This window comes from Zingiber officinale, chromosome 5A (genome assembly GCF_018446385.1).
Source record: "Zingiber officinale cultivar Zhangliang chromosome 5A, Zo_v1.1, whole genome shotgun sequence".
Classification (NCBI taxonomy): Eukaryota; Viridiplantae; Streptophyta; class Magnoliopsida; order Zingiberales; family Zingiberaceae; genus Zingiber; species Zingiber officinale.
In genome coordinates, this window is record NC_055994.1 from 89,757,732 (window position 1) to 89,829,820 (window position 72,089).

General features: G+C 41.7%; 3 protein-coding genes, 1 long non-coding RNA gene and 1 pseudogene across 4 annotated transcripts; 1 reads left to right on the forward strand and 4 right to left on the reverse strand.

Annotated features, from left to right (window-relative positions):
• Positions 1 to 11,105: 11,105 nt before the first annotated feature.
• Positions 11,106 to 13,898, reverse strand: LOC121980934 (phenylalanine ammonia-lyase 2-like). Its single transcript, XM_042533216.1, has 2 exons — positions 13,398 to 13,898; positions 11,106 to 13,008 (listed from the first exon to the last, which is right to left on the reverse strand). The coding sequence occupies exons 1-2, from the start codon at positions 13,811 to 13,813 to the stop codon at positions 11,253 to 11,255; spliced, it is 2,172 nt and encodes a 723-aa protein (XP_042389150.1). The 5' UTR covers positions 13,814 to 13,898; the 3' UTR covers positions 11,106 to 11,252.
• Positions 13,899 to 18,458: 4,560 nt separating this feature from the next.
• LOC121980935 (small nuclear ribonucleoprotein Sm D2-like) lies at positions 18,459 to 21,229 on the reverse strand. Its single transcript, XM_042533217.1, has 5 exons — positions 21,102 to 21,229; positions 19,560 to 19,583; positions 19,350 to 19,424; positions 18,862 to 18,966; positions 18,459 to 18,782 (listed from the first exon to the last, which is right to left on the reverse strand). The coding sequence occupies exons 2-5, from the start codon at positions 19,575 to 19,577 to the stop codon at positions 18,666 to 18,668; spliced, it is 315 nt and encodes a 104-aa protein (XP_042389151.1). The 5' UTR covers positions 19,578 to 19,583; positions 21,102 to 21,229; the 3' UTR covers positions 18,459 to 18,665.
• A 1,908-nt stretch (positions 21,230 to 23,137) lies between these two features.
• Positions 23,138 to 25,447, forward strand: LOC121980936. Its single transcript, XR_006111680.1, has 2 exons — positions 23,138 to 23,505; positions 25,208 to 25,447. It is a non-coding gene; the product is annotated as an uncharacterized LOC121980936 (long non-coding RNA).
• Positions 25,448 to 33,814: 8,367 nt separating this feature from the next.
• On the reverse strand, positions 33,815 to 34,159 carry LOC121979781 (phenylalanine ammonia-lyase 2-like). The gene has a single exon (XM_042531773.1). The coding sequence runs from the start codon at positions 34,157 to 34,159 to the stop codon at positions 33,815 to 33,817; it is 345 nt and encodes a 114-aa protein (XP_042387707.1).
• Positions 34,160 to 70,411: 36,252 nt separating this feature from the next.
• Positions 70,412 to 71,521, reverse strand: LOC121983001 (annotated as a pseudogene).
• Between the last annotated feature and the right edge of the window lie 568 nt (positions 71,522 to 72,089).

Below are 72,089 nucleotides of genomic sequence, written 5' to 3' on the forward strand. Positions count from 1 at the left end.
TTGGTATTATAGATTTCTTCAAAGTCAAATTACAAATATATCAAAAAACTATGTACCCAGGAAATACTTGGTTAATCCTGTAGGATCGAAAAGAATTCAGATATCTCCACATGGTATGATATTGTCTACTTTGGATCTAGACCCTCATGGCTTTGCTCTTGGGCTCTCCCCAAAAGGCCTCATGCCAATGGAGATATCTTTTCTCTTATAAACCCATGATCTTTCCCATGTGTTTCCAATATGGGACTATGTTTGCAACCTTGCAACCCCAACAATTCCCCCCCTCAAACAAAGGACCATAGGCTTCCCACGTCCGATCCTCGACCCACCAGGTCTTCCTGCCCCTCGGTCCACCCGACCTACTAGGACTTTCTTGCCTAGTCGCAACTAGGACTTCCTGCCTGGTGTCTGGTCCTCTTGATCCGAACATAGGAGCCCCCACTTTCTTTGTTCGAGGTCAATATTGTACCCACATGGCTCAATCAGACCATAGCTCTTGTGCACAGTCGGCGGTTAAATCTTCTGGCAGCTCGGGCTCTGATACCAATTGTAGGATCGAAAAGAATTGAGATATCTCCACATGGTATGATATTGTCCACTTTGGGTCTAGACCCTCATGGCTTTGCTCTTGGGCTCTCCCCAAAAGGTCTCATACCAATGGAGATATCTTTTCTCTTATAAACCCATGATCTTTCCCATGTGTTTCCAATATGGGACTATGTTTGTAACCTTGCAATCCCAACAAATCCTGTAGGTAGGAACCTCTATTGGGTTCTGAAAGCATGTTTAATTTAAAATTAAAATTAGACTTAGCATTTTCAGCAAGGAAATTAAACAACTAATTTCATTATGAGGCTTTGTTTAAGGAAGTGATTGTTGCTCCAATAACCAAGAAGGCCTAGTGCCTCGCCACGACCTGGAAGCCAAGTATCGAAATGAAAAGTTTAATTGACTAACTGAAAAAGTATTAATTTAAATTACTTAATGCTTTAAAAGAGTTATTCAATTTGTGTTAGAAAATATTTTAAAAAATTTTAACTTGACTTAGAAATATTTTTTTATTATTACCTTAGAAATTTTTATGAAAATTGACTTAGAAATTTTTTATGAAAGTTATCTTAGAATTTTTTATAAAAATTGCCTTAAAATTTTTTTAAAAAAAAATACTAAGAATTTTACTTAAATTTTTCTGAAAAATGTTTTACTTAAATTTTTTTTCGAAAGAAAAATTCTGAGGAGCGTCTTTACTTAGACATTTTAAATTTTTTTAAAAAAAATTACCTTAGACTTGTTTATAACCCCAATTTTTATGTGATCAAAGGGGGAGAAGTATGTTAAGTCTAGGGGGAGGTAATATAATTTTTCAATTGAAAAATATTTGGATTTATTTGAATTTAAATTGTTTTTATTGCATATGTTTACCCTAACTTAACTTGGGTTGCTCACAACAAAAAGGGGGAGATTGTTGGAACCCCAAGGTGTTTTGATGTGATCAAACAAGCTAAGTTAGGTCTTGCGTTTGTTTAACCCTTGTGTCTAAGTGTGCAGGAGCTTAGGAACACAGGAAGTCGAGCGGAAGACGCGGCTAGCGAGAAGGACGACACGGGAGAGAGCCGACGGGCTCGGTGCGTCCGAGGGACGAGGTGACCGCGGAAGAGTACACCGGTGGACGAGAAGAACGTGCACGGCGTTCGAGGGACGAGAAATCGGGAAGGAAGGCTGCTCGAGAAGAAGGCCGGAACTTGGGTTCAGGTGAGCCCTATTCCGGATGGCCGAGATCACCCAAGCTAGCGGAGCCGGAGTTGAAGACCCGGACCGAGATGAGCTGAACCGAAGTAGAGCGACCAGACGAAAAAAGTCAACCAGAGTTGACTTTTGGGGTCCGGGCGCCCGGACCGAAGTTGTTGACCAGATCGAGTCAAACTCGATCTGAACGTTGGGGGATAAAGTTTTATCCCCCCAGGGCGCCCGGAACCCCTTCGGGGCGTCCCGACCAGTGCTATAAATATAGCACTGGTTTGCACAGATCAATCATCTCACTTGTAATCAATTTTCTTTGTGCTTTCAATTCTGTTTCTTTTATTTGTGCTGACAACGCTGTAAAGAGGCTACTCCGCCCGAAGGAAATAAACAGATAGTGCGCTTACTTTCCTTGGATTAGCAATCCCCTGATTGTAAACCAAGTAAATCTCTTGTGTCTGCTCTTTTCCTTTAGTCTCTTAGTTTTATTATTACAAGTGTCTTTTAAATTAGTTGAATATCCGAGAAGGGTTTTTTGTTTAATTTTTGTAGGGCAATTCACCCCTCCCCTCTTGCCGGCCTCCAAAGGGACCTACAGTAGCATCCTTTGATAGGTAGTCATCTCATGTGTCATGTGCAGCAGAGTCTGATACAGTCCTATAGCTATCGCACTTATAAGCATCCAAAAAAAATGTGCTCCTGCGTCTCATCCTCCAATATGCAGAAAGGGCAAGCTATGTCAAACTCCTCAAGGTACTCTAACTAATCTCTAGTAGGCAACCTAAGGTGTGCAAATAACCATAAGATAAACCTGTGGTTGGGCTGGATATGCTTCTTCCATACTGTCCCTGCCCATGGCTTACGGACTCCAGTATCCCCGAAGAAATCATATGCCTTTGTGATACCTTTATGACTCAAATTGTGCTGGCTAAACCACCTGACCAATGTCTACTGTGTCAACCCTGTGAATCCAACTGATGAGACTATCTGATCCCATATTTTTGCCAATCTCTTGAGGAGTGGGGAGTCAATGTGCTTGGGTTGTCATCCCCATATATTGATATCTTGTAAGTAAGTGTTATGGATCCATTGAACCCAAAGAGCATCTTATTTATCATGTATGCGCCAAAACACTTTAGCAAGCAAAGTGGTATTCCAAGCTATCAGCTCCCTGAATCCCAACCTACCTTCCTCCCCTATGTCTGGGGGGGGGTTTGCTTAGATGCCCACATGAAATTTCGATACAAGATATAGATACGCTCCACAACAACAATAGATAATGGTAGGCTCGACATCCAATACATTCGACCCCCTATAACATTGAATGTATTATCTACGCTTTCTTAGCATATGAAAGTGTGAGTTTTGGTCATGCATTAATCTTTTTACTTAATATATCAATCAAGGGCTCATAATCTACAATTTTCAGTATCTCAGATGCTAAGGGGATCCCTAGATATCTATAAGACATTTCTCTTTCCTGGAACTTGGTGATAGCTAGAAGCTCCTAACGTGTGTGCTCCTTAACTCCTGCCATGTAAATACATGATTTGTTCAAATTTTGTCTTAAGTATGCCATCATCCCAAAATTTTCCAAATAGCCCATGAGAATGGTGATGGAGGATCGGTCACCCCTCGAAAATAGTAAAAGATCGTCGGCGTATGCAAGGGGGGGCTATTCTGAGCTCATGACACTTGGGGTGAAAATGAAAATCTACTCATCGTGTTTGTAGACTTAGCATACGAGCTAAGTACTCCATACATATCCCAAATAGATAAGGAGAGTGAGGATCGCTCTGTCGTAGCCCTCTAGCATCTCTGAAATGACCATACATGTCTCCATTAATAGATAAGGAAAAATTGATGGTAGTGACACACTCTCATATCCAAGTAATGTAAGTAGGGGGAACTGTAATCTTGCAAGTGCCTTCATAAAGAAATTTTAGTGGGCAATATCAAAAGCCTTCTGTAAGTCCACCTTCATAGTGTTCTTGGGAGAGATCTTTTCCTCGTGTAATTCCTTATTAACTCCTGGGCCAGATGGATATTGTTTGTGATAGTTCTGCCAAGACTAACCAGGCTGGGTGGAAAATATGCTCTACAACATCTGTTAGTTTAGAGGATAGTAACTTCGAAATTATCTTGTAGAAAATGATGCAACATGGATAGGCCTAAAATCTACAACTCTACTAGGCTGTGGGACTTTCACACCAAGGAAATGAGAGTAGTTCTATTGCTTGAGTAGTTTTCCGTGCCTAAAAAATTCACTAACTACTACCACTAAATTACTTTTGAAAGTGTCCCATGAGTCTTTGAAAAATTTGGCACTATAACCATCCGAGTCGAGTGCCTTTTAGTCACCAATACTGAAAAGGGCATTCTTTATGTCATCCTCAGTGGGCATTCTTTGTAGGACAACCTACTGGTCCAAATTCACTACTTTCCACAAAACTAGGCAATCTGATTGGAAAGGCCTTCTTTGTATGCTTGTGCCAAGTAAAACCTGGAATGCATCCATAAACTCATCCACAATTTCATTCAGACTAGCGGTGCTACCACCATCCCTCTTCCGAAGCACAACAATCTCTCTTCTTTTATTTGTCTTTTTTACTAGTGTATGGAAGTAAGTGGTATTGCGGTCCACCTCTTTAAAGTATTTATACTTTGCCTTTTAGACACAAAATAGGCAGTCTGCTTGACTTAGTTGAGCGGCTTGCTTCCGCAGTAGCTTGTAGTTGTCTTCAAAAGTGCCCAAGGTATAACCCTAACTCCTGCAAGCGATGTAGCTCCTTTTGTGCATAGCTTACCCTCTCCTTGATATGCTAAAAATGTAGTTTGTTAAATTTCTTAAATTATGCCTTGAGACTATTCAATTTTTGCTTGAGTCTACAATGTCATGCCTCTATGTGTTCTTGAATCCAAGCTTGCCCATGTACTACCCACCATAGTGTTATATTTCTCATGAATGGTCCACATGTTGTAACATGAACGGTTTGTTAATGCGCTCTGTTCCCTCCATGATGGTCACTAGGCATGGTGTATGATCAAATGTGTCCAAACATGAAAATTCTGTCATTCCCCTCATGCCTTGTTCTAGCCATGTTTGGTTGACCATACATTTATCCAATTTATAAAAGACATCTATATTTGACCATGTGTAGGAGCATCCAATTTGTGGAAGGTCTTCTAATCCATTATGCATAACACAATCTTGAAAGTCTGCAATTTGGTAAGATGTAACTGGTATGCTACCTTGCTTATTTGTAACTGAAAGTGAAGAATTGAAATCTCCAAGTAGGATCTATGACACTTGAAGTTCTGTACCAATAGCATTTAGACCCCCATAACCTCCTCCTACTACCTATAGCGAGCATGCCATATATAAATGTGATGAAGTAGCATTTTTGTGTCATTTTGGAAGTGAGAATGCTATGTATGTATCGCTCGTTCAAGACTAGTATCTTAAAGGGAATTTTTTTAGGATCCCAGATGACCATCATTTTACTTCTAGAGTATTCAATCCCTATATGGTGTTTCATTTCCAAGTCTCTGAATCTTCTAAGTCTCATTTCTTGAAAAGCATTTTTTGTTAGTTTAGTCTCCATGATACCCATCACTTACAACTTGTGTTTTAGAAAGAAGTTTTGCACTTCTCTCTATTTGGGGGCTTGGTTGAAGTCCCTCACATTCCAGGAAGTTATCTTCATGAGGAGGTAGACGGTCATGACCGCCTAGCCGCTTGATTCCTAGTTTGAACCCTATCATCTATACCATCCTCAATACGTAATAGGGAGAGGCCAGATCTGTCCAGTCCTATTCCATGTTGTTTGCTTGGTAGAAATCTGTTCTTTCTCTGCACAAGAACCCCTTTTGTCTTCGGGTCACTAAGGAAGGACGCTTGATTCCACTTGATTTCTATATCTATCATTTATGAATAGTGTTTTTCCAACAAAAGCACTCAGTGAGTGCGAGCCTTGGAGTAGAAGTCATCGAATGCTCTGAATCAAGTAACACTACCTGTGTTAGTGCTTGTCTTCTTTTTTTTTTTTTGTTCTTTTCTGCTACGTATTCTCGTGATTTTAGAAAAAGTAAGGAACGCTATTCACCCTCTCTAGCATATTTACGATCCTATAGTCGCATTCATCATTCCATTGAAACTTGGTAGCTTGGCGGAGTATCATGAAGAAAGGCAAACTCCAATCGGCTGATCTTGATATGTAGTGAGACAATGCCATGATCTGCCTAGTCAATCACTGTGCCTTCCTCAAGTTGCACGAAGGAACCATGTCTCAGAGAGATTGTACTTTGCTTGGGTTAGCAATTCCTCGCTCTGTAACTATATAACCCAGGAACCGTCCGCTCTTGGCTCCGAACAAACATTTGCTAGGATTAAGTTTGAGCTTATATTCTCTTAATGTTTGGCAGGTTTCTTCTATATCAGTACAATGATCGAAGTAGAAAAAAAGCCAACGGGGAACTACGGAGTTGCTGGAGATGTCCTTAATGTGGTTGGAGAAGCCTCCACACCTTTTTGTGGGAAGGCACCCTTCAACTCCGTTGAAGGCGCCTTCAACCACCCATGGTAGGCGCCTTCAACCCTTTGAAAGCGCCTTAGACTGGACAAAATGTAACCGTTATGAAAGATAAAATCTTATCTTCGCTTGTCTCACTGGAGACGCCTTCCACCTTGTTGGAGACGCCTTTCAGCCTCAGATAAAATTTTTCAAGAGCTATAAAAAGACCCCTGGACCTAGGAAATATTCGACAACTTTTGTATTAACTTTCCTAGTCATTTCTGAGCTATCAACATGTGTAAAAGACTTCTTCGTCTTCAATGAAGGAGTTTCTTAATGAGTTTTTTAACGTCTTGGATTAACAACCACCTAGGTTGTAACCAAGTAAAACTATGGTCTTTTACCTTAACCTTTAAGTTGTTTTCATTAATATTTATTGTCTATATATTTGCTTAATTTAATTGTGCGTCCTTGCTAAGCAAAGCAAGAGCTTCATTTTAACTTTGATCATAGGCAATTTACCCAACTCTTGTCAGCTCCGCTGCACCAACAATTGGTATCATAACCTAACCGTTTCAGAAGGATTAACTGTTGATTGAAGTACAAAGACGATAGCCGGAGCTAGCATCCACCCACCAGTGTTTGAGGGGAAGTTCGCATTTTGGAAGCGACAAATGGAGGTATTATTTAAGATAGATTTTAATATTTTATTAATAATGAAATATGATTTTGAAGCACCAAATAACAAGAATGGAGAAAAACTCGAAGAACACCTCTGGACTAAAAAACAGCGCAACGAGTATATGGCAAACAGTAAGCCTGAATTTTACCTTATGAGCGTACTATCGGTTGAGGAACTTAACAAAATTAGCAACTACAAGAGTGCATAAGAACTTTGAGAAAAGTTCTTAAAACTCTATGAAGAACCAAAAGAAGCCGAATCTAACTCTTCGATGGATACCGAGTCATCGTTCGAAGAACTCAAGACCAAGGAAATTGCTTGAATAGCATTTATAGCCGAATACCTACCTGAAAACAAAGAAATTAAGCTTATCCGAGATAAGAATCGATGAAGGGGGAGAGTCTTTGGAGAAAGCAACGATGAAGGGAGAGTATCGGGCAACGAAGTCATAACGGTAAGGTATATTCCCGACCTCCTAAGGAATTATTTGAATTCATTAAAATACTTTCTAAAAATATGGTGGAGAAAAAGAGAATGTAAAGTTAAAATTGACTTTAACAAATGTATGCAGTTAGGAAGACTTTGATAAATTGAAACTTAAAAATGATAAATTAAAAGATAAAATAGAATGGCTAGAAAAAGACAATTCATGCTCAAAGTCTTTACATGCTCTAGAGAGAAATTACAAATATCATCAAAAGCTTAACTGATATTTTAGATACCATAAGGGTTAAATTACAAAAGTAAAAAGACAATTAATTCCCAAAAAATATTTGGTTAACCCAGTAAGACATAATTTATTTTGGATTCCTAAATCTTGTTTAGATAATTAAATAATTTTTTATTTGCATGCCTAAATTATCTTTATCTTATTAGATAAAGTCATGCATGCTAGAAATTTAATTTACCTGATTTATTCTTATCAATAAAATCAATCATTTTTATTAACTTTCTGGTAAAATTCTTTGCTCAAAATTTTATCTATGCTAAATGAAAATATTATCTACAAACAAAAAAATTCTCAAAATTTTTCGTCAAGTTGGTTTTTTTTTCGAAAATGGTATTTTAAAAATATTTTTAAAAATTATGTCTAAAACATATTAGCTTACTGATAATTCTTGTTAAGTATCCCTAGAAAAATATTTCAAAATTTTTAACAGTTTATTTTATTTTTTTCAAATTTTATTTTAATGTGATCAAAGGGAGAGAAGTAAGAGGGATTAAGGGGGAGTTAGGATAGTTTTTTAATTATCCTTGTACTTATATTATTGTACTTATTTATCATGTTTAACTTCATTTATTATGTTATTAATTGTTGTTTAACTCTAACTTTAACTTGGGTTGATGTACATCAAAAAGGGAGAGATTACAAGTACCCCATGGTGGTTTTGATGCAGTCAACCAAGTTAAGTTAGATCCTATTATATTTGATCCTTATGTCTAAGTATATAGTAGCTTAGGAACATAAGAAGTCGAGCGGAAGACGTAACTAGTGAGAAGGATGACACGGGAAATGAGCCGACAGGCTTGGTGCATCTGAGGGACGAAGTGCTGTGGAAGAGTACACTAGCGGACGAGAAGGACGTGCGTGATGTTCGAGGAATAAGAAGTCGGGGAGGAAGTCTGCTCGAGGAGAAGATCGGAAGATGAGTCCGAGTGAGCCTAATTCTGGATGGACAAAATCACCCAGGCGATCTAAGCAGCGGAAGAGCCAACGGGGAGCTGCGGAGCTGCTGGAGGCGCCTCCACGCCTTTCTGTGGGACCTCGCTGGAGGCGTCTTCCAACCTTGGATAAGATTTTCTAAGGGCTATAAAAAGATACCTGGGCTTAGGAAATATTCAACAACTTCTGTATTAATTTTCCTAGTCATTTATGAGCTATCAACATGTGTAAAAGGCTTCTCCACCTTCAACGAAGGAGTTTCTTAGTGAACTTTCCAATACATTGGATTAACAATCACTTAGGTTGTAACCAAGTAAAACTCTGGCCTTTTACCTTATCCTTTAAGCTGTTTTCATTAATATTTATTGTCTATAAATTTACTTAATTTAATTGTAGACAATTCATTTTAACTTTGATCGCAACTCATCAAGTTGCATTGGACCCTCGCACAGGGTCCTTTATGTGGAAGAGGAGGGGGAGGAGCTTGACACTCCTAAGTAGGTGCTGGAGTAAACATGGTGACCTCCTTCTTTTGGTCAGATTGGCCTATTTGGCATTAATATATACTTGGTTGCTCAACTAAGTAGGTGATCGAAGTCCCTTGGGGGCTTCTTGATCAGAAAATAAAAAAAACTCACTATCTACTAACCATTAAGAAAAGGTGCTCACTAGAATATCCAGGATAGCCAATGGGACATCTATGGCCACCTAGTTGAATTTTTTTGATGTAGATCTTGAGCGTCTCCTTGGGCCTATGCTTGAACGAGAATAAGCTCAAAGTAATTTTGTGGTACCGGCAGCTGCTGGCAAAGTGATAAAGGAAATCCTTGCGGAAATCCTTGGAGTAGCATATAGACTTGGCTAAAAGCCGATTGAACTATCTTTGTGTCGAGTCTAAGAGTGTGGTGAGGAACACTCGACAATTTATACCACCAATATATTGATGAAGGATAGCGACGTTCTTAAACTTGAGGGGGTGGTCTTTTGGGTATGTCGCCCCTTGATACTCTTTGATCGTCAGGGGTCAGAAGTGGTTTGACAACTTATCCTCTAATATTTTATGGGAGAATGACATGCTAATCATCTCAGGGGAGTCGCTGGCAATTAGGGCTTTCCTCTTGCGTAAATCTCGCGGGGGTGGATCTCCAGAAGATAATACCTGGGGCCTTTCTTCTAGGCTTATACCCTCAAGAGGCATGCGGAATAATGCCCCGTGATAGACAATTAGTGAGGGTGGCACAGGCGGCAGGTTGACTGGTTAAACATGTGGCTGCACGAAGCCAACTGTTAGAGGGATTGGCTGGGGCCCTGTTGGGCCTTCCACTCGGGCTCCTCTTTCAGCATGAGGACCTGTCGTTGATACAGCAGAGTCATGCAGTAAAGTACCGCTGATTACTGCTTGTTATTGTTGTATTAACCTTTGCGCTCAGGTTGCTACCAACAATCCAAAATCTTTTGGTGACAAAGTGACGATAGTAAATCATCTAGCATCTTCCATCTCTGAGTTTCAGATTCAGGTGAAAGTTCTCACAAATAGTGCCAAATTTGATCTTGTTTGAAAGTTGAAGAGATGATGTGCTAGGTAGATGACTCTACTATTGATTGGGAGAAGACTTTGAACGGGAGAAAAGGCTATGAATTGAAGCAAAAAAGGACTCCAGATAGTTCCTTCTTCTCTGTGCACACAACAAAAAGAGAGCAAATAAAATGTTAGAACAAGAACCAGTGAAGATGTCCCTTACACAAACACTCTGACACTCAAGTCAGTAAGTACAGTGATCGAATAAAAAATGGAGAAGATGAACAGTAGTTAATAAATATGTGTGTGTGTGTGTGAGAGCGTGTACCTAGTCAACGGAGAAGACTTCTTTTTATATTGCTAAGCAAAATAACCTCTATAATAATTAGGTGTCAGGGAATGTCTAGTGTTAGGGTATGTCGGATGATGGAGGATATACGACAAATTTCCATTAGGTGAAGGAAGTTTCTACGGTATGCATGTGGAAGAGCATCAGAATATTTCCTGACATATAACTGTTATTCTCTAACAAGTGGTTGTGATTCCCCGACAATGTTGTTCCTTGGCGATAGTCCGACTGGTGCTTGATCCGACCGGGAGTATACTGAGAGTCATGCCCAAGAAATGAGGGGGCTTAGTCTTGAGAGGCCGCCCGACGCTGGAGCTGACCGGGAATAGATTGGGAGTCATGCACCTGAGAAGTTAGAAACTAAGCCCTGAAAGGCCAGTTGACACTGGGCTGACTGAGAGTAGACTAGGAGTCATATATCTGAGAAGTGAGATATTAAGCCCTGAGAGACTAGCTGAGAAGTGAGAGATTGAGTTCTGAGAGACTGACCAACGCTGAAATCGATTAGGAATAAACTGAGACAGTACCTCAAAAGTTATTTTAAAGAAAATGATTAATTTAAGCACGTACTCTTCTACCTTGACTATCATATTCTATTGATTATTGACCATGACATTATCTCAACTATTAACCTTTCATTATCCCTGGGTAATCCATTATACGCCATGTTAAACATATTTTCGATTAAAAAGCAAACAAACTACAAGAAATAACATGCTTCTGATTTTATTGAACACAATTCCACACTTTTTGATTGAATTAAAATCTCTCTTTTTTGTTTTTATTTAGCAGATGGGAATTGGCACGCCATTCCATTCCTTTAAGCATTCGAGCAGAGGATCGATGATCAGCCCGGCGTTGATCGCCGCGAACACCTTCTCGAACTCCTCCCCCGGCGACCGCACTTTCTCGCCGGTCAGGTAAGCCGCCCCCAGCTGCTCCCTCACCAACCGATACAGCGGGTACGATCTACACTCCTTGATACGGATGCCGATGGCCGCGCTGCCGCTCTCCACGGCGGCACGCGCCGCTTCCACCTCCTTCGGCACCACCGCCTTGAGTTCCTCCTCGAAAGCCGCGATCTTGTGGAAGATGGACGCGGCACCGGCGGCGTCCTTCTCCTTGGCGCCGTGGCCGAGGGCGTGCTCCACCAGCACCATCCGCAGCTTGGGCATCAGCTCGTAGGTGGAGCTGCAGGGGTCGTCGGCGTAGCTCAGCACGTACTCCCGGTCGACCACGGTGAGGAGGTTCTTCTCGCAGAAACGCGCGGGGTGGAGCTCTCCGTTGGCGCCGGTGGTGAGCACGCGCTTGCCGACGAGACTCACCGCCGCCTTCACCGCGTGCTTTAGGTTCTCCTCCAGGTGTCGCAGGTCGATGGCCTGGCAGAGGGCCACCAAGTAGGTCGCCGACATGAGCTTGAGGATGTCGACGGCCTCAGCCGTTTTCCTGGCGGAGATCAGCCCCAACGAGTTCACGTCCTGGTTATGCTGCTCCGCACTCTGGACGTGGTTGGTCACCGGATTGCCCAGAAATTGGAGCTCGGAGCAATAGGCGGCCATCGCAATTTCCGCCCCCTTGAAGCCATAGTCAAGGCTAGGGTTCCGCCCCCCGGAGAGATTAGAGGGCAATCCGTTGTTGTAAAAGTCGTTGACGAGTTCGGAGAATTGGGCGAACATGAGCTTGCCAATTGCGGCGATTGCGAGGCGAGTGTTGTCCATGGAGACGCCGATGGGCGTGCCCTGAAAGTTGCCGCCGTGGAGGGCCTTGTTCCGGGCAACGTCGATGAGGGGATTATCGTTCACGGAGTTGATCTCGCGCTCGATGGATTTGGTGGCGAAGCGGAGGACTTCGATTTGAGGGCCAAGCCATTGCGGCGAAGTTCGAAGCGCGTAGCGATCCTGCTTCGGCTTCTGCAGCTGATCCTGCTCGTGGAGCTTCTGGGCGTGCTTGATGTAGGCGCTTCCGTCGAGGACGTGCTCCATGATGGCAGCCGCCTCGATCTGCCCCGGGTGGTGCTTGAGCTTGTGGGTGAGGTGGTCGGTGAACTCCGGCTTGCCCTGCATCACCTCGGCGAAGACGGCGGAGAGGACCTCGGCGAGGAGGGCGAGGATATTGGCGTCGTAGAGGACGAGGGAAGCGAGGCCGGAGCCGACTGCTGTGCCGTTCACAAGCGCAAGCCCTTCCTTCGGCTGCAGCTCGAAAAAACCGTGCGGGATGCCGGCGCGGCGGAAGGCCTCCGCCGCGTCGACGGGCTCGCCGCCGGGGGCGATTGCCTTGGCGTTGGGCCTCCCGGTGAGAAGGCCGGCAATGTAGGACAGGGGGACGAGGTCGCCGGAAGCGGTGATGGTGCCGCGCAGGGGGAGGCAGGGGGTGACTCCGGAGTTGAGGAGGCTAGCCATGGCCTCCAGGATCTCGAAGCGGATGCCGGAGTAGCCCTGGAGGAGGGTGTTAATGCGGACTAGCATGGCCGCCCGTGCAGCCGGCGACGGCAGCGTGTGCCCGGAATCCTTCTCGGACCCGAATATTCCGGCGTTGAGGAATCTGCACCGACCAAGATGAAGCTTCGCGGTGAGAAAACAAATGCCGACATTCTCTGCATCTTTTCCTTTTTTTTTTTTAAACTATTTCTGCAATTTTATTTTATTTTATTTTTAATTTGACTTAATTTTTTTATTCGCATGGAGTTGGTGAGGACTGAGGAACCGATATAGATGAATTAATATTTAAATTAAATTAAATCTCACCCACCAAAAACAAAAACAGGTTACCTACAAGCTAGCGTGTGATGCAATGCAGTTGCGCAAACTATTTTTCTTTGAAATTTCTCTCTCGAAAATTTAATTTCATTTTTTTATCAAAGGGAATAAAAATTAATATTTAAAATAAATGTGAGTTAAAAGAGATTCGCGGTGTGAACAGAGTTCACGTACCTGATGAGCTCCTTCTGCAGGGCGCCGCCCTCCTTGGTTCTCCGGTGAGAGGTGGCGCCGAATCCGGTGGTGACGCCGTAGCTGTCAGTTCCCTTGGCCATGCTGTCCAGCACCCACTGGTTGCTGGCGCGCACCCCTTCGCGCGCCGCCTCCGACAGCTCCACCCGCACCTCCCTCGCCACGGCCGCCACCGCCGCCACCTGCGCGACCTTCAGCGTCGCGCCCTCCAGCCTCACTAGCGGCCGCCGGAACTCCTCCACCATCCGCTTCACCTCGTCGAGGTGGCTCCCCGAAAGCGCGTCTGCGGCCGCGCCCCAGTTCAGGGGGTCGCCGCCGCTCTTGATGCAGAGGCCATCCCCGTGCCCGTTAACGGCGATTCCGGCACCGTTTGCGTGCGCGCAGTTGACGACCTCCATCGATTCGAAGATCGGAGAAAGAAGAGAGGAAAAGGGACGATGAAAATAAGCAGAGGAAAACAGAGTGGTACGCTTTCTCTTTTCCTGGAGGAGAAGGAAGAAGTGGAAGGCTTTAAATAGAGAAGAAGGTATGGATGGAGTTGGGTGGTTGGAAATTGGGTTTGTTGGCATTGGATTTCAGCCGTCGGATTAGATTCAGTGAGATCTACGGTAACGAAGTAGCTTCCACTCCATGGGTGGCGGGTGAGAGAGAGAGAGTAAACGAACATATATTTTTTTTCAAAAAAATATATATATAAAAACAAAAAACAGAGAAAGAAAAATATTAATGAGACCAAAATTAATCATTTGAAAAGGAACCAATTTATACACCATTTCTTTCTTGAGAATTTTAAATCATTTTCCGGAATTATTGTAAAAAATGACAGAGAAATTGTAGGAGCTCGACCATTTGTCTCCACAGGTTGCAATTGTTAATGTTGTCGTTGTTTTTTTTTTTTTGAATTTTCCTCCCAATTGAACATGTAAAGCTAGTCAATTTCCTCACCTACCGTCTCCTTCTCATGGGTAGGTAAGAAAATAGCTCCCTCTAAGAAATTCTGAGTCATCATTTTGATAATTTGACCCTCAAATTATTAGACAGTTGGTTATAATTTATAACCCTTTATATAATTTAAAAATGGACTCCGAATAATATCTAAAGTTTGTTACAGTTTGCTACAAAAGATACGAATGAGCTGCCAACTATTTTAGAAATTAGAGGGGTTTTATAAAAAATATCAAGAATTTGTATAGTTACGATATACTATTTAGATTTTTAGAATTTGCTTCGTTTTACCTTTTAGAAGTTGATTTTTGGGTAATTTAATTTATTTTTTTAAAAAAAAAGACAAAAAGAGCATAATGAAATTTTATTTATCCTTCAAAAAAATTAACATTTTTGAACATTTTTTTTTAGTTTCTTTTAAGGAAATGAGACTTCAAATGTCAAATCTATATTTTCTTTAAATTACTCCTAAGTATATTAATCATGATAATTCGGGAAAAATAATTAAGAGGTAAATTACGAAAATGAAATTTGCATAAATAATACAATAAATGAATTGAAATATTATAGAAATAAAGTCGTTTTTCACGTGTGACGTGATGCTCATGTCACACATGATCTAAATAATCAGTCAACCCCGCGTTGTTTAATGAATTGCCGGCTAAATGATTAATGAAAATTCTTCGCACTTTCTGTCGTAAAAGCGCTGTCTTGTAGGTATAATTGGGTATTACAAACGCTACAAACGAACAATTAAGACAAAACTTTCATTAGTTTGCTTTCTTCTCTTTTTTTTTCTAAATAAAAAATAAAACATATTAATTCAACAGCCGCTAGACACCTAACTAACTATTCATGAGGATTAAATTATTACACATGTGAAATAAATTAATTATTCTTTCATTTTTCTAATTTTACAGAATTTCACTAAATGCACAATTAAGTTTCACTATTATCCAAATCACATTCAACTTTCATAATACTCAAATTACTTACTATATTTCTAAAATATTTTTTTTTAAATAGGTTCATCAATCAATTTTGAACAAAATTTACTATTAAATCTAGAGAACTCCGAATCATTTAACAAAAAACAATATATTATTGAAAATCTCTTTAATATATTTATGTCTTTAGATCTAAATTTAATAGAGTAAATTGAGAATAGTGAATTAAATTAAGAGCATATTTTTACTATTAATTTAAAAATTCATTATTTTGAATTTATGCTATTGTATTCAAAGATGTTTATAAGAGTACATTAATTTTACTTTAAAATAATTCAGAGTTATCTAAGTTCGAAATCGGTTAATAGACCTACACTATTTAAAAATTAAAAAGTTTAATATTTTGTAAATTAGGAGAGTTTTATGAGTAATATTGGTTAGTGAGTATCATTGTCTTATTGTCTTATGCTTTATAATTAACTTGTAATAAATTTTATTAAATCTTTATAAGTAATTCATAACTAATTTACTATTTCCGAGAGTATAAATACCTTAAATAGATTTTCAGGACTACATAAATCTAGAGTGAAAGAGTGCTATTTTAGGAATATCATACATGAATTAGGTATTATAAACGTTAAGCGATCGATTTAGATAATACCGAAACTTATTAAGCTCCATTTTTTTTTAATTATTATTCTTATTGCATGCACGCACGCACGCATCAGTTGGTCAATCCACCTAATTGTCTATGTTGAAAACAAGTTCTAATGTCCGTGTCAATGAAGGATTTGTTGACGGCCGTATTTTTAGAACTAGATCGGTTTAATTCGGTTCATTAGTTAATTTTATTATAACTCAATTAGAAAATGGAAAATTTTAAAATATAATAGAAGCACTTGAATTGACTATTGAATTAATGCATTTTCCTTGGGTGAGGTTAGGTAGGGGATGCTCTTCACCAACCACACCACCCAAATCATCATTAATATTAAACCTAATGCCCCAATAGTTTGACGCAGTTAATATTTACATGAATATTCATTATAATAGATTTTAGAGTCAAGTTCTAGATATAAAAATATTTTACTGGTCTGATCTCTCCCATATAAAAGATTACTGTATTAAGATAAATATCTCAATAATTTAACTTTTTTTAGAGTATGGGGGCTCTCGGGAGAGATTGTTAAGATTTATTGTAATTAATAATAAACACAATGAATATCTAAAATAATCGGTAGGCTTGGTCGTGAGTGGAATGGAGAATGGAGAATAATAAATGGAAAAATAACAAATGAAAAATAACAATAATAATAAATGGAGAATGGAAGATGACAATGTGACACACACATGGGCCGCCAACCAACCTATGAGTCCGTGAGTGGAATGGCCACTAGCATCACTTCTTCCTAAATGGCCAACAGAATTCCACAAATTTCCCTATTTAATAGTCAAATATCAAGTTTAATTAACTTTTAACCCTAAATTTTCTTACCACAAATAGTTTCTATTACTTTTTGGATACGTCTGATTCGGGATTATCATTGATAACTTTGATTATCTATCTAAAGTTATCAATAATAATCTTATTTAGTTTAAGTAATCGATGATTCTCGAGTAATGTTCCATACCCAACACGTTAATAAAAGGGACATGCAATTCGGAATCAGAAAACTGAGGGTTTTCTTGATTCCAAGATTAGCGAAATTTTTTTACCCAAAATACCCTCAAATAAGAGAAAAATGTGATAAAAAAAATGTAAAGTAAAAAATAAAAAAACTTTTAAAAAACATAAAAAACTTTTAAAAAAACATAAAAATAATTAAAAATAATAATAAAAAAGGAAACAAATATAAAAACATTAAAATATAAAAAAAGTAAAAAAAATAAAAAAACGTGAAAAATAATTAAAAAATTATAAAAATATATAAAAAATTAAAATATAAAAAAATAAAAAACATAAAAAATAAAAATAGAAAAAATAAAAAAAAACATTAAAAAATTAAAAAAGAAATAAAAAATAATAATAATAAACACATAAAAATAAAAAAAATGTGAAAAACATCGAATTTAAAAAATAATAATAATAATAATATATGGTTGGTTTCTAAGGGTAATATAGTAAAATATTAAACTAGATTATTTATTAAAATCCTTCAAATAAACAAATTTTGTTGCATTACGTAGGTTGAACCAAACAATATTTGGTTATGTTTTATTCCCTATAACCTTGGTTATGTGATTACTTGGTAATCATATAACCAAAATTATACATGATAACTTGAACCAAACGCACCCTTCGAGTGTTAGTCAAAGATGAGGATAATTTATATATATATATATATATACTTCTGTTAGTCTGCACATCCATCGTGGGCCCCCCTCACACGGAAGGTGCCTTAGATAATTCGAGACACTAGGCAACCCTCATTGGATGTTCACGCTGGACGTGAAGGTGATCTCTCCTCGATATATATATATATATATATATGTGTGTGTGTGTGCGCCTTAGATAATTCGAGACACTAGGCGCCCCTCATTGGATGTCCAAGCTGGACGTGAAGGTGATCTCTCCTCGATATATATATATATATATATATATTTTTATTTTTTTTTGAAAGGATCAATGTGATAGGATATGGCGAATACATTTGTCCCCAGTGCCTCTGCCAATTCGTCTCAGGACCAATACAGAGTAGGTAAATCACGGGTGACTACTAGCCTTTGGAATAGTAACTAGCACAAAAGAGAAACATTTATCTTAGCTTTGCCGAAATTCGAACTCCAGACCTCATGATGATAACACCTCATGCACTAACCATTAGACCCATCCGAAGAAATTATGGAAATAGAAATATGAGGCTACGAGAGGTGGCCGAAGCAAAGGGTCACACATTACTTGTTCTTCTTGACCATTAACATCTGTTGGGTGAGAATGACCATTCCGCCTATAGGAGCACTTGGATGATTAGGGAAAGAGACAATGAAACGCATACACGTTGAATAAGAGGGGCATGTTTTCTTCGTTTTCTAGCTTTTTGATAGACAACCCATCTAGAATTTTAAGAAAATACACAATGTTTTTTGTTCCTATCTATTAAGAAAATACAAGATCTAGAATATTTTTATGTAGTCCATGAATCCGAATGGATAGATAAACAGACCAAAATAGATAATGGATCTAGCATAGTTTAAGATCACACCTAAGCAACACAACTTTCTCGCCCATGTTTTTTTTTACATTAACAATGTTCAGCACATAACAACACGACTATAACATCAAGCTAACCATGAAACAAGTTAACAAGTCAGTCCCCGTTAACAAGCTATTGGCGATCTCCACTTCGAATTTGAATCTTCATTTGGGGTTACGTAGCACAATGATGACAGAGTCTCCACGAAGGAACATCTTGCTGATGAATCTATCCTTGTTGACTGGAAGAGCTTTCTTCTTCCCCTTGCCCGTCTTGGGTACCTGTGATCGGGGTAAATTCCATAAGTAGACATACATGAAAAGAGATGATGAATCATGTGCATTTGTAAAGTTGCAATACCTCGGTCCACATCTCCCTAACATTTTCTAGGACCATGTTGCAGTGGCGATCAAATGCTCTCACTCGACCAAGTAGTTTCTTGTTGTTCCTGCAATTAATAAGCACCTGTGGCACAAAAGATTTGTTAGAAACTCAAATGTATGGTTGAGAAAGAGAGCTGCATCTATGAACTGAGTATTGCCATCTACTGAAGTCTTCCATTATCAAAATGAAGACAAGTAAAACTAATAGGAAACTAATAATTCATCCAATTTCAGTAAGCCATATAAAGAAGTCTGTCTCACAGAGTTAATAGGCTAAAAATGACAGAATTATATTCTCTCTGCCGAAAATTGATAACTGTAAACAATGTAAAGCAAGATACAGATATGCATCTAGTAAATTGGTGAAAATCCATCTGGCGCCGCCATTGTGTTAACTATATCCACACACATACTTTAGCAACTTTGCCAGTGTCAATACTATATTATGTGTAAGCTTCAAAATACCTGAGTATTATTCTTGACACTCATCATCAGAACAGAGAGGGGTCCTGTATTGAATTCTTCCTCTTCTTTCTTGGCCTGAATATAGTAGAATATATTAAAAACAAATAGCTTCATACCAAACTGTAGCAATTCTATTCAAACAAGAGAAAACTTGATGAGAAACTCTTTTCAATAAATAAAGGATTGAAACGTTTGAGGTTGGAAGCTTACATTAGTTTCGTCCTCCATTGAGTTCTACAAAATGAAGCAGGAGTAATGTTAGGACTTGGAAAAAGTAGAGAAAGATTAGCTACAACATTGCAGCAATATAATAAGAATGAAGAGCATGGATGATCTTTGAACACTAAAAGTTAGTAAAAGCAGCAAGCAAAGACAAATCATAAAATTCACAAAAACAAAATGCATGCCACAAAGCACACTTCTCAGACACTATATATGTTTCTCTAAGTGATGGAAGATGATTTGTGGATAATTATAAGGCAAAAGAACTCTTAAAACAATGTCAATTGCCAGCATCCATAGTTTTTATTCAAAACATAAGCAAATGAAACTTCAGATTTAATTTCCGAACTTAAATTCAAACATATAAATTATGACCCAAATTTTCAGGAATTATTTTATTTTCCAACAGTAATTTGTTCCAAATAAGCTACATGAAAATTGCTTAGATTCCATTTGAGATTTACAGCGATGATACAACATCTGCTAACCTCTAGGCGAAAGCAAGATAAGCATTTAAGAGTATATATATATATACTTCACAATTGCAAAATTGTTAAGACTGATTATTCTCAACTTCCTGTGACTATGGTAACTTTTGCACTAATTTGGCTATAAACATGCCAGTGTGATGCCTAGTTGACAAATTATTCAAATAACAGCAAGCAATAGATCTGGTCCCCGTTATAGAGTCTAGACAGACACCACAATCAATCACAAAAATGACAGAATTAGGCAACAAGATGAAATCATGGTTCATTGGAGGTCAAAGCATAAAACATAAATAATTATTTCAGTACAGATAAGTGGCTCAATAACTAATATATTGTGCTTGAGATGATGTATTTTCAGCTTCATCAGAGGAATTAGATGTAGAGAAGACAAAAAAAAAGTTGGCCCGTAGTCTCAACAATACTACATTCTTTTACATGTCTCAACATTATCATGTGTTAGTCCAAGCTATTTGGGATAACTACAGGGTTCTTGTCTCTCCAATAAGCACTATTATCACAATGCAAACCATGTTAGTCCTTGGGCATCTAAAGAAGATTAAAGTGGCCATTTTCTTGAGTGAAAGATCAAATGACGAAGATGTGTTAACCTTCCAAACAAATAAGATTAACCAATAATCATCATCTGGTTAAGAGTGAGTAGAGTCAGACAACGAAAACTTGCGAAGTAACTCGCTCATATATTATATATATGATATGTCAACCAGCTTGACCGAATCGCCTAACTCTGATAGCTAATTCACAGCATCCTTCCTACTCACAAAGTCTCATTCTACATCCAAAGTTTAAAATTTTCTCACGGCATAATGGTTCTCTTGCCATGTGTCGATTTTACTGGGTCGAGAATTCCATCCTATTTCTCCAGCAAGAATGCAAACGAAAAACCAACAAAATGGAAATTGGTAAAGCTTGCTCCTTTCAAGACTGAACCAAAATAGTATATGAACGAGGGTAGGGCAGCAGATTAAAGTTGCCAAAACTTCGCTAGAAAGTAAAATCGAAAGGGTAGAAAGGATGTGACCTGAGAAGGAAGTGGAGAGGGAGGTCAGCTCCGAGGAAGCGCGGTAGGACGACGGCCGCGTGCGTGGAGCAACACCGCGTGCGTTCGGGTGGGTGGTTCGGCGCAAAGTGACGACTTTTAATGTTTCCATCTGTTTTAAACTAGGGTTTTGAGACATGGACCATGGTACTATGGCTATGGGCTTTAAATGGACTGCCTGCTCAATCCATTACATTACTGTAAAAATTTATTTCAGAAAACAAACTCAATAAAATATTTTTTTTGAAAATTACTATTAAATTGATTACATTTTACTTTCTAGTATGTATTAAATTTAAAGCAAGACCAGAGTCCTTTGGGAGTGAGAAAGGATAGATAATTGCCTTCACTGTACATTTACCAAACAAGAGATGGCATCTAAAATACTCTTATATTATTTAACATTTGATAGTCTAAAAATTAACATGTGACTTAAGTGTCGAAACTGATTGTTAACTTCCATATATTATAGATGTTAGTTGCTAGATTTTATAATAGTTATTTTATATTTTTTTGATTTTTTTAAAATGATAATTTGATTAAAATAATATTTTAATAAATAAAATAATTGATGAGAATTTTATAAAATTTTGGCAAGTGAAATGAGATTAAAGATTTAGTAAGTGAAATTAGGCAAACGAAAGTCCTGATGGGTGAAGTCAGGTAGAGAGAAAGTCCTACTGAGTGAAACTAGGTAAATGGAAAGTCCTAGTGAGTGAAGCTAGGAAGATGGAAAGACTTGGTGAGTGAAGTCAGACACGTGGAGATCCAGGTGGATCAAGGTTGATCGGATATCTGGTGTTGGGAAGTCGAAGTAGGTCAAAGGATTGATCGAATACTTGACACGAAAAAATCTAAATGGGCCAAGGGTGACCGGACGTCTGGTGGAAGTCCAAGTGGGTCATGAAGGACCGAACACTTTAGCACGAAATGGTAAGTCCAAGTGGATCAAGGTTGATTGGACACTTGGTACGAGGAGAAAAGTCCAAGTGGGTCAAAGGATTGACCGGACATTTGGCGAAGAAGTATCAGCAGGTCAAGGTTGGCTGGATGCTAAGCATGAGGAGTCCAACATGTCATGATTGATCGGATGTTGGATTTAGGGACCCTAGACTTAAGTTAAGCAAGTCAAAGGGAGGTCAATCGATCAACCGATCGATTGAACCATAGTCCAATCGATCAGCTGATCGATTGGAGGTGGCTGCGACTAAAGGCTAGCCCAATCGATCAGCTGATCGATTGGAGGTGGCTGTGACTAAAGGCTAGCCCAATCGATCAGCCGATCGATTGGGAGCTTGAATCGCGACCACAGAAACTTCCCTAATCGATCAACCAATCGATTAGGCATCGCCAATCGATCGGTCGATCGATTAAGGGGTTGGAACTAAAGGCTAGCCCAATCGATCAGCCAATCGATTGAGAACTTGAATCGCGACCACAGAAACTTCCCCAATCGATCAACCAATCGATTAGGCATCGCCAATCGATCGGTCGATCGATTAAGGGGCTGGAAATCCTGCGAGTCGTGATAAATGCTAATCGATCGATCGATTCAGGTTTCTCCAGCAGAGCACAGAGGCTCTTTGAATCGATCAGCCGATCGATTCAAGCCTCCTCAATCGATTGGTCAATCGATTGGGATGTGACCGTTGCGCAGGTTAAAGCATTCTTCCTCGCAACGACTCGGCAGATCTCTCCACTATTTTTCTCTCATGATTCTCACAAGTTCGCGCCAGTTTCTTGAAGCTTCTTGGAGTAAAGTATTACTACACTTCTAAGGTCAAGAGGCGTTCCATACAAGAAGAAGAAGAAGCTAGGTGTAAGGACTCACGAGCAAAAATTAAGGAATTTATTTACAAAAATATCTAAGTTCATACAAGCGTTAATTAAGAGATTAATTTATAAAATTTTCTATGAATTTTAAGAATTTTTCATAATTTTAAATGTACTTGTATGATATATTTTAAGGGGATAGAACTTTTATAATAAGGGAAACATATGATATCCAATTTAGTGAGAAGTTGATTACTCTGATTAACCTAAGTCGAAGCTACCTAACCTAGGTATAGAATATCACTTAGCTGGGTTCCGCGGCTTTTCTCCTCACAGCCCTAAAATCGCCGACTCCTCACTCTCTTCTTCCCCGAAACCACCGATTTCTCCTCCCGGTTCACCTCCGCCAACTTCGACAGAGCTCCGCACCGAGCCCCGGCCTTCGGACAAGCAACTCCCCACGCCGACGAGGTCATGGAGGACATTACGATCAGATGCCGAGACCTTCGAACCCCTTCCGTTCGGCGCGACACCACCGGATGAGGGATTTCGACGGTGACACGAAGAAAGGAGAGGCAACTACAGTTCCTTATGCAACTGTGAGACCTGTGAGGTAAGGAGGTAGGAAGTGTGAATTGTTCTTTTAGGTAGAGAGATCGGTGGAATGGTTTGTGAAAGGTTACTATCTTGTAGAGTTTCGTTCGGTTTGAGGTTTCTATGGAGTTTTGCTCGAATTCGCAAGGTTTTTGGACTCTTGTCACTGCATCCTGTTATCGATGGAGTCTGGTTTCCGGTGGACAACCCTTTCTGTGAATCTTGAGGTTTTCGCATGCTTGTGTATGAGATTGGATTTGATTTTCTCTGTGATGTTTGTGGTTCGATCTTGCTGCACGAAATCTGCTCGTTTATATGCCTGATTGGATTACGTTTGGTGGATTGAGTTGCGAGTTGGTTTTCCTGAGGTGCTCATGTCTCAGCTTACGAATCCTGTGAGTTTTGGTTTCGAATTGGGTCTTACAAAGTTTTGCCATGATCTGTATTCGAAATAAGTTTTAATCGGTTTTCTTTCCTTGTCGATATGGTCTGGTGATCCAGGTTTTGGTAGCCTTAGTTAGTTCGATGGTGGTAGACTGTTTTTTTTTGTGCATCTGTAAGTTTTGGAAAAGATCGTCAGGATTTTTGTGGTGTTTGCTAATGAATTGGCTGCATTCCTTTGTTTTCGCGTACATTGGATGGATTTGGGATTTGACATGGAAATACCTGTTTAGATCGTTCTATTTGGGTGCTGTGGAATGTTGATTTCCGTCGTGGTTGTTAATGTTCTCGATGCTGTCCGATTGGGGTATGTGGTTAGAAGTCAATGACATTCTTTCCCTGTGATTCTCGGGTTCTTGATAGATTTGGATTTACGATTGATTTCGAGAACATGCAGTTCCTTCATGAGACTTTGGGGTTTTGAATTGGAAGTTGGTGTTGAGATTTGAATTCAATGTTTCCTTGGGTTGTTGAAATTTCTGATGGTTGAGAAGGTTCGACTCAATTATGACGTGGCATTGTGTTCCTCCGTTTTGGTTGGATTGTCCGAGTTTGATTAGGAAGGTTTCAGAATTTTCGCAACGAAGTTATGTTCTTACAATGCAGTGCACATTTCCATGATAACTGAATTTACTTTATAATCATCGAATTATGCTAGCTGTGATTCATAGATTTAGGATATTTGAATGTTATCGCTCTGCAGTAGCTTATTGTAGTTGCTTCTTCCATTGCTGATGAGGTGTCTGATTATGGAGTAACTACAGCTGTAGTCTTTGTAATACTATGCATGAGTTGAATTCTGTTATTTTCTTGCACTAGTTGTTATTATGTATTTAAGATTTCTGATATAGAATTAAGAAGTAGGAGTGAAAGATGTTGACTGTTAATAGATGCTAAGTTATTACATGCTATTGTTAAAGGAATGACTGGACAGAACGGGACAGAAGGAGGATAATTGAGGTACATGTAGCTGTTTGCTTTGGGAGGATATTGTTAGCTTCGGTTATATTGACGGCATGTTCTCCAGGGGTACTCCTACCTGTAGGTTCATGGGACTGTTGACTGGCTCTAATTGTGGTTACTGGATATGTGATATATTCACCTTATTAGCTACATAGTATCATTTGTGCATGGTTTACCTTTCTTTGTTGTATCGTAATTGGGTTAAGATTTCTTATTTATGAGACCCCTAGTTGCTATTTCTGTTATCTCATAGATGTACTTTTATACATATTAGATTGTGCTTGCTGGGCCGTAGACTCATGATGTCTACATTACAGGTGAGGATGATTCTCAGGGTACGATAGGAGGCCCACGGACGGAGTAGACGAGGAGGCGGGATGGACGCATGATACTGTTCGTTTGTTTAGGAGTGCAGAGCATACTAATTCCATCGCGAGTGATTTTTCTTCATTATACTACAGTGGGATGTTTGGGGTTTGTTGTTCTTTTTCATTAAACTCTTGTGGATACAAACGTTTTCATTGAACATGATAGTTTTCCTTGGAGGGATTATTCTATGATTATCTATATAGCAGTTGATGAGAGAGTAGTTTATTTATTTTTTTTTAAAAAAAGATAAAATAAACTTGAGGGGTAATAGAGGGATGTTTCACTAGGGTTTCGATTGTATATTGTAAATCTTGTAAGATTTTACTTGTATTTGTTTACCTTTTCTTCTTGTTGTATTGTGAGTATTGTACAAGGCTTTTCCGTCTTCGGTAGTCATCGAAAATGAGTGTTTTCACAGTGGATGAGTGAGTGAGGGTTGAATCATCGTACTAGTCACCTCTTATTGAGATAGATACCAAGTAAATTCTCGTGTTAGCGTTGTGAGTCTTGTTTCAAGTCTTTCCGTTGCATATTAACATCACGAAGCAAGAAAATGAACGTGACGAGCTATTCAACTCCCCCCCTCTAGCTACAAATCGACTCTAACAAGTGGTATCAGAGCGAGGTCGCTTTTCACCGGAATCATCGTTGGAAAAGGCAACAAGCTAGAGAGAGAAGAAGTTGAAGCAAGTTTAATTACAATTCAAATACTTCATCAAAGGCTCAACTTCAAAATGAAATTTCGAGATGGACTCAGATTTGACACAAGGGTGCCTCCACCATTCATATCAATGAGTTTCGATTCTTGGAAATCGAAAACTTCTTCATGATGGAGATAAAACAATGGTTTGCTCTAATGGAAGGCTTTGAAGCTCCAACAAATTCAAAGGGCAAGCTCCTCAAGAAGAACAAATGGAGTCAAGAGCAAATTCAAAGGAGCGATGCAAATAGCAAGGTGATCAAGCTATTGGTTAATTTATTATCAAGCAATATTTTGACTCAAATTGGAGAATACGAGGATGCCAAGGATCTTTGGAGCAAATTAGCAAAGATTCATAAGATTTCCTTCACTGTACCAAATCAAGAGAAATTTAAAGAGGGCAATTCATTGGATCAAGAAGGAGAGGAGTCCGAAGTTGAGAGATACTCAACATCGGAAGAAGAACAAGAAGCTTCATCCTCAACGGAATGCAATGAAAAGGACAAAGAAGGAGCATACTCTTTGTTCCATGTATAAGATGAAGATAAAGAAGTCTCCACCTCTAGGATTGAGGGGGAGCGACATTTAGTGACTTCGAATCAAGAAGGAGAAGCTTCTACTTCCGGGTCAAGTGAAGAAAAAGAAGATGGGGCATCTTCCAAAAATCAAGAGACATCAAATGAAGGATTATGTGTCATCTTTACACGTGAAGGTATAAGTAGTTCAATTAATAATAAAAATTATATTATTTGCTTTGAGTGTAGGGAACTTGAGCACTATAAGGGTAAATACCCTAAATTGACCAAGAAGAAGGGTCAAGTGACACCCAAGGCTAAGGAGAAGCCTAAGAAGGTTGGTCTCGTGGAACGCAAGGACAAGGAGCACATAGTGTGTGTTGGTGTGGTTAGCACTAACGGTTTAACTCAAGTTTTGATGAATGACAAAATATGTTAAGTTAGCTCATGGTGATCTAACACTTTGACCAAGTGTGCAGAAAAAGTTCAGATGGGTCGACGGGTTGACCTGACGTCTGGCACAAAGTCCAGCTAGGTCGATGGGCTGACCTGATAGCTAGGACAAAGTCCAGACGGATCGACGAGCTGATCTGACGTCTGACACGAAGTCCAGCTAGGTCGACGGGCTGACCTGATAGCTGGCATGAAGTCCAAGCGGGTTGACGGGCTCACCTGATGTCTGGCATGAAGTCCAGCTAGGTCGACGGGCTGACCTGATAGTTGGCACGAAATCTAGACGGGTCGAAGGGCTGATCGGACGTCTGGTAGGTAGGTTAAGGTAAGTCACTTGAGGGTAGTGACTGTGCGTGTAATACCCCGGTTTTGAGATTCTGGTTAAATATGACTTAAAAGGTTAGATGGTACTATCTATATCACTAAGGTGCATTTTCCTTTTTGGAAGTCCAAACTTAAGAACTCCAAAGTTAAGCGTGCTTGGCTTGGAGAAATCTGAGGATGGGTGACCTCCTGGGAAGTTTTCCAGGGTGTGTGCGAGTGAGGACAAAGCGCGCTGAAAGGACCTCCGGTGGTCTGTGGAGCTACTCATCAACCCGATGGGCAATTATGGCGGCGTTCCTAGTTCGGTCGGGTGGGGCCCGCCTGAGTCGGGCCGTTACAGATGGTATCAGAGCAATCTTGCGACCGTGAGTGCGCCTGTGGCAAGAGCATCCAGGGCACCACCTAGCGAGGGAGATTCTGAGATTTATTTGTGGTGTGATTCGTGGTTACACAACGAGGACGTTGTGTTCTTAAGTGGGGGTGATTGTAATACCCCGGTTCTGAGATTCTGGTTAAGTATGACTCAAAAGGTTAGATGATACTATCCATATCACCAAGGTGCACCTTCCTTTTCGGAAGCCCAAATTTAAGAACACCAAAGTTAAACGTGCTTGGCATGGAGAAATCTAAGGATGGGTGACCTCCTGGGAAGTTTTCCAATGTGTGTGCGAGTGAGGACAAAGCACGCTGAAAGGACCTCCAGTGGTCTGTGGAGCTAGTCATCAACCCGATGGGCAATTATGGCGGTGTTCCCGGTTCGGTTGGGTGGGGCCCGCCTGAGCCAGGGCGTTATAGTGAGGACGCGTTCCCGAGAAGGGAACATTAGGCGTTGACCCAACTTTGATTCATTTCAGAAATCTAAGTTAAGATCGTAACTAGATTTCAGTCTCGAGGAGACAGAATCTAATTACTGTTTTTATTACTATTATAACTATATTATGCTAACACTTTATTTTACAGGGTAATTTTGTATTTTGCCTCGAACTACTCTTTCTTGCATGAGGACTTTTTTGAGAAAAGGGGTCCAGACGCCCGAAAGTGATCCAGGCGCCCGGAAGGGATCCGAGCGCCCGGAGATCTGGGTGCCCGAAATGCAAATTCTATCCCCGACGCATGGCACCACGTGGAGCACTCTGGTTGGATAGACTACGTCACGCTCCAAGCGCCTGGAAGGGATCCGGGCGCCCGGAGCCTCCTATATAAGGATGATGCACCCTGGAGCAAAGAATAACTCAGAACAAGATCTTCCAACACTTGCTCTTCTGTGCTGTGCTTCTGCAACACTGCGAGGCTTCTCTGACAAGTGTTGTTTTTCTTTTCCTTATTATTGTCGGTATTATTTATTTATTAGCATTCCTGTAATTTAAAATGTGTTATCATCTTTTCGAATTGCTAGTAAATTGTCCAATGAAAGCACTCAACGAGTGCGGACCTTGTAGTAAGAGTCGACAAAGGCTCCGAACCAAGTAAAATGACTCTTGTTAGCATTGATCATTTTATTCTTCCGTTGTGCACTCGACTTGAGTTTTTACGATATTTTTTCAATCTCTATTCACCCCCCTGCTAGCGAATTCACGATTCAACAAGTGGTATCAGAGTGGGTACCGCTCTGAATTGGTGCAACCACCAATCGAGCAAGGGGAGTTCTTTTTAAAGAAAAATAGATATCATTTGTGTTTAAAATAAATCCTTATGCTTTTCATTTTTTCCCTCCAAAATCATTTTTGAAAATGTTATTTTCATCTTTTCAGCATTCGTCAATATTTTATTTAAAAATATATATATATATTTTTGCATATTTCCTTATCTCCCACATTGCTTACCCCAAGACAAAGTCTTGGAAATTATCTCTTATCTAATTTTTTTTTACATATACTAATGTCTATTCAAGAAGGACAGAGCATCCACGAACCACCACCATACGATCAAGAAGATTTTAACTACTGGAGGCGAAGAATGAAATGTTTCTTAGGAAGTCTAGATTTTGATTATTGGCTGATATTGAGAAAACCTTCTCGAGACTCAGAACTAAGCAAAAATGTAAGTAAAATTATTTCTAATATTTTACCTAACAATGTTTTATGCAGACTAGAAATGTACAAGAATGCACATGAGCTTTGGACCCAGTTGATCAAGCTTCACGAGGAGCCGATGGAACTAGAAGATCAAGTCAAAATCAAATCTAGACTTGAGTCAAATCCAATCGAAAAGCCTACTGAATTAGGGGTTGCGTTCAAGGTTAGTAATATTTATCAAAATACCTCTGCTAGTAGTAGTTTAAAAAATATGCATGTTAATATTTCTGAAAATATACGTGAAAATAGTGTATTTGATAATACATGTAAAAATACCCCTAGGATATTATCTGATAAAATAAATTTAATTAATTTAAAAAATTCAGAAAATGTGAAAATAATTAATAACCTGTCACTACAAGAAAAACCCTCATAGACATCGGTGGAACAACAACGGTTTTAAGCAAAAACCGATGTCTTTGAGTATTTTACACCGATTTTTCCAAAAATCGACGTCTATGAGCGCAGATTTTCACTCATAGACATCGGTTTTTTAGCCGATGTCTATGAGCGCATTTTTTTTTTGTTAATAGACATCGGTTTTAATAGTGATTTTTAAAATCCGGTATTAATGAACCAAAAAAAATAATTTAATTTTTCCACCAGCCAAAATTTATAACACTTCACAAAGTTCCCTCCAAAACTAAACTAATATCGTGCCCCTTCTCTCAGCCTAAACCTCCGACCATCTCTCTCAGCCTCATCTCCCTCTTCCCTTTCGATTGACGCCCCTTCCTTCTTCCCCTTCAATCGACGCCCCTTCCTGGATCGACGCCCCTTCCTCTCCCGAGCAGGATCAAAACCACCTGCTTCGGTCCTAAGCAAAATCGTAGCATAAATCGTTCCGTTCTGCCTCCTCGTCCGATCCTCTCTTCCTCCTCCTCCTTCCTCTCTTCGCTCTTCCCGGCTAAGGTAGGGACCGACGAGATCCGAACAGCGAGAGGACGCCCATGACCACCATGGCATGGTTGGTCGGCAACGTGAGGGAATCCGAAGGAAGAAAGAACATCACCGAGATCCAGGAGGTCACTCGCTTTGCTGTCGACGAGCACAACAAGAAACAGGTCTTGCGCTCCTCCTAATTACTGTTTTTTTTCTCTCCCAAAATTGGGGCTTTTTCTCCGGACCAATGTTTTTCAATCTGTCGATGTGCAGAATGCGCTTCTGGAGTTTGCACGTGTTGTGAAGGCGAGGGAGCAAGTTGTCGCTGGAACTCTGCATCACTTGACGGTGGAGGCAGTTGAGGGAGGGGAGAAGAAGCTGTACGAGCCCAAAGTGTGGGTGAAGACATGACTTAATTTCAAACAGGTTGAAGAATTCAAGCATGTTGGCGAACAAGGTAAATCTGGCGTCAATTCTTAGCGATGGATTTGGGTTCAATTCCATCAATAAATAAAATGAAAAATAGTATTTTGAGTATCAAATTTCTATCCTCATCACTGTGCTCTATACAAAAAGATTAATATCATGTTTATGCTATATTGTATTGTAGAATAATCTAAACTAGGTTTTTTTGTTACATGTTTGTGCTGTGTATAGATCTTTACACATTTGTTGCACTTCATATCTTCTTGTGAATGTTTTTCAGTAAAATTATACAACCTGATTGTTTTTCTTATTTATTTGCTAGATCTCTGATGTTTTTAATTTTTTATTCAGAAAATTAGGTCATCTAGTTAAAGAAATGTCTTAAGGTGTGGTCTATGGTGGGCAGAAATGCTCAAGGCCACGGGGTAGTTCAAGGATGCCACAAATATATTTTTTCGCATTTTTAATGAGGTAATGCTAAGCGTGTAAATAAAATGACTAAACAGTCTAAACCTGAGTGTCTAAGCGTGCGGCTAATGTATATATTTCATCAGGAGCCTTCTCTGCATGTAGCTGTGATGCTTGAACAAGCATCCTACTGCTATTTGCTTTACATCCCACCAATGTTACGCAAGTATGCTTTTCATCTTGTTTTGTCTGGAAACCGTTACTACATTTCTGATCAGGTACTCGATTGCATGTCAAATTCATCTTCATATTGAAACTTGTGTCTCAGATATTTAAAGCATGTTCAAAGTTTTATGTGCTAATTGTAAAACATTCATTCTGTAAAATGTAGAGACAACATGCGATTCGAGCTTACAGGAATGCACTCTTCGTTTATAGAGAAAATGGTTGGAGTCGTCATATATCTGATCATGTTCACTACAATGTTGGAAGGTTCTCTATGCTTTGTTTGTATATTTGTGCATTTATCTTTGATACTTTTGACCTTATCTCCTTCCATTTACTTACGTGGTATTCTTTTATTGGAGTTCTTGATTTGGCTATCAAGCATATGTTGGAGGTTTTGGCTTGCAGTCATCTGTCCCTAGCCACACAAAATGTATTCCTTAATGAATTTTCCCATGTTGTCCAGGTACTTCTATAGATTCTTCCTCATGATATTTTTGTTTAGTAGTTCGTAAATCTTAAAAATCTTGTTATATCTTGATTCATCAGAGCATGGGAATGAAATTTGAGGTTTACAATCTTCGACTACCTGTTATCAATATGGCCTCACTCAAAGTATTTTATTAAGATTTTCGAACTTACGCATCTCCTTCAGATTTAAATTAGTTACTTGATTTTCATTGTCTTTGAAGGACTACTATTATTATATATTTTCCTGGTTTCTTATCATGGTTATTCCTCATCCTCTATCCTTTATGTACTTTATTTTGCTTTAGATACTAGAACAAAAAGCAAACTAATGCTTTGATTGAGGTTATGAAAATTCATAATTTTTTGTGCTCCAGAGACAAATTAATTCTTAGAGATGGATTTGGGTTCAATTCCATCAATAAGAAAAATGAAAAACAGTACTAGACATGATTTTTGTTTAAAAATTCATGCGAGCTATGAAGAATGCTCCTAAACAAGGAGACAACAACGTTAAACAAACATGTTAACAACATTTAACATCAAAATAGTGTTGTAAATACAGAAATTGATTTTCCTCATTATTATTCTTCTTCTCTAAACTTGGGATAAAAGCTACTGAGGTTCCTACACAATTGGGAGACTTTGCAAAACCAAAGTAACTAATTTATTAGGTTGAAATGATAGATAGATGAGTGATCTCAGTCTTAGCATGACTAACATTTTTTTTAAAATTTTTTTATGTTCGAAACCTTTCATTTTGTTTTGTATGGTTCTCTCTAAGAGCATGGACCTAGTTATCTTTTGACAGCTGAATATGATTCTTTTACTTCATTTGTAATTGCAAATTCAACTTTCTGATACCTTGTGAACCACTGAAGATCCTTATTACAAACATTGAAGTAAGCATGCCTTGTTTACTTGTGCTACTTGAAAAACTATCAACATGATCACTAATCGAAGGTAACAAATTGTTTGATTCTTTCCAATTATCAGGTAATTGAAGAGTTTGCTAAGAGTCCATGTTTGGAGCACTACAAGAACCTTGGAGCAACTTAACATTTCGAATAAGATGTAGTAAGAGCATATAGAGCCTGCGTTGTGTTCTCTATATAGAAAAACATTCTACTCTTAATTTCCCTTAATACTGGATATATGATGTAGTAAACTAAATTCTTGAGTAAATAAAAAAAATATTTAAGTACTAATGAAGTGCAGCTGGTTTGATATATTCCGAAGAAGACATTTGCACGAATGTTCCTATGATATAACATGGGAAAATACGACTGTGATATTGGAATTAACATGATATGGGAATCCATTAATGTAAGTAACATGATACTTTCTCATGTGATGCATTTTTTTCCTTTTCTTTTATTTATTTACTTATATATATAGTTGCATCTATATATGGTTGGAATTCATGTTGACTAGTTAGCATTTTAGCTATTTTCCCCTTGAAATAAAAACTTGTTTTGATGTTATTGTATCATTGGAAATCATATAAATGAATTGATGTTACTCATCTTTATTGTTGCTGAGGAATTTATTTACTTTTTATGTACTCTTAGTGATAAACAGTTATGTCATTTGGGTCGACTACTAATGAATTGAATTTCTATGTACTCTTAGTGATAAACAGTTCTCAGGAATGATAGATATATCGCTATATGATGTGGTTGAGATAAATGATGAATGTGTCTCTTTTTAAGCATTCAAATTAGTCATCTTGTTACCTGGTGCTCTTACTACTTTTTCAACTATGATTTTTGGTCTTGGTTTACTAATATATTATTTATGTGTTTTTACAGTTTACAAATCTCAAGTACTCCAGAGTTCGAGTGGGCTGAATGCATGCTAGATTACATTTGAGTAGAAAAGGTATTTGATTTTTGAAAACTTTGGATGATGCATGCATTTACATGAAATGTAAATTGTGTATATTGTCTCATGTCAATTTCTTTTTGAAAACTATTTTTCTTTGAAATTTATCTCTCGGAAATTTAATTTAACCCCTTTAATTTCATTTTTTTTATCAAAGGGAATAAAAATTAATATTTAAAATAAATGTGAGTTAGCTTAAAAGAGATTCGCAGTGTGAACAGAGTTCACGTACCTGATGAGCTCCTTCTGCAGGGCGCCGCCCTCCTTGGTTATCCGGTGAGAGGTGGCGCCGAATCCGGTGGTGACGCCGTAGCTGTCTGTTCCCTTGGCCATGCTGTCCAGCACCCACTGGCTGCTGGCGCGCACCCCTTCGCGCGCCGCCTCCGACAGCTCCACCCGCACCTCCCTCGCCTCGGCCGCCACCGCCGCGACCTTCAGCTTCGCGCCCTCCAGCCTCACTAGCGGCCGGCGGAACTCCTCCACCATCCGCTTCACCTCGTCGAGGTGGCTCCCCGAAAGCGCGTCTGACATGATGCTCATGTCACACATGATCATCATAAATAATACAATAAATGAATTGAAATATTATAAATAAAATCATTTTTCACGTGTGACGTGATGCTCATGTCACACATGATCAAAATAATCAGTCAACCCCGCGTTGTTTAATGAATTGCCGGCTAAATGATTAATGAAAATTCTTCGCACTTTCTGTCATAAAAGCGCTGTCTTGTAGGTATAATTGTGTATTACAAACGCTACAAACGAACAATTAAGACAAAACTTTCATTAGTTTGCTTTCTTCTCTTTGTTTTTTTCTAAATAAAAAAAATATATTAATTCAACAGCCACTAGACACCTAACCAACTATTCATGAGGATTAAATTATTACACATGTGAAATAAATTAATTATTATCTCTTTTTTTAAATTTTTTTTTTCAGAATTTCACTAAAGGCACAATTAAGTTTCACAATTATCCAAATCACATTCAACTTTCAAAATACTCAAATTATTTACTATATTTCTAAAATATTTTTTTTTCTAAATAGGTTCATCAGTTAATTTAGATATAGAGAATTTCGAATCACTTAACAAAAAAATAATATATTATTAAAAATCTCTTTAATGTATTTATATCTTTAGATCTAAATTTAATAGAGTAAATTAAGAACAATGAATTAAATTAAGAACATATTTTTACTCTATTAATTTAAAAATTCACTATTTTCAATTTAAGTCATTGTACATCAAAGATGTTTATAAGAGTACATTAAGTTTACTTTGAAATAATTCAAGATTATCTTAGTTGGAAACAAGTTGATAAATCTACATCATTTAAAAATTAAAAAGTTTGATTATTTTTAAATTAGGAGAGTTTTATGAGCCACTGCTAATATTGATTAGTGAGTATCATTATCTTAAGGGGGTGTTTGGTTCTTTCCTAGGAATAGGAATCAGAATGAGAATCATTGTATTGTGGAATGGGAATGGGTATGAGCATGGATATCACTCTTAAAAGTAATGTTTGGTTACTTGTATATTTTCTATCGGAATAAATCAAAATTTTCTTTTTTACCCTTAAAGAAAAATAAGAGAAAAAATTAGATGTGAGAGAAAGATGAATGTAAAAGAAAAATATGATGAAAGAGAATGATGAGAGAGAAAGTATGATGAGAGAGAAAGTATGATGAGAGAGAAAGAAGAGAGAGAAACTATGATGAGAGAAAATGAGAAAAAAGAGTGTGATAGGAGAGAGCATGATGAGAGAAGATGAGAGAGAAAATATGATGTGAGAGAAAGTATAATGGGAGAGGATGAATAGAGAAAATGTAATGAAAAAAGAGGAGAGAGAGTGTGATGAGAGATATTGAGGAGAGAGGAAGTATGGTGAAAGAGAAAGTGTGATGAAAAAAAAGAGAACAGTGAGTGTGATGGGAGAGATTGAGGAGAGAGAAAGTATGATGAGGGAGAAAGTATGATGAAAGAGAAAGTGTGTTGTGGAAAAAAAAGGAGGGAGTGTGACAAGAGAGATTGAGGAGAGAGAAAGTGTGATGAGAGCGAAAGTGTGATGAGAAAAAAAGAAAAAAAAGAGTGTGATGGGAGAGATTGAGGAGAGAGAAAGTATGATGAGAAAAAAAAAGGAAGAGAGTGTGATGGAAGATATTGAGGAGAGAGAAAATATGATGAGAGAGAAAGTGTAATGAGAAAAAAAGAGGAAAGAGAGTGTGATAGGAGAGATTAAGGAGAGAGAAAGTGTGTGATAAAATGATGAAAGAGAAAATATGATGAGAGAGAACAAGGAGAGAGAAGTGATATGAAAGAAAAAATAAATAAATAAATTTTGATATTTGATATTAAGGGAGAAAATTTTAGGGGGCGTTTGGTTTAGAGGAATAGGAGTGAGGAATGGGAATGAGAATCATTGATTGCCATTGTTAATGTTTGGATTATAGGAATATGAATACAAATAAGGGAATTGATCCTGTCCGAAAGCTGAGTCGAACGAAGGCTGGTCGCGACGGCCTGGTTGTTGACGGAAAGTCGTGGATGATTCGGCTCCCACGGGCGGCTGACGATGCGGCAGGCCCCTGCACACACTCAGACGATCCCCCCTCCTCACGTTAGAGACCAGAACCCAGGGAAAAAGTCCCCGGGTCAGGCCCTCCGACGCTCAAGTCAGGTACTTTTTTCCCAGAAAACGCAAAAAGAAGCCCCTAAACGATTGAAAGTGAAAAGTTGTGGAAAAAAGTGACGAGAGAGAGTACCCGCGTACGAAGAATCCTCCCCTTTTTATGCACCCGCCTCGCTTCTAGAACCTGCAACTATGTCAGAAAGCGTTAGACGCGGGGCTTTATCGTGTAGTCCCGGACACCTGTCGTGCTGCTATTGGTTGTGAAAGCATCTTCTTGTTTAGGAACCTCCGCCTTTACACATGGGTTTTGTCTTGTAATGATGGACATCTGTCAGGCTGCTATTGGTTATGAGGACATCTTTTCGTTTAGAAACCTCCGCCTTCGCACATATCGCTGGTATGTAATGATTACCCCTTGACGGACAATTGTGATTCTCCGACTTCCGCACGGCTTAGTTCATCCGATCTATTGTGGCCTGCATCTGCCTCACATCCTCCGATCAGATCCAGCCTCTAAGCTGTTGGTGCAACCTTAGGTCAAGGTTGACCTGGTTGACCCGACTCGAGTTGACCTGACTCGAGTTGTATTTTGATGTTTGACGAGAACATGATGGAAGATTGTTGGTGCAACCTTAGGTCAAGGTTGACCTGACTCGAGTTGACCTGACTCAAGTTGTATCTTGATGTTTGACAAGAACAGAAACTTGGGAGGTTGTGGGTGCAACCCTTGGTCAAGGTTGACCTGGTTGACCCGAGGTGAGTTGACTTGGCACGGGAAAAGTCCAAGCAGGGAGCTTGGCACGGGAGAAAGTCCAAGTATGGAGACTTGGCACAGAGAAGTCCAAGTATGGGAACTTGGCAAGTGAAAGACGGAGAGGGCTCGGACTAGGTCAGAGAGGGCTCGGTAGCTCGTTCTCTAGATCAGGAAGGCAGATGGAAAATCCTGGTGAGTGAAGCCAGGTGAAAGTCCTGGTGAGTGAAGCTAGGCAGATGGAAAGTCCTGGTGAGTGAAGCCAGGCAGATTGGAAATCCTGGTGAGTGAAGCCAGGTGAAAACCCTAGTGAGTGAAGCTAGGTGAAAGTGAAAGTCCTGGTGAGTGAAGCCAGGCAGATGGAAAGTCCTGGTGAGTGAAGCCAGGCAGACGGAAAAGTCCTGGTGAGTAAAGCCAGGTAGATTGGAAATCCTGGTGAGTGAAGCAAGGTGAAAACCCTAGTGAGTGAAGCTAGGTGAAAGTGAAAGTCCTGGTGAGTGAAGCCAGGCAGTTGGTGAAAGTCCTGGTGAGTGAAGCCAGGCAAGGGAAAGTCCTGGTGAGTGAAGCCAGGCAGTTGGGAAGTCCTGGTGAGTGAAGCCGGGCAAGGAAAAATCCAGATGGATCAAGGATGATCAGACATCTGGTGTTGAGAAGGTCAAGTAGGTCAAGGGAGTGACCGGATACTTGGCACGAAGAGAAAAGTCCAAGTGGGTCAAAGGGATTGACCGGACACTTGGTGGGGAGTCTTAGCAGGTCAAGGGAGTGACCGGATGCTAAGCATGATGTACCAACAGGTCAAGGTTGACCGGATGTTGGTGTGGGAGACTTGGGACTTGGTATTGGGAAAAACCAAGCTCTGGATCGATCTGGGGACCGATCCAGTGATACGGCTGATCGGTCTGGTGACCGATCAGTAACCCAACAGAATGCTTCTGTGGATTATCTGATCGGTCTGAAGACCGATCAGGAAGCAAACAGAAGAGAAGAAGGAGAAAGGACCGATCGGACTCCTCCTGGACCGATCAGGACATAGCCTGATCGGTCCCCAAGACCGATCAGGGACAGTGTGGACCGATCAGGTTGGAGCCTGATCGGTCCAGGACTAGCCATTGTGAGTGACAACGGCTAGATCTAGGTTCTTCTGCTGTCTTTGGCCTCTGTTCTTCTCGCAGGTGGATGCAGGCTATAAAAGGGCTGAGGGCTTCTACAGTGGACTCTCACTCTTAGAACTTCTTCTTCCTCTCCTCAGCTGCTACCTCTTGCTTCTGTAAGAGCTTGCTGTTGCTGAGCTTTGCTGAGCTCTTCTTAGCTGAAGCTTCCCGTGAGCTTCCTCGGCTGGGGTCTCCAACAGTTGCTGCTGTATTTGGCCCGTGAAGTTGCTGCTTCATCAACAGCCGACGAGAAGGCAAGATTGTTTGTTTTTACATTCATATTGTTGCTTCTTCTTGTGTATTCTTGTACTCCTATTCTTGCTGGTGCAAGAAAGATTGTGGCGAGGTTTCTCCACCCAGAAGGAGTATATATATTAGCCGGTTCTCCGGGGACTCATCCACCGACGGATTGATAGGCTTCGTCCACCTTACGGACACGCCGAGGAGTAGGAGTATATCTCCGAACCTCGTTACATCGACGCGTATTGAGGTTTGATTTCTCCGCTTTCGTTTCTATTATTTTTATTTCCGCTGCACTAACCTTGATTTGTAGAAAGAAACGAAGATTTGGGGTCGGCTATTCACACCCCCCCTCTCTAGCCGCGACCATCGATCCTAACAAGTGGTATCAGAGCGAGGTCGCTCTTCGCCGGATTAACACCCGAGGGAGCACAAGCTAGAGATGGATCAACTCGGAGAAGACATTACCATTCCACCTTTCTATGACCGCGACGACTTCGCGTATTGGAAGGTAAGAATGAGGTATTTTCTTATGACTAACCTTGAAAATTGGAGTTGTGTTCAATTAGGTTTCAAGCCTCCAATGGATAAGGAAGGAAAACCACTCGAGAAGAAGAAGTGGACAAGGGAACAAATCCACCATTCCACAATCAACGATGAGGTAATGAAAGTATTTGAATTCTCATTACCTAATGACATTCTATGTAAGATAGGTGGATACAACAATGCCAAGGAGTTGTGGAACAACTTGGCTAAGTTCCATTAGGGAAACTCCACTTCAAGCCATGAAGAGGAGTCAAGTGAGCCAAGGAGTTCACATCATGGAGGGATGGATTTAGAAGTTGAGGGCTACTCAACATCTAAAGAAGAAGAGGAGGAGAGTTCCTCTTCAAGTTCGGAGCAAGGAGAAGAAGCTTCTACCTCCGGAAGGGATGAAAGAGAGAGCTTACATCCATCCTCAACTCTAGGTAACTCAAGCCATTTAGTTTCTAGCAAATTACACATAATGTGCTTTGAGTGTAGGGAATTTGGAAATTACAAGAGTAAATGTCCAAAGAGGGTTAGAAAGACTCCACCGGCGCCAAAGGTCAAGGAAGCCGGAGTCCCGATACGCAAGAGCAAGGAGCACGTGGTGTGCTTCCAATGCAAGCGAAGGGAACATTATCGGAGCCAATGTCCGAGGGGGAGGCAACCTCACAAGGACAAGAAGACGAGCACATCGATAGGGGGAGCTAAGGCAAACCCTAAGGTAATCTCTAAGGCACATTATTGCAATAATAATAAGACACATGCTAGTAGCCTTATTGCTATTGTTAATAATGGTAAGCATGATAACATTAGAAATCGATACACATGCTTAGGTGCCAAACATGTGAGCCTAGATAAGGATAACACTAGGAAAGCCAACCCTAGAATTAACCCATCTAAGGCTAAGGAAAACCTAGGTAGGAATCCCAAATCAACTAGACACATGCCTAGGAATGCCTCAAAGAAAAATGACAAATCAAGTCTTGAGGTATTAAAGAAGGAAAATCAAGTCTTGAGGTCAAGACTTGACATGTTAGAAAAGACCCTTAAAAATTTGGAAAAGTCAAATATAGGGTCTAAGGGGCAAAAACCAAAGCCCAAGGACATGAAAGGTTTGGGTCACAAACCTAAGTCCCAAGTGGTCAAGCCCACTTATCACAATGTTCCATTGGATTATGGAACAAAATCTAGGGCAAGGAAGACCATCACCAAGGTCACAAGGGGAGTCACCCCTAGAGTTGATCTTGATGAGTCCCAAATGACCAAGGCTTCAAAGCCTAGGAGGGTCATTATAAGGGTTGCTAGGGAAGTCATCCCTAGTGAATACTTAGTGAACCCAATGAGCTCCAATAGGTATTGGGTTCCTAGGAGCGTGATTTCATCACGCTAGATTAGTTAGGGTGTGCCAACCTTACTTGAATAGGTAGTTAACCTAATCATGGCAAAAGGTGGCACTTTAGGATTTTTCAAGGTCTAATCAAGCCTTTAAAATGAAAGTGAAAATTATTCCTAAGATAATTAGGATGTGCCAACCACATTTGAGGAATTTTTCTAGAGTCAATCTAGTTGGCACATAGTGATCTAAAAGTCTTGAGGATATGATTTTAGGTCTATTACACTTAGGAATATAGAATTTATGGAAAAATGATCAAAACTATCAAAAATGGCAATTAAGGCTAGAATTAGGTATCTTCTATACCTTTACATGTTATTTGCCATATATTGTTTGCCATATGCCATGTCATGACATCATATTTATTTTATGATCATTTAAAATGTCATGATAATGCTTAGGTTAATTAAATGTCATGCTTTATTTAAGTTTCATACTTTATGCCATGACATCATGACATTGGCACATGTTTCCATGTATGATACAATTATATGCCATGTCATCATCTTGTGCATTAATGATCAATGAAATTGATTTAAGAACTAAAACACAATTTGATATGGAGATCAAATTGTTATTTAGAAAAATGCATGAGAACTTAGATTAAGCTAACCTAAACTCATATCTCACATCAAAATTGACTTGGATGTGTTTGATACACCTTAGATGTGTGTGAGATATTAGGATTGTGAGTTAGGATCAAGGTGCATAGTTCTTGTACCTAGATGAGCCTAATTCGAAATTGAGGATCATAAGGAAAGCTTGTGTACAAGTCATGTACATTTAGCCCTAAAATTGTGGTCCTAAATTAAATGGTTTAAAATCATTTCAAAGTTGATTTGAAAAACCTTGATGAAGCTTTTCTAGTGATAGCATTCATCATTGAACAAGTTGATACAAAGATAAGTTAACTTTGAGCTATTTCAAAGACTTTTGAACTTTGTATCAAGATTGAAAAATGGAAGTTATTTTCATAGAAAATTATTTTTCCATAATAGTATATGTTATGAGGAATGTATCCTCAAAATTTCACAATTTTTGGAATTTTCTGTAATTTTCTAGAGGTTTCTGAATTTCGTGGAGAGAAATCAGAACTTATCAGACCTTTATCAGGTTTGTGGACCGATCAGAAAGGTTTCTGATCGGTCCAGGGGAGCCTGGATCGGTCACTGTGACCGATCCAGAGGGACCCTGATCGGTCTGGTGACTGATCAGGGCGTGCCAAGTTGCTGATTTTTCGACTGTTGTCTGAAATTTCAGCTGGGAGTTGGTGTTTTGGATTTCTAAAGGCTTGAAACTCTCCAAGACATTGTTGGTACAATGGTCAAGGGAGAGTTGACCTTTAGGGGGAGTTTTACCTATTAGTCAAGGGGGAGCTGGCTTTTAGGGGGAGTTTTTACTCCTAAAGACTTGAGTGATATGAGATTATCACTAAGTTAATTGTTGACCTTAGTATCAAGGGGGAAATTAAGGGTTTCAATGAAAGGTATGAGACCTTCATTAGAAAGAAACTCTTGACCTTGATTCACTCTTTTTGATGTGTGTCAAAAAGGGGGAGAGTGTAGGTTTGGGGAGAATGTTCAAGGAAGAACATTAGAAAACCTAAGTTAGGTTATGGTTTTGTCAAACATCAAAAAGGGGGAGATTGTTGGTGCAACCTTAGGTCAAGGTTGACCTGGTTGACCCGACTCGAGTTGACCTGACTCGAGTTGTATTTTGATGTTTGACGAGAACATGATGGGAGATTGTTGGTGCAACCTTAGGTCAAGGTTGACCTGGTTGACCTGACTCGAGTTGACCTGACTCAAGTTGTATCTTGATGTTTGATAAGAATAGAAACTTGGGAGGTTGTGGGTGCAACCTTTGGTCAAGGTTGACCTGGTTGACCCGAGGTGAGTTGACTTGGCACGGGAAAAGTCCAAGTAGGGAGCTTGGCACGGGAGAAAGTCCAAGTATGGAGACTTGGCACGGAGAAGTCCAAGTATGGGAACTTGGCAAGTGAAAGACGGAGAGGGCTCGGACTAGGTCAGAGAGGGCTCGGTAGCTCGTTCTCTAGATCAGGAAGGCAGATGGAAAATCCTGGTGAGTGAAGCCAGGTGAAAGTCCTGGTGAGTGAAGCTAGGCAGATGGAAAGTCCTGGTGAGTGAAGCCAGGCAGACGGAAAAGTCCTGGTGAGTGAAGCCAGGCAGATTGGAAATCCTGGTGAGTGAAGCCAGGTGAAAACCCTAGTGAGTGAAGCTAGGGAGATGGAAAGTCCGGTGAGTGAAGCCAGGCAGATGGAAAGTCCCGTGAGTGAAGCCAGCAGCTGGAAAGTCTGGTGAGTGAAGAAATCCTGGTGAGTGAAGCAAGGTGAAAACCCTAGTGAGTGAAGCTAGGTGAAAGTGAAAGTCTTGGTGAGTGAAGCCAGCTTGGTGAAAGTCCCGTGAGTGAAGCTGAGAAGGAAAGTCCTGTGAGTGAAGCCGGGCAATTGGAAGTCCCGTGAGTGAAGCTACAGGAAAATCCAGATGGATCAAGGATGATCGACATCCGGTGTTGAGAAGGTCAAGTAGGTCAAGGAGTGACCGGATACTTGGCACGAAGAGAAAAGTCCAAGTGGGTCAAAGGGATTGACCGACACTTGGTGGGAGTCTTAGCAGTCAAGGGAGTGACCGGATGCTATGATGTACCAACAGTCAAGGTTGACCGGATGTTGGTGGGAGACTTAGGACTTGGTATTGGGAAAAAAGCTCGATCGATCCGGGACCGATCCTGATACTACTGATCGGTCCGGTGACCGATCAAGAATAAGCAACGGATCGTTATCTGATCGGTCTCAAGACCGATCGGAAGCAAACAGAGAAGGAGAAAGGCTGATCGGTCCAGGACCGATCAGACTCCCGGACCGATCAGGACATAGCTTGATCGGTCCAGTAGCTCGATCGGTCCCCAAGACCGATCAGGATGAAGCTGGACCGATCAGGTTGGGCTGATGTCGATCGAGCATCTTGACTAGCTGCTCTAGACTTTCTTCTCTGCCTTTAGCCTCTGCTTCTCATCATCTACAAAGGGAGGCTGAGGGCTTCTACAGTGGACTCTCACTCTTAGAACTTCTTCTTCCTCTCTCACCGCTCCCTCAAGCTTGTTGTTGTTGAGCTTTGCTGAGCTCTTCTTAGCTGAAGCTTCGCGTGAGCTTCCTCGAGTTCTTCAACTGGTGTCAGCTGCTGCTGTTCTTCCATCATCAACGAGAAGGCAAGATTGTTTGTTTTTACATTCATATTGTTGCTTCTTCTTGTGTATTCTTGTACTCCTATTCTTGCTGGTGCAAGAAAGATTGTGGCGAGGTTTCTCCACCCAGAAGGAGTATATATATTAGCCGGTTCTCCGGGGACTCATCCACCGACGGATTGATAGGCTTCGTCCACCTTACGGACACGCCGAGGAGTAGGAGTATATCTCCGAACCTCGTTACATCGACGCGTATTGAGGTTTGATTTCTCCGCTTTTGTTTCTATTATTTTTATTTCCGCTGCGCTAACCTTGATTTGTAGAAAGAAACGAAGATTTGGGGTTGGCTATTCACACCCCCCCTCTCTAGCCGCGACCATCGATCCTAACATAAGCGTCACCTGCCAGTCGGGTTGACTCTGAACAGCTCTGTCGATCTCAGTCTGCACCCTGTATCTTGTATACCCTGACCCTCAACTGTAGGCCTGTAGATCGAGCTGCCTTTAAACAACTCTGTCGATCCCGACCTATACCCTGCACTTTGTATTTCCTGGCCCTCGACCGTAGGCCTGTAGATCGAGCTGTCTCTACACAGCTCTGTCGATCCCGACCTGTGATTTGTGACTTGTACTTCCGGGCCTTCGAATCGCAGGCCTGTAGATCGAGCTGTCTCTACACAGCTCTGCCGATCCCGACCTGTACCCTGCACTTTGTATTTCCTGGCCCTCGACCGTAGGCCTGTAGATCGAGCTGCCTTCAAACAGCTCTGCAGATCCCGACCTGTACCTTGTGTTCCGCCTGTCGTCTCTCTTTGTCTTTCAACTACTTTGCCCCCTGGATCGACAAATCTGCCTGACCTCTGACTACCCCATATGCTTGCCTTTGACTGCTTAGTCAGCTTGACTATTTGACTGCCAAGTCACCTTGACTATTGACTGCCACATCATCTTGACTTTTGACCGCTATATGGCCTTGACCCTTCTCACCCTTTCCTTTTGGGCCCCTCCATTGCCAGCCGTATCACAGGCTTCCCCCACAAGTCTAGTCGAAGGAGGACGACAGTCTGACTGACTAGACCTCAACACATCTCTAAGATCTCAGCATATCTTTGTGACCTCAGCATATTTCTGTGTCTTACCATACCTTCTGCGCCCTCTGCTTCCTGCCTCACGTACCAACCTTTGTGTCCCGTCGCCTGGGATACCATGCCTCCTTAATTGTTTTACCAGTTGCTTGGGGTACCGTGCCCATGTAGTTGCTTTGACTTGGGTACCCACCCTCTTTTTAAAGAGCCTTACAGTCACTTCTTTATTCTATCCTTCTTCTTTCACGCTTTCCTACTTTCTTTTGACAACCCGCGTTCCACCAGTTTCTCCCCCACGCGATGCATTCTCCTTCTTCTGATGAGGTTGATCAACCATCCTCCCAAATGCGGATAGATCAACTCGCCTCGCAACTTGCCGAGAAAGAATGCGCACTGGAGCGCATGTCCAGGGATCGAGCTCGTCAGCTGGCTGCCCTGCACTCCATGGAAACCCAGTATCGTCTCGCAAAGTTCTGCGTTCATGCTGAGAAGGCGAGGAAAGAGGAATGCCAGGCTAGCCTGCAGCGCCAACTTAGCCTTCAGGAACGTTTGCAGCAAGAGCATGAAACAGAGCTATCTCTGCTCCGTGCGTGTCTCGACGATAAGCAATACACGATCGCTCAGCAACAAACAATCATCAACTCCTTACACGCGGAGCTGGCTCGAGCCTTGAATGCCCCAGAGGCTCCTGCGTCCCCAGACATTTCTTCACGCGGTAGTGCTCATACTCCATAACCAATCCTTTCTCCAAGTTAAAGCTAGTCCGGGTTATAGTTGTCTCAGTGGCTCCTGACCCACGAGACGTTCCTTCTTGTAGCCTCAGCTGTATCGCCCACTTATCGAGCTGTGCTGCTATACTTGTATATTTGTCCTTTTCCTGCGTAGTCTTTCCTGGTCGATTTTCATCTAGCAAGCATTCTTAGAAACTGGCCCGTATGTAAGAGACAAGAGTTGCATCATGACTGATTTTTATGAATTTTGGATAATCAAACCAGTATAATACTTGAAAATTAAAACTGTGATGAATGGGCAAAACCTGATTTCCAATTAATATTGACGCTTTATGGGTATGGTGGATGACCTCCCGTATTCAGTACCTTGTATATTTGCTGCATACTTGCAATTTGCATAAAGGAGCTAAAACAAAATCAGATGTAGTTGACCTGATTATTTGAAGACGCTCTGTTCAGCGTGAGGCATATCAGTCTGAAAGGTCGTTAGGCGTGGGCACCGGGCTCGCTTTTGATTCTCGCAGGGGAGCTGATTTTTGATTCCCGCATGGGAGCCGACCTGAAAGGTCGTTGGGCGTGAGAACAGAGCTCACTTATAACTCGCATGAGAGCCGACCCGAAAGGTCGTTGGGCGTGAGAACAAAGCTCACTTATAACTCGCACTGAGGCGAGAGTCTGGGACAACCGACCTAAAAGGTCGTTGGGCGTGAGCACAAGGCTCACTTTTGATTCTCGCATGGGAGCCGACCTGAAAGGTCGTTGGGCGTGAGAACAGAGCTCACTTATAACTCGCACTGAGGCGAGAGTCTGGGACAACCGACCTAAAAGGTCGTTGGGCGTGGGCACAAGGCTCACTTTTGATTCTCGCATGGGAGCCGACCCGAAAGGTCGTTGGACGTGGGCACAAGGCTCACTTTTGATTCTCGCATGGGAGCCGACCTGAAAGGTCGTTGAGCGTGAAAACAGAGCTCATTTATAACTCGCACTGAGGCGAGAGTCTGGGACAACCGACCTAAAAGGTCGTTGGGCTCACTTTTGATTCTCGCATGGGAGCCGACCTGAAAGGTCGTTGGGCGTGAGAACAGAGCTCACTTATAACTCGCACTGAGGCGAGAGTCTGGGACAACCGACCTAAAAGGTCGTTGGGTGTGAGCACAAGGCTCACTTTTAATTCTCGCATGGGAGCCGACCTGAAAGGTCGTTGGGCGTGAGAATAGAGCTCACTTATAACTCGCACTGAGACGAGAGTCTGGGATACTCCGGTCCGAGACCGGTGGTGATGGCGTTGGTCCGAGACCAGTAATAATACTCCGGTCCGAGATCGGTGGTGATGGCGCTGGTCTGAAACCAGGTATGATACTCCGGTCCGAGACCGGTGGCGATGGCGCTGGTCTGAAACCAGGTATGATACTCCGGTCCGAGACTGGTGGCGATGGTGCTGGTCTAAAACCAGTTGGACCCCAAACGGCAAAGGCATAGATGAATTGCTCTTTTTCGCTTTCATCCATCTTGCCTATGCCGACCTAATTGCTTTTGTCGATCTGGTCGTTATTGTTAGCCTTGGGCTTGCTCATCCGCACCACTTTTCTCCCTGCAATCGCATTATGTGTGGTATAGGATTAGGAATAAAGAAGGGAGCATATAAACCTTACTCGACCCTTGGGCCATAGTGCCCTCGTAGTTTGCGATGACTCCGCAGCTCTCACGATGTGCTTGGTTAGATGATCGGATCAGGGGATACCTACGCAGAACTACTTACTCGGATGGTCCGAGCAAGCGACACCCCCACAGGCCTGCTCACTACTTCTCTGATCTGATACTCACTCCTGCTGACCTGCCCTGTCTCATTCTCGGCCCTTTTGAATTTCCTGGATTCTCCAGCTTTATGAAACTTCCCGCTTAGTCTCGGGCCTTTCATGAAGAATGCATCTTCTCTAGGCCACGCCCCTTCATGATTGCCTTGCCATGTCAATCTTTAATGCACTTCTTCTCGCGACGACACCTGTTCGAAGCCTTTATTGCTCACGCCTCCTGACGCCAGCTTCTGACCCTTTTTCGCACCCTTCGGCGCTTACTTCCTATCAGACGTCGCTGGGGCGCATTACCCAAAAAGATACTTGGCTCGATTCTCGATGTTTCCTAGGAATGAGTGGGCTTTATAAACCCTAAAGGCAGTCCGCCGTCTTCACTTTGATGCTTCGCTATCCTCTTCCTCTCGTTCGTGGCCGTTTCTGGTAGTGCAACTTCTCGTCTTCCTGCTTGCGCCCGACCTACGACCCCTCTTGTCTTCGACCCCCTCACTTGCTTACTCCTTGTAATCATGGATGGTAAGGAAATCTTCTGGTATTCATGCTATATCTCTGATTTAGACCATCATGACCTGTCTCTACTGCAATCCCACTTGAATCTAGATTCCTCGTATGAGCTTCGTCTCCCTTCGCCAAATGAACACCCTTCTTCTCCTCGCGAAGGTTTTGTCACTGTCTTTAGGGATCAAATCTTAGGCGGTCTTCACTTTCCTTTATATCCTTTCTTCTCCGAGTTGTGTCAGTATTGCGGCATCGACATTTCTCAGTTTGCCCCCAATGTGTTCCGAGCCGTCTGCGGAGTCATCATCTTGTGCCGCATTTATCAAATTCTCTTGACCGCTCAACTATTCCATCATTTCTATTCCTTCAGGCGGGCCGAGCCGAGGGTGTTCAATGTACAGGCCAAGCCGGGCTATAAATTTTTTGATGACTTACCTTCTTCCAATAAAGGCTGGAGATCTCGCTTTTTCTTTCTTAAACCCCCCGTCCCCTTAGCTGGGTCTTCCCAATGGCATTCCATCCTTCCTTCGGACTTCCCTTCACATGTTCATGAACCTGCCTGCTCCACAGCCTTGGACAAGCTGAGCGGTGTTGTTGTTCGCTTGTCCATGCTGATGCTAGAAGGCATTCTGTGCGTTTTTGGTCTTAGCCCTGTTTCAACAGAAATCGGAGCTCCTTTTGGTAAGTTGCTATTTTTTATATGTCGTTCTTCGCTAATTGAGGTGCTTTTTCCTCTTATTTTTGTAGTGGCTGCCATTCTCCGTTCTTTTGCCAGCCAGGAAAAACCATCTGTGGCCGTTCTGCAAGCTCTGAATGAAGAGTTAACACAATGCCTATCTTCTGATCCTGCTGCTTCCGTCGGTCTGCAGCCTTCGGAACCCCAAACTTCTGATGCGGTAGCCACCTCAACACTTATTGAACCACCTGCCCAAGCCCTGCAGACTTAGCCCTATTCCGAGTCTCTGATCGCCCCGCAACTGAGCCATCGCCAGCAGAACAAGTGCCCTCTCCCCCTCCTACTATGAAGCTGCGTCTTGCGCGCAAGGGCAAAAGAGTGGCGCCGGTCACCGCGACTTCTCCTCCACCCCCTCGCCGTCAACGCGTAGTTGGTATCTCTTCTCCTTCCAGGTCCTCGGATACAGGGTTGGCCCAGGAGAAGGCCTCTGATCTGGGAATTGCAGACCTGTCATTGGACATGATAGCTCCGGTACCGATCCAGAGCTTATTACCTGCCCCGCCTTCGTCCTCTGGCGATCAGCCCCAGGGCTCGATGACTCCCTCAGCCTCTCCTCTTCTTATGCCTACAAGCTCAGCCACACCGACCCAGGAACCGCCTATGAGCTAGCCACCGACTTCCTGGAGACTTCCCTCAGAGACCGATCCGGCTTATGCACCCGCTGCCGCCCTACCTTCTATCCTTGGTAGGGTTGATTTCTATGGGGATTTGGCCACCTCCTGGCAATCAACCAATCGTCAATTCTGGGAGAGCAGTTCCCCTTTGGAGGGGTTTGATCAAATTGCCCATTCCTTGGTAGCGGTAAGCTCCTTTTCTTCTCCTGGGTATTCATAAATTTCTGTAATCCCCTTTCCCTTCCTATGGCCATTTGCAGACCTGTTCCGCGAGTTTGAATGTCGTTCAACAAGCGGCCGAGCTTCAGCGAGAGAATGCGGTGCTCAAGGCCCGTCTTCGGGAACTAGAGCCTCCTGTGGCTTCCTCAGCTCCTCCTGAGCCTTCACTTGGAAATTTGGATGTCTACCTGCGTGCCGTTGGGGAATCTGCGGCCTCTGCCCGAGCCATCTCCGATGCCGCCTTCGATAAGCTACAAAAGTTGGAGGCGGCCTTAAAGACGAGTGAATCCTCATTGGCTTCTGCAGTGGAGCGCCATCGAGCAGCAGTTTCTGAACTAAAATATAAAGAGGCAGAGCTGCTTTCCCGATTAGCTGAGTTGACACTGTTGGTTGCTACTCGGAAAACCTAGAGGTTCCACTGTACAAAAATTTTGTACAAAGGTCTGAACCTTTTCCTAGCTACCATGTGTTCTTTTAAATTAAATTTTGGATCGCCTGCGGAACTTAACACGTTTAATCCAAAACTTAATTTATTTGTTCTTTTAGGTTTTGACTTGGATCTCCTGCGGAACTTAACACGTTCGATCTAAATCACCTTAAGTTATTAATTCCATTAAATATTAATTTCCATAATTGGTTCCCAGTACTGACGTGGCGAGGCACATGGCCTTCTTGGATATGGGAGCAACCACCACCGACTAGACAAAACCTTTTATGGAAAGCTAATATTTAATTTCTTAAAATAACTTTAGGTTAACCAAAAGGAACAATCAAATCACAAGAAAAAATAAAACAAAAGAACACAACATCGAAAAACATATTCGAAATACTAGAATCGTAAGCCTCTTGTATTTGATATTATTTCCAAAAATAACTAGTATGATGCGGAAAGAAAAATTACTAGTTATACCTTTTAGAAAGACCTCTTGATCTTCTACCGTATTCCTCTTCTAACCTCGGACGTTGTGTGGGCAACGATCTTCCGAGATGAGAAACCACCAATGAACCTTCTTCTCCTCCTAGCTAGGTTCGGCCAACACAAAGAAAGCTTCACCAAGGATGAAAGAAAAACACCAACCAAGCTCCAAGGGATGCAAGCTTTCTCTCCTTCTTCTTCTTCTTCTCCAAGTAGTATCCGACCACCACAAAAGATCCAAGGGAAGAGAGAGAGGTTCGGCCACCACAAAGAGGAAGAGGAAAAGAGAGGATGGCTGGCCACACCAAGGAATAAGAGAGGGAGAGAAATAATAGAGGTTGTACCCATGAAGGCACCCCACCCCTTCTTTTATATTCCTTAGCCTTGGTAAATTAGGAAATTTAATTACAATAAAATTTCCTTAATTTCCTTGACATGATTTAATTGAGAAAAATAAAATAAAATTTCCCAATTAAAATCTTAATGGCCGGCCACATAAAAAATAAATAAATTAGACAAGTTTCAATCAACAAATTAAAACTTCCTAATTTGTTTCCGGAAATTTTAAAAATAAAATTTCTCTTCAAAAATCCGTTCATGGTTGATAAAAAGAAATTTATATAATTTTAATTTTTCAACATGTGAATAATTTTTTAAAGAGAAAATAAAATATCTCTTCAATCTACAAATAAGGAAAGAGATTTAATCTCTTTCTTTAATCTTTTGTAGATCCTTTTTAAGAGAGATATTTTAATTTTAATTCTCTTTAATAAATTATATCTTCCACATAATAAAAATTAAAATTAAAATTCTTTTTAATTTAATTATGGTCGGCCCCTTCTAGCTTGGGTTCAAGCTAGGGCCGGCCACCCTAAACCATGCTTAGGCCGGCCCTAGCTTGATTCCAAGCTAGCTTGGCCGACCCCCTTTAGGTGGGTATAGAAGGTGGGTATAAGTGGGTATAGTACTCTATAAATAAGAGGCTACGATAGGGACCGAGAGGAGGAATTGGTTTTGGTCTCCCGATAAAATTAAGCATCCCGTGTTCGCCCCGAACACACAACTTAATTTTATCAATAATAATTCATTCCACTAGAGAACTATTATTGAACTACCGCACCAATCCCAAATTACATTTTTGGGCTCCTTCTTATTATGAGTGTGTTAGTCTCCCTGTGTTTAAGATATCGAATGTCCACTAATTAAGTGAGTTACTGACAACTCATTTAATTAATATTTTAGTCCAAGAGTAGTACCACTCAACCTTATCGTCATGTCGGACTAAATCCACCTGCAGGGTTTAACATGACAATGCTTATGAGCTCCTCTTGGGGACATTATCAACCTAGTATCTCTAGGACACAGTTTCCTTCTATAATCAACAACACACACTATAAGTGATATCATTTCCCAACTTATCGGGTTTATTGATTCATCGAACTAAATATCACCCATTGATAAATTAAAGAAATAAATATCAAATATATGTGCTTGTTATTATATTAGGATTAAGAGCACACACTTCCATAATAACCGAGGTCTTTGTTCCTTTATAAAGTCAGTATAAAAGAAACGACCTCAAATGGTTCTACTCAATACACTCTGAGTGTACTAGTGTAATTATATAGTCAAGATAAACTAATATCTAATTACACTACGACCTTCTAATGGTTTGTTCCTTTCCATTTTGGTCGTGAGCTACTGTTTATAATTTATAAGGTACTGATAATATCATCTTCTGCATGTGACACCGCATACTATGTTATCTACAATATAAATTAATTGAACAACTACAAACAAATGTAGATAATTTGACCAAATGTGATTCTTTATAAATGTTTACAAAAGCTTAGGCTTTCAGTATACACTCCAACAATCTCCCACTTATATTAATGACTAAGCTGTCATATCTTGTACCATACATCTGATTCTCATTCCCTCCACATGCCGATCGAAAGCTTTCGCTGGAAGGGCCTTAGTGAAAGGATCTGCCAGGTTATCCGCTGATGCAATCTTGGCGATGACAACTTCTCCTCGCTTCACGGTATCTCGTATCAGGTGGTACTTGCGCTCTATATGTTTACTTGCCTTATGAGCTCGTGGTTCCTTCGAGTTTGCAACTACACCGCTATTATTACAATAAATCGTGATGATTTTGGGCAAACCAAGAATCACATCTAAGTCCATTAGAAAGTTCCTGAGCCATACTGCTTCTTTAGCTGACTCAGAGGTTGCTACATACTCAGCTTCCATGGTTGAGTCCGAAACGCATTTCTGCTTAACACTCCTCCATGAAATGGCTCCACCTCCTAAAGTAAACACATAGCCTGACGTAAACTTACTACTGTCCCTATCTGATTGGAAATCTGAATCCGTGTAACCCACAGGGAGTAAATCGTCTACTTGGTAAACTAGCATATAATCTCTAGTCCTTCTCAGGTACTTTAATATATGCTTTACCGCAGTCCAATGTCCTTGTCCAGGGTTACTCTGATATCTGCTGACCATGCCCACGGTAAAACAAATATCAGGTCTGGTACATAGCATTGCATACATAAGGTTTCCTACAGCCGAAGCATAAGGAACTGCTTTCATGTCTTCTATCTCCTTTGATGTCTTTGGAGACATCTCTTTAGATAGAGCTATTCCATGCCTAAAAGGTAAAAAACCTTTCTTGGAATCCTGCATGCTAAAACGAGCAAGGACTGTATCTATATATGAAGTTTGGGACAGACACAACATTCTTTTCTTACGATCCCTTATTACTTTGATCCCAAGAATGTGTGCACACTCTCCTAAGTCCTTCATATCAAATTGTTTGGAAAACCATACCCTTACGTCCGATAATACCTTGACATTGTTGCCAATTAACAAAATATCATCTACGTATAGTACAAGAAATACCACCACGTTTCCGTTACACTTCTTGTATACACAAGACTCATCCGGACACTAAATAAATCCATATGACTGGATTACTTCATTAAACCGGATGTTCCAAGACCTTGAAGCTTGCTTCAGTCCATAAATGGACCGATTGAGCTTGCACACTAGATGCTCTTTGCCTTTTTCAATGAACCCTTCTGGTTGCTTCATATGGATGTTCTCTTCAAGACTTCCATTAAGGAAAGCTGTCTTGACATCCATTTGCTAAATCTCATAATCCATATGAGCAACAATGGATAAGAGTATCCGGATAGACTTAAGCATGGCTACCGGTAAAAAAGTTTCCGCATAATCGATTCCCTCTTTCTGAGTATACCCTTTCGCAACAAGCCTAGCTTTGAAGGTTTCTACCTTCCCGTCTGTCCCTCTTTTCCTTTTGTAGATCCACTTGCATCCAACGGCTTTTACACCATCAGGTGGTTCTACAAGCTCCCAGACCTTATTAGAGTACATAGACTCTATTTCAGAATTCATCGTCTTTTGCCAAGATGCTGCATCTATATCTTGGAGTGCTTCGTCATATGTCCGGGGATCAGGTTCATGCTTACCCGGGATCAAGTCCGAAGACTCTCCCAAAAATATAAATCTCTCAGGTTGCCTCACAACCCTCCCACTACGACGAGGCACTGTCTGTGGTTGTGTATCATGTGTGACACGTGTTGCAGTCTCTTGTGGTACTTCATCTTGTACTGTTGGTACTAAAGTAGACGTGTCCTCTCTTAGTTCTTCTAAAACAATTTTACTACTGGGCTTGTGATCCATTATATAGTCTTCTTCTAAAAACTGGGCATTGGTGCTAACAATGACCTTCTGGTCTTTAGGACTATAAAATAAACCACCTTTCGTTCCTCTAGGATATCCCACAAACACGCGAACTTCTGTACGAGATTCTAACTTATCAGCATCTGGTTTCAGCACATGTGCTGGACTACCCCAAATCTGAATATGTCTTAGACTGGGTTTTCGCCCATTCCACAATTCTGTGGGAGTAGAAGAAATTGATTTAGAAGGTACTAAGTTCAGAACGTATACTGCTGTTTCCAGAGCATATCCCCAAAATGAATTTGGTAATTCTGAATAACTCATCATCGATCTAACCATCTCCATAAGAGTCCTATTCCTTTGTTCTGCTACACCATTCTGTTGGGGTGTTCCAGGTGCAGACAATTGGGATTGAATCCCGGCCTTTGATAAGTAATTCTTAAACTCTCCTAAGAGGTATTCGCCACCACGATCAGATCGTAGTGTCTTGATACTTTTACCTAGTCGTTTCTCCACATCAGCTTTGTATTCTTTGAACTTATCAAAGCACTCGGACTTGTGGCGCATTAGGTAAATGTATCCGTATCTTGAATAATCATCTATAAAAGAGATAAAATATTCAAAACCACCTCTTTCCTGGACAGACATAGGACCACACAAATCAGAATGAACCAATTCTAACACTTCTTTGGCTCTATACCCCTTGACTTTAAAAGGCCTCTTGGTCATTTTACCTTCCAAGCAAGATTCACAAGTTGGAAAATTTTTCAACTCTAATGAACTCAAAAGTCCATCGGCTATAAGCCTCTGAATCCTATTTAAGTTAATATGACCAAGCCTTAGATGCCAAAGATATGCTTGGTTCATTTCCGAAGGTTCTTTTCTCTTATTAGAGTTAGAAGATGAGTTATAAATTTCCATGTTTTGCTTTGTGGGAGAAATTGGATTTAAAATATACAAATTGCCAACTAATATACCAGAGCAGATAATCACTTTATTTCTCTTAATAACTACATCGTTACTAAAGGAAACTGAATATCCATCTAAAAATAGTTTAGAAACTGAAATTAAATTCTTTCTAAAACTAGGTACATAATGACAATTTCTTAAAACCAAATTTCTATTTCTACTAAAAGATAAGTAGACGTCTCCCGCTGCAACAGCTGCCGCCTTAGTAGCATTGCCCATGTAGACGGTAATCTCTCCTTCAGATAGTCGTCGGGTTTCCTGGAACCCCTGCAAGGAATTGCAGACATGATCAGTGGCTCCCGTATCTACACACCAGGTGCTGGTAGATAATACCGCTAAACATGTTTCAACAACTAGAGCATGAGATATACCTTTGTTTTGGTTCCTACGAGGACAGTCCGCCTTCCAATGTCCTGACTACTTGCAGATGAAGCACTTGCCCTTTGACTTCTTCACTCCAGCTTTAAATCCTGAACTCTGAGTTTTATTCACTTTCTTTGCTGAACCGGCTTGTTTCTTCTTCTTCTTTCCTCTCGGTTTAGAAGTAGAACCATTTTCAGCATAGTGAATTTGAGAATTGTGTCGAAATAATCCTTCTGCTGCTTGAAGTTCTGTCAGTAGTTCCGCTAATGAATAAATCTTTTTATTCATATTATAATTCAGGCGGAACTGCTCAAAACTTCTAGGTAGCGTTTGGAGGATCATATCGATCTGGGTTTCCCCATCAATTTCTCCTCCAAGGATCTGTATCTCGTTCAGATAAGCCATCATCTTTAGGATATGATCCCTCACAGGAGTACCCTCTTGCATGGTGGTTGTCATTATCTTTCTCATGGCTTCTTGTCTAGAAGCTCTATCCTAATGACCAAAGAGTTCCTTGAGATTGTTCATAATATCATAGGCTGTTGGTAAATCTTGATGCTGATGTTGCAATATATTTGACATTGAAGTCAAAATGTAACACCGCGCCATCTCATCTGCTTTTACCCATTTCCTATGATATTCAATCTCCTCTTGGGTAGATTCACCAGTCGGTGCTTCAGGGCAAGGCTCAGTCAGTACAAATTTATAGCTTTCAGCATTAAGAACAATGTCCAGGTTCCTTTTCCAATCTATGTAATTAGATCCAGTAAGTCTATTCTGTTGAAGTATGATGGACAGTGGGTTGAAAGTCATCCTAAGAATCACAAATAACTTTTGGTCAGAACTCTAAATTTAGAATAATATTGATTCCTCAAACAATACTATTTTAAATTAACCAACACCTCAAAACACCGTGAATATTGTATGCCACAATAGTGTGGACGTATACAAATTCAGCATTTGTAAAAGGAGGGTTTAACCCATTAATTTTATTATCTTGTCAACCTAACTTTTTGACAAATAAAATTAATAGTTGGTATCCTTTGGTCATACAAATAATAACAGTGACTCCGATGGGGAGGATACTATTAGTTGTGCCTAAGTGTATACCATTACTTGACACTAAGTCCATTAATAAGATTATGCTCCTTCCGATGGGGAAGATCACACGCTCTTAATTAACTTCCTATAGTCATCCAAAAATGGAAGTCTGTTCTAGTGATCCACAAACAAGCTCATCCGATATGGAGGAAGGCACTCAGAGCCAACGCGCAAACTTGTTTGCATCAATTACAAACCAGTAATGGAGACCATGAGATTTACTTAAAAATCTTTCTCCCACTTAGTTATTTATAAATGAGGAATTTTAACTATGCTAGCCTACTAAACATGTATACTAACATGCACACACAACACAATATATAAAAGCAATAAATAGAAAATCTAATTTTCAACTATTATGACTTTTATCTATAGTTGTCCTCCGTGTGTTGTCATCCCAAGCTGTTGCCATATTTGGCCACTGCCACCGGGTCTATCTGTCGCATCCATCTTGCTCCTTGTTCCGCTGCGCCTCTGGTCCTCAGAAGGTTCCGCGCTTTGCAAGATTCGATCCGTGACAAAAATAGAATTTTATATTTTTGATCCTAAATTCCATAAAAGGAATGTACTTGTATCTAGATAAAAAATAAAATCCTAATAAAACTAAATACAGCTCCTGCTGTATTTTATAATACAATCATGCACACACATATAAATGCCCTTGACATGTCCAAGGGTCCAATCACACACATAAAACTATAAGTCATAATAGTTGGATCCTGCATCCACAAAGTTAGCACATCCTACTATTATCCTGCCTAAATTATGTATGACATGTGCATAATTAAACTAATACCAAATACACAGAGGCAAAACCCTAGCTCTGATACCAATTGTTGGTTGCTACTCGGAAAACCTAGATACTTTTTCCTAGCTACCATGTGTTCTTTTAAATTAAATTTTGGATCGCCTGCGGAACTTAACACGTTTAATCCAAAACTTAATTTATTTGTTCTTTTAGGTTTTGACTTGGATCTCCTGCGGAACTTAACACGTTCGATCTAAATCACCTTAAGTTATTAATTCCATTAAATATTAATTTCCATAATTGGTTCCCAGTACTGACGTGGCGAGGCACATGGCCTTCTTGGATATGGGAGCAACCACCACCGACTAGACAAAACCTTTTATGGAAAGCTAATATTTAATTTCTTAAAATAACTTTAGGTTAACCGAAAGGAACAATCAAATCACAAGGAAAAATAAAACAAAAAAACACAACATCGAAAAAAATATTCGAAATACTAGAATCGTAAGCCTCTTGTATTTGGTATTATTTCCAAAAATAACTAGTATGATCCGGAAAGAAAAATTACTAGTTATACCTTTTAGAAAGACCTCTTGATCTTCTACCGTATTCCTCTTCTAACCTCGGACGTTGTGTGGGCAACGATCTTCCGAGATGAGAAACCACCAATGAACCTTCTTCTCCTCCTAGCTAGGTTCGGCCAACACAAAGAAAGCTTCACCAAGGATGAAAGAAAAACACCAACCAAGCTCCAAGGGATGCAAGCTTTCTCTCCTTCTTCTTCTTCTTCTCCAAGTAGTATCCGGCCACCACAAAAGCTCCAAGGGAAGAGAGAGAGGTTCGGCCACCACAAAGAGGAAGAGGAAAAGAGAGGATGGCTGGCCACACCAAGGAATAAGAGAGGGAGAGAAATAATAGAGGTTGTACCCATGAAGGCACCCCACCCCTTCTTTTATATTCCTTAGCCTTGGTAAATTAGGAAATTTAATTACAATAAAATTTCCTTAATTTCCTTGACATGATTTAATTGAGAAAAATAAAATAAAATTTCCCAATTAAAATCTTAATGGCCGGCCACATAAAAAAAAATAAATTAGACAAGTTTCAATCAACAAATTAAAACTTCCTAATTTGTTTCCGGAAATTTTAAAAATAAAATTTCTCTTCAAAAATCCGTTCATGGTTGATAAAAAGAAATTTCTATAATTTTAATTTTTCAACATGTGAATAATTTTTTAAAGAGAAAATAAAATATCTCTTCAATCTACAAATAAGGAAAGAGATTTAATCTCTTTCTTTAATCTTTTGTAGATCCTTTTTAAGAGAGATATTTTAATTTTAATTCTCTTTAATAAATTATATCTTCCACATAATAAAAATTAAAATTAAAATTCTTTTTAATTTAATTATGGCCGGCCCCTTCTAGCTTGGGTTCAAGCTAGGGCCGGCCACCCTAAACCATGCTTAGGCCGGCCCTAGCTTGATTCCAAGCTAGCTTGGCCGACCCCCTTTAGGTGGGTATAGAAGGTGGGTATAGGTGGGTATAATACTCTATAAATAAGAGGCTACGATAGAGACCAAGAGGAGGAATTGGTTTTGGTCTCCCGATAAAATTAAGCATCCCGTGTTCGCCCCGAACACACAACTTAATTTTATCAATAATAATTCATTCCACTAGAGAACTATTATTGAACTACCGCACCAATCCCAAATTACATTTTTGGGCTCCTTCTTATTATGAGTGTGTTAGTCTCCCTGTGTTTAAGATATCGAATGTCCACTAATTAAGTGAGTTACTGACAACTCATTTAATTAATATTTTAGTCCAAGAGTAGTACCACTCAACCTTATCGTCATGTCGGACTAAATCCACCTGCAGGGTTTAACATGACAATGCTTATGAGCTCCTCTTGGGGACATTATCAATCTAGTATCTCTAGGACACAGTTTCCTTCTATAATCAACAACACACACTATAAGTGATATCATTTCCCAACTTATCGGGTTTATTGATTCATCAAATATATGTGCTTGTTATTATATTAGGATTAAGAGCATACACTTCCATAATAACCGAGGTCTTTGTTCCTTTATAAAGTCAGTATAAAAGAAACGACCTCAAATGGTCCTACTCAATACACTCTGAGTGTACTAGTGTAATTATATAGTCAAGATAAACTAATATCTAATTACACTACGACCTTCTAATGGTTTGTCCTTTCCATTTTGGTCGTGAGCTACTGTTTATAATTTATAAGGTACTGATAACATCATCTTCTGCATGTGACACCACATACTATGTTATCTACAATATAAATTAATTGAACAACTACAAACAAATGTAGATAATTTGACCAAATGTGATTCTTTATAAATGTTTACAAAAGCTTAGGCTTTCAGTATACACTCCAATAGACACTGTTACGGCAGAGTCAGGAGCTCCTGCAAATGAGACTGGCCGATGCCCAGGCTCTGACTCTTGCTTCCACTGCCCGGGAGGCAACCATGCAGACTCAATGGGAAACTTGCCAAGCCACTCTTCAGACTTTGCAAGCAGATCTGTTGAAGGCCCAGGAAGCAATATCTCAGGGCCAGAGCGACTTATCCGTGGCCCGCGCTGAGGCTGCCGAGAATAAGAATAGCTTGGAAGTGTACTAGGCTGGCGAACCAGGGCGGCTGAAAGCCTACAGACTGGCCTATATCCGCTCTTCCTTATTCCTCCGAAAGCTGGGGAGCTGGATGATCTTGCTGCTATGTCACGGGGCTGCTGGCGGGGTCAGACAGGCATTCGAGCAAGGTGTTCTACGCTCGGCACCTCCTGCCACTTTTTTGGACACAGCTCGCTTATCTAGGGAATTGCCGCAGGAAACTTTTCCTTCCTTTGAAGCGGATGATGGACTTTTTCTCCTGGAGGCTCCTCCCCCTGCGGCCGACCAGACTTCCATCGATATTTCTGCCCAGGGTCTTCCTGCTACTGTTCCTGAAGCGTCTGCTGGTCTTGCGTCTTCTTCCATAGTGCTGGCCGACCCCGTGCTCCTTCCGTTGGTATCCAATGACCCTGCCCCCTCTCCTCTGGATGTTGCATAATTGGGAACATGCTGTAATGTTAACATTTATGCGCTGATGCTGAATCTTTCATGATTGTACTTATCTGTGTGGTCATGCTGAACTTTTGATGACTATACTTATCCACCCTTATATCTGGATGGTCATACTGCTTCCCCTCCATGTATCCTTAGCTTGCCTCTTTTCTTAGTAGGTCGTCCACGGCTTTAGCTGATCTCTATTAATCAGCTCGCCCTTGCTTATTTTGCTTTGCTACGTCGCTCTTCTTCCAATAATTGCTTTTATAGCGAGCCCGGCGAGCACTAGATTTTACTTTTTATCCCTGATGCATGTCCATGAAGCCCGCTGATCTGATCTACCTATCTTTCTAACGGCCCTTCTGTACACTTTTGTCCTGCTCGGGGCGATCACCTATTCAGCGAAAAGCTGGCTGAACTGAGTGTGCCCTTTTTCCCTCTTTTTTTCACGTACCTTATGAGACGCCTCGTATCTCGAGCCCCTGCCTTTCCTATAATGCCCCCTGGTTATACTCTCGAGGATCATCACAAGGCGTTCCCTGTCTATCTCCACCCCTGCATCAACCGTCCGTTGTCAACTTACGAAAATGTCCTTCCTCCGCAATACCTATAAGTATCTTCTTACTCTCTTCCTTCTGTTATGATTCGCCATCACCATGGAGCACTCAGACGTCGCCGCCGTAGACTGACTTCCCCTGAGATTTTGCCGAGATCCTTCCTTTTCTCCAGGCCTCTTCTTTTCGTTTGTTCTTTCTCCTTCCTGAGGTAATCTCTTTTGTAATGATCTCTCCTTCTTGGATCTCCCTGTTAGCGGAGCACTTCTCGGGCGCTTCGACTTTTGCTGAGTTGGATTGGGATGACCTACGGTATACTTATGAAATCCTTACTAGCTTTCGCCCCATCATCCCTACTGGTGTGAACCTATACTTCGATCCTCCGCTTGGTTCTTGTACTTTCTTCACTGAACAATTTGTATCTGGCCTTCGTCTACCCCCACATCCTTTTTTATCTGGTGTGTGCCGCTACTTTAAGATCCCCCTAGGTCAATTGACTCCCAATTCCATAAAGATTTTGTGTGGCTTCGTAATACTCTGCGAAATTTGTGAGGTTTCCTGGTCAGCTCCCCTTTTTCACTGCTTCTTCGCTCTTGCTCGGCACGCTGACGGTCTTTTTTATTTCCAAGCTCGCAGTCACACTGCTTTCTTCTCTCCTCTTCCTCCTCCCAGCGCTAACTGGAGGAAAAAGTTCTTTTTTCTCTGGTTTCCAGAGGAAATAAGCTGGCCTATGCATTGGCAATCTGAGCTGCCTCTACCTCCGGCGCTGGACGAATTCCACATGGACCTCCCCTTTACTATGGCTGCAACCCAGATGGAGGATTGGCGCTTGAATCTAACAAGACTGTTATCTGAAGACCTACTTTCTTATTTCAGGCTGAGCCCCTCTTCTCCTGAAACACCGCACTCCTTAGGTAAGTTCGTGCTGAGCCCCCCCTTTCGATCATTTTCTCTGTTAGAATGACCTTTCGTGTTGGTGCCTACAGCTGAGGTTTTGTATCGCGCATCAGAGGTTCTGCCTTTGCCCCTCAGTGATCTGGAAATACTGCGGCGCGGTCGGGTAATCTTGGAGAGGAGGCTACTCCCTCATCTTGGTTCCACCTCATTTGGGGCAGCGACTCAGCCTACTTCCAACCCCGCCTCACACAACGCTTCTCCTTCACCTGCCGCCCCGAGCCGAGGTCGGGGTCGTGATCAAGCCAGTCGTCTGGCCAGACGCATCTTCCGAGTAGCCTCCCGGGCCTCTGGACGTGCTCGCTTAGCTCTTCATCGTGCAGGTCGAGGCTCATCCGGTCGGGACGCCACAGATAGGGGTGCTTCAGCCTTTTCACAGGGTCAGCATTGCTCTGATAATTCTGACTCTGACAACCAGCCCCTGCTTCACAGACGACGTCGAAGATCAGGTTTGACTTCACAAACGCTTGATCCTGTTCCTTTTAGTACCATATTGCTCCCCGCTGCCACCGTGGCTGGCTCTAACACCACTCCCCTCTTCATTCTTGTTTTATTTATCTGGCAGCCTCTCCCAACTCTTACAGGGGAAGACCAGCAGCATTCCGCTCTGCCCCTACCCCTGATGAGGAAATCAGCTCAAGCGAGCGTCATGACACAGTGCCAACTGAGCATATTCCCAGGCAACCTCCTGCTCCTCCTGGTTCTGCCGCCGGCCCTTCTCGACCTTCCTCCTCCGACCACTATCGTTACAAAACCACTATCCCTTCTGAAGCTGCTCTAGTTCGGCGACATGACGTCCCCACGAGCCTTCTGATGATGAAAGGCTGTCTCGGCAGTTTGTGGGCAGAGAGCACGAGTCAAATGGATAGCGCGCCGCCATTAGTCCAGATGGATAGGTTCTCGAAGTCCTGGGCTAAAGTAAGTACTCCTTACCTTACACTTGTTATTAGTTTGCCTTAACTGAAGGTTATATCTTCCCTCCAAACTCATGCAGAATCTTTAGTTCTGAACCAATCTTTCCACAACCTCCATTATCAAAGCAAAGAACTCCGAGAGAGAGTCTCTGAATTAGAGTTGCAACTGAATGACCCAGCCAAAGCTAGTTATGCATTGCGAGCAGAAATCCAAGCCTTAACCAATCAGACCAACCGGCAGAAAAGGTCCCTGATACAAATCAGAGATGAGCTCCAATCTTTGAAGGAGGAAAGAGATGCATCTGAGGCAGGGTATCAGCAACAACTAGCCCACCAGGCTCAGGAAATACAGTCTAAGGATACTCTTCTGCAGGAGAGGAACAATAAATTGGAGGTTCAGGCAGCTCAGTTGGAAACTCAAGGAGCTGAGCTGAGGGCTCTGAGGGCGGAACTATCCCAGTCTCGAGCGGATTTGACGGGAGTATCTACTGCCCTGGCGGTCTATCAAGAAGGAGAGAATGATCGTTGCCTGCGAAGTCGAATGTCCTATCTGAGCTCTCTTGAATTTTTATCCCAGGCTGGGGCACGCTTTTCTGCGACCGTACCCTACACGGCGGCTGGAGTTATCCGACAACTTCACGCACAGAACTTCTTAAACTCCATCCCTCCCGCAGACTTCTTGGATCAAGACAAGATCATTCAAGGCTTTCCGGATGAGATCTTTGCCCCTTTTAAATGATCTGTACCAACTGCTTAAACTGATGAATTTTTACATGTATATACGTATCTCTGAGTTTTTACTTGACTATCCTACTATCTCCAGGCCCTTCGCCTGACCTGGCTTACCCCAACAGAGTCAGCCCCCTCAAACCCGATAGGGTCGTAGGTAGTTAGCACTCCAAGGTCGGTCTAGCTTCCTTCCTTGAGCATCCTACAAATAATAGGCCCCTGATGCCAATTTCTTGATAACTTTGTATGGTCCGTCCCATTGAAGCGCCAACTTCGTCACTTCCCCTAAGGGTTTCACCTGCTTCCAGACTAGGTCTCCTTCTCCGAAGAATCGGGGGATCACCCTTTTATTATAATTTTGTCTCATCCTCTGTCTATAGGCTTCCAACCTGACAGTCGTTTGTTCACGAATTTCGCTGATGAAATCTAGTTCGGCCAACCGCCGCTCTGTGTTCCCTTCGTCATACATCATTCTTCTGACGGATGGTATCCCGACCTCCAGAGGTACCACTGCCTCATTGCCATATACTAAATGGAAAGGTGTCAGACCTGTACTTTCCCGGGGAGTCGTACGATAAGCCCACAAAATGCTCGGCAGCTCGTCCACCCAATTGCCTCCCGTGTGATCCAGCTTGACCTTGAGCCCTCGTACTATTTCTCGATTGACTACCTCTATCTGACCATTGCTTTGAGGATGAGCCACCGAAGTAAAGGCCTGAGCTATGCCGAACCCCTTGCACTAATTTTGTATCTTTCGTCCTTGAAATTGTCTGCCATTGTCCGACACTAACTTATGAGGCAAGCCGAATCTGCAAAAGATATTCTTCCACAAGAACTGGATCACCGCATCTTCAGTAATTCTGGCCAGAGCTTCCGCCTCTACCCACTTGGAGAAGTAATCTACTGCTACCAACAAAAAGCGTCTTTGCCCTGTAGCCATCGGGAAAGGTCCCACGATATCCATACCCCATTGGTCAAATGGACAAGACACGATAGAAGTTCTCAGCAGCTCTGTGAGTCGGTGCGTCAAGTTCTGATACTTCTGGCATGACAAACAAGTATTCATCAGCTTCTGTGCATCCTTTTGCAGGGTAGGCCAGAAATACCCGGCCAATAGTACTTTCCGAGCACCCCAAATGTATGATTGCCTGCATGATTGCCACAGCACCCCAAATGTATCTCCCGCAAGGCCTGATTTGCTTCTTCCATATTCAAGCACTTGAGCAGAGGTCTGGAGAAAGACCTTTTGTACAGTTGATCTCCAATCATAATATAAGAATGAGCCTGTCTCCTGAGCATACGCGCCTCTTCTAAGTTGGTTGGTACGATTTCTTGCTAGAGGAAATTTATTATGGGCGCCCTCCAATCAATTACTCCTCCCAGGTTATTTTGTAGATCTATCTGAGCTATAAGGAAGGTCTGTGCTATAGATCTGTCAAGTACCCAAGTGGTCAGGGAGCTAGCCATTTTAGCTAATTCATCCGCTCTTTCATTTTCAGCTCTGGGAATCTTAGTGACTGTGACTTCTTTAAAATCTTTCCTCATCTTCTCATAGGCTTCCTTGTAAACTTGCATCTTTTCGTTGTTTACCTCAAAATGTCTGGTCACCTGTTGAGTTAGTAGCTGTGAATCTGAATATATTACGACTCGGCTTGCCCCCACATGCCGAGCTGCTTGCAGACCTGCTAATAAGGCTTCATATTCTGCCTCATTGTTGGTAGCTCTGAAATTTAGTCGTACAGCCAGCTGCATAATGTCTCCCTGCGGAGATATTAGAAGTGCACCTACACCACTCCCATGATGGGTAGCCGACCCATCTACATAAACTTTCCAAACCTCCTCCGAATCCGCTTGATAAACCTCTGTCAAGAAATCCGCCAGAGCCTGTGCTTTGATCGCGGTTCGGGGATGATACTGTATATCATATTCCCCTAGCTCGGTTGCCTATTTGATAAGCCGACCTGCTACCTCCACCTTGGTGAGAGCTCGACCCATTGTACTGTTTGTCAGGACGGTAATAGGATGCGCCAAAAAATACGGTCGGAGGCGCCGTGCCATGAGGACAAGTCCGTAAACCAACTTCTCCAGGGCTGTGTACCGAGACTCAGCCCCCTTCAATAGATGGCTGAAAAAATACACTGGCCGTTGTACATTGTCCTGCTCTTTAACCAGCACGGCCCCACAGCCTCGGGGGTGGCTGATAAATAGACCCAAAGAGGTTCTCCCACAACAGGTTTGAACAGCGGTGGTAAAGATTCCAGGTATTGCTTTAGCTCCTCAAAGGCCTGTGTGCACTCTTCCGTCCACTGGAACTTAGCTACTTTCCTGAGCACTTTGAAGAAGGGCGCGACTCGATCTGCAGATCTGGAGATGAATCTGGACAGCGCCGTTATCCTGCCTACTAACTTCTGCGTTTCCTTCAGATTCTGAGGGATCTACATGTTTCGGAGTGCTTGAACCTTCTCAGGATTGGCTTCTATCCCTCGTTCAGTCACCAGATATCCCAGAAACTTCCCACCTTTGGCTCCGAACAGGCATTTCAGAGGATTCAGCTTTACGCCATATTGTCTTAGAGTCCCACAGGTTTCTTCTACATCTCTTATTAGATTGGTCGCCAGGGGGGACTTGATTAAGATGTCATCAACATAGACTTCAACGTTCCGCCCGATCTGACTCCGAAAGACTTTGTCCATCATCCTTTGGTAGGTGACCCCAGCATTCCTAAGTCCAAATGGCATGACCGTATAACAGAAAGTACCATCAGCCGTTATGAAGCTAACCTTCTCCTGATCCTCCCTAGCTAAGGGTATCTGATGATATCCTTGATAAGCGTCCATCATGCATATCCTCTCACAGTCAGCAGTTGAATCTATCACCTGATCGATCCGCGGGAGAGGATAACAGTCTTTAGGGGTGGCTTTATTGAGGTCGTGAAAGTCTATGCACACCCTCCACTTGTTGTTAGGCTTCTTTACTAATACAACGTTAGAAAGCTAGGACGGGAATTGCACCTCTCGAACATGCCCCCTTGAGCTGATCCACTTCAGCTCAGATAATTTTATTCTGGTCGGCAGAGAAATTTCTCTTCTTCTGCTTGACTGGCTTGGCTTCAGGTATTAAATGCAGCTTGTGCTCAGCTATCTCTGGTTTGACTTCGGGCAGCTCTTCCGGGGACCAAGCAAAAATGTCCCTATTACAGATCAGACACTGTATCAGCTCCGACTTAAGCTCCGATGGTAAGTCACTAGCAATGCGAGTGATGCTCTCTGCTCTGTCAGTGTGCAACTGAATCTCTTCCCAAGGGATAGGCTCCTCGGCAAGAGGTAGAGGTTCCTCTTGGATAGCGTGCACACCACCATCCTGTGTCCTCCTGCTCTTGCGCGCCTCCACCCGGACCATATCAATGTAGCAACTACGAGACACCTTCTGCTCTCCCTTGACTTCTCCGACCCGCTCGCCGACCGGGAACTTAATCTTCTGATGAAAAGTGGAGACAACAACCCTGAACTCATGCAGAGCTGGCCTTCCCAGGATGACATTGTAGGAGGAAGGAGAATCTACCACTATAAAGGTGCTCCTCCTGGTGTGCACCAGTGGCTCAGTGCACATGGATATGGCCAGCTTGATCTGACCCATGGGCTTGACTTCGTTACCTGTGAACCCGTATAAAGAAGTGGTTACGGGTTGGAGCTCAGCGGCATCAATCTGCATCTCCTCGAACGCAGCTCTAAACAAAATATTGACCGAGCTCCCGGTATCCACAAAGACCCGAGCCACTCGGCTGTTAGCAATAACGGCCTTGATTATGAGAGCATCGTCATGGGGTAGTTCCAGACCCTCCAAGTCTTGTGGCCCAAAGCTAATAACAGGGCCAGATGCCTGCTCGTGGCCGCACCCCACAGCTCCCACATATAACCGTCGACCGTGTGACTTACGGGCTCGGCCTGAGTCCCCGTCAGTGGGCCCTCCTGAAATCATGCCGATCTCTCGTACAGCAGCGTTACCCCGATTTTCCAACTCCCCGACATCTCTTCGGTCTTCCACGGGACCAGCTTGGTTAGAAGGACCGGCTAAGTCGGGCCGGGTCTGACGAGTGCATCCGGCTGCGGCCTGTTCTTCTTCCATTCTCTGTATTTGGGGCGCTAACTCCGGGGGAGGCAAACCCTGCTCTGCAGCTCGCTGGAGTCACGGGCAAATTGGAAGCAGTTACTAAGATCATGCGTCCTGGACCGATGATATGTGCAATATGGTACTCCCCTTGGTCCAGGTCTGGGCGCGTGTATGGCAGCAACTCGCGGAGCTGGTCTGACTCCCTGAGCGGACTGAGGGGTAGGCCTGGGTTGAACCCGCTGAAGAGGCTGAGCTGGCTGTGGTGCTCTCCTTTCAGGTCGGTTACCAGGAGCCACTGTCTTTTCAGCCTTCCTCCTAGCTGCCTGAGCTTCCTCCACTTTGATGTAGCAAGAAGCTTTCTCCACCATATCATCAAAACTTCGGGCGGGGTTTTTGATGAGGTCCCTGAAGAATTCCCCTTCTAGCAATCCGTGGGAGAAGGCACTCATCAGTATTTCTGAGGTGGCGGAGGGGACGTCATTGGCCACCTAACTGAACCGATTGATATAGCTCCGCAGAGACTCGGTCGGACCCTGTTTAAGAGCGAAAAGACAGTGGTTGGTTTTTTGATACTTACGACTGCTGGCGAAATGACGTAAGAAGGCCGTTTTGAAATCCAAGAAGTGATTGATGGACTCTGGGGGCAATCCATTGAACCACTTCTGCGCCGAACCCGACAGGGTATGTAGGAATACTCGGCATTTGACAACATCGCTGTATTGATACAACATAGCTGCGTTCTTGAACTTTCGCAGATGCTCTTCCGGATCTTTGCTTCCATCGTATTCCCCGATGTTCGGGGCTCGATAACCCCTTGGTAGGTTTTCCCTCAAGATCTGAGCCGAGAAGGGTACCTTGTCGTCCGGATCTTCGGGCAGATCTTTGGCAGAAATTATAGCTTTTCCCTTTCCTGAATCCCGGGATGGATGTAGAGAGCTTTCCGCCACCGACGCCTGTGGCTCTTCTTTCTTCGGACTATGCTCGCGAGGCCCAGGTTGATGATAGTTGCGGCGAGGCTCTCGGAATGAAGTACGAGGGAGTTCTTCTGGTTGCTTCCTCTTTGAGCCCCTATCGGAGACAGGAGCCGGTTCTTTGGACGCTTCAGGTGCTAGGCGAGGTCGTGAAACTGTTCCTTGTTTTTCAGAGGCGACTCACTTTTTGACCTCCTTGAAGAGCTCGTACTCCCCCGCAGTCATGGTAACATTAATCCTCCTGCTGGAACTTCGACCAGAGTCCTCCATCTTCACGCTTCGGATCAGGCTGTTGTGCTTCACACAGACGGCGCCAAATTTGATCCTGTCCGAAAGCTGAGTCGAACGAAGGCTGGTCGCGACGGCCTGGTTGTTGACGGAAAGTCGTGGATGATTCGGCTCCCACGGGCGGCTGACGATGCTGCAAGCCCCTGCACACACTCAGACAATCTCCCCTCCTCACGTTAGAGACCAGAACCCAGGGAAAAAGTCCCCGGGTCAGGCCCTCCGACGCTCAAGTCAGGTACTTTTTCCCCAGAAAATGCAAAAAAAAGCCCCTAAACGACTGAAAGTGAAAAGTTGTGGAAAAAAGTGACGAGAGAGTGTACCCGCGTACGAAGAATCCTCCCCTTTTTATGCACCCGCCTCGCTTCTAGAACCTGCAACTATGTCAGAAAGCGTTAGACGCGGGGCTTTGTCGTGTAGTCCCGGACACCTGTCGTGCTGCTATTGGTTGTGAAAGCATCTTCTTGTTTAGGAACCTCCGCCTTTACACATGAGTTTTGCCTTGTAATGATGGACATCTGTCAGGCTGCTATTGGTTATGAGGACATCTTTTCGTTTAGAAACCTCCGCCTTCGTACATATCGCTGGTATGTAATGATTACCCCTTGACGGACAATTGTGATTCTCCGACTTCCGCACGGCTTAGTTCATCCGATCTATTGTGGCCTGCATCTGCCTCACATCCTCCGATCAGATCCAGCCTCTAAGCGTCACCTGCCAGTCGGGCTGACTCTGAACAGCTCTGTCGATCTCAATTTGCACCCTGTATCTTGTATACCCTGGCCCTCAACTGTAGGCCTGTAGATCGAGCTGCCTTTAAACCACTCTACCGATCCCGACCTATACCCTGCACTTTGTATTTCCTGGCCCTCGACCGTAGGCCTGAAGATCGAGTTGTCTCTACACAGCTCTGCTGATCCCGACCTGTGATTTGTGACTTGTACTTCCGGGCCTTCGAATCGCAGGCCTGTAGATCGAGCTGCCTTTAAACAGCTCTACCGATCCCGACCTGTACCCTGCACTTTGTATTTCCTGGCCCTCGACCGTAGGCCTGTAGATCGAGCTGTCTCTACACAGCTCTGCCGATCCCGACCTGTGATTTGCGACTTGTACTTCCGGGCCTTCGAATCGCAGGCCTGTAGATCGAGCTGTCTCTACACAGCTCTGCCGATCCCGACCTGTACCCTGCACTTTGTATTTCCTGGCCCTCGACCGTAGGCCTGTAGATCGAGCTGCCTTCAAACAGCTCTGCAGATCCCGACCTGTACCCTGTGTTCCGCCTGTCGTCTCCCTTTGTCTTTCAACTACTTTGCCCCCTGGATCGACAAGTCTGTCTGACCTCTGACTACCCCATATGCTTGACTTTGACTGCTTAGTCAGCTTGACTATTTGACTGCCAAGTCACCTTGACTATTGACTGTCACATCATCTTGACTTTTGACCGCTATATGGCCTTGACCCTTCTCACCCTTTCCTTTTGGGCCCCTCCATTGCCAGCCGTATCAGGAATGAATCCTTGAAATTGGGTAATGACTCATTCCCATGTATCTCCCCTTCAATGAGTCATTAACCTATTTTCATCAATAAAAATATTTTCTTACTCTAAAAATATCCTTGACCTAAAACTAAAATTTTCTCCCTTGAAATTGGCATGTTTTCTTCGTTCTCTAACTTTTTGATAGACAATCCATCTAGAATTTTAAGAAAATACACAATGTTTTTTGTTCCTATCTATTCAAACAAGATCTAGAATATTTTTATGTAGTCCATGAATCCGAATGGATAGATAAACAGACCAAAATAGATAATGGATCTAACATAGTTTAAGATCACACCTAAGCAACACAACTTTCTCGCCCATGTTTTTTTTTACATTAACAATGTTCAGCACATAACAACACGACTATAACATCAAGCTAACCACGAAACAAGTTAACAAGTCATAGTCTCATTTGCATTGGCGATCTCCACTTCGAATTTTAATCTTCATTTGGGGTTACGTAGCACGATGATGGCAGAGTCTCCACGAAGGAACATCTTGCTGATGAATCTATCCTTGTTGACTGGAAGAGCTTTCTTCTTCCCCTTTCCCGTCTTGGGTACCTGTGATCAGGGTAAATTCCATAAGTAGACATACATGAAAAGAGATGATGAATCATGTGCATTTGTAAAGTTGCAATACCTCGGTCCACATCTCCCTAACATTTTCTAGGACCATGTTGCAGTGGCGATCAAATGCTCTCACTCGACCAAGTAGTTTCTTGTTGTTCCTGCAATTAATAAGCACCTGTGGCACAAAAGATTTGTTAGAAACTCAAATGTATGGTTGAGAAAGAGAGCTGCATCTATGAACTGAGTATTGCCATCTACTGAAGTCTTCCATTATCAAAATGAAGACAAGTAAAACTAATAGGAAACTAATAATTCATCCAATTTCAGTAAGCCATATAAAGAAGTCTGTCTCACAGAGTTAATAGGCTAAAAATGACAGAATTATATTCTCTGCCGAAGATTGATAATGTAAACAATGTAAAGCAAGATATGCATCTAGTAAATTGGTGAAAATCCATCTGGCACCGCCATTGTGTTAACTATATCCACACACAGACTTTAGCAACTTTGGCAGTGTCAATACTATATTATGTGTAAGCTTCAAAATACCTGAGTATTATTCTTGACACTCATCATCAGAACAGAGAGGGGTCCGTATTGAATTCTTCCTCTTCTTTCTTGGCCTGAATATAGTAGAATGTATTAAAAACAAATAGCTTCATACCAAACTGTAGCAATTATATTCAAACAAGAGAAAACTTGATGAGAAACTCTTTTCAATGAATAAAGGATTGAAACGTTTGAGGTTGGAAGCTTACATTAGTTTCGTCCTCCATTGAGTTCTACAAAATGAAGCAGGAGTCATGTTAGGACTTGGAAAAAGTAGAGAAAGATTAGCTACAACATTGCAGCAATATAATAAGAATGAAGAGCATGGATGATCTTTGAACACTAAAAGTTAGTAAATTTTATTCTATATCGTATAATGAACTTGTGATAAATTTTATTAAATTTTTATAATTTTAAAAATTTACTATTCTCAATTTATATTACCAAATTTATATATGAGGGTATTAATATATTAAAGAGGTTTTTAGGAGTATATTAGTTTTGTTTTGAAGTGATTTAGAGTTCTTAGGTTCATCAATAAGTTTCAGATATAACTAGCTGATGGATCTATATTATTTAAAAATTTAAAAGTTTAATATTTTTTTGAGTTAGTGATAAATTTTATTAAGTTTTTATCAATTTAAAAGTTTATTACTTCCAATTTACGTTATATTTATGAAAGTTGGATATGTGAAATGAATAATGCTGATTTAGTAAAATATATATATATATATATATATATATATATTTTGAGTAAAATACTATATAATATTTTTTAAGAAAACATAAGGAACATCTCTTTAACTTTTC

Coding starts and splice junctions, on each gene's coding strand:
- LOC121980934 (XM_042533216.1), bottom strand. CDS start 13,813: ATGGAGGTCGTCAACTGCGCGCACGCAAACGGTGCCGGAATCGCCGTT. Junction 13,009..13,397: donor CTGCAGAAGGAGCTCATCAG/GTACGTGAACTC, acceptor TGGTCGGTGCAG/ATTCCTCAACGCCGGAATAT.
- LOC121980935 (XM_042533217.1), bottom strand. Junction 18,967..19,349: donor GTGTCAAGAATAATACTCAG/GTATTTTGAAGC, acceptor TTTGTGCCACAG/GTGCTTATTAATTGCAGGAA. Junction 18,783..18,861: donor TTAGGGAGATGTGGACCGAG/GTATTGCAACTT, acceptor CCCCGATCACAG/GTACCCAAGACGGGCAAGGG.
- LOC121979781 (XM_042531773.1), bottom strand. CDS start 34,159: ATGAGCATCATGTCAGACGCGCTTTCGGGGAGCCACCTCGACGAGGTG.